Genomic DNA, 72,089 nt, shown 5'->3' on the forward strand with positions numbered 1-72,089 from the left:
CAGTATCCCATTAAGACTTTTGGGATCTTGCTTCCCCTGAAGCATGTGCCCGCTCTGAATACGTGTGTCACTACCGACTGATGCCAGAAAAGCAACTTTTTCCATGGAGGTTAACAGCAGTGAGAGGTGGACTCAGGGACTACAAGGTAGAGCTGAGCTTGCTTTCTGGGCTATGAAGATGGCAGCTTGCACAAGCAGGGTGAGGAAAGAGGCTCTCAGTAGTGAATCCTGGCAGCACTTTGGGTATGAATTGGGTAGATTTTGCTAGCTTTTCTGCCTCTGTGGCTGGAAATACCTCCTTCAATCTGTAAGCATAATTGAGATCTCTCTAGTTTGGGTGGGGAAAAAAAAATTTATCCCTACAGTCTGTCTTGAGCTTGTTTGACAACATATGCATCCAAGAACATTGAGATCCAGAGGAGGTCAAAGACATCCCTTGGGAAACCAACCTTTGGCCTCCTGCATCATAGCACACCCAAGGTGCACATGAGGAGCCTTCTAATCTACACCCTGTGGAGGCTTGTTGTTTATATTCTATATATACACATGTATGGTTCCCTTGCGCCTTCAAATCAGAAATGTAGTAGTCCCATGTATGGTGGGAGAGATGTTGTTCTGGGAGAGTTCAGCACAGTCTGTGCTGCTGCAGGAGTTAGATATTCTGGCAAACATCCACTGAAACAATGGAAAAAGGCCCCCAAATCTGTTTGGCTTGCTTTCAAGGCCTTGACCCTGTAAGAGCCAGTACAGACATGCTCAGAAAAATAACTTGCAAAAACAGTAGGTCACTACGGAGAAGCATAACATAAGGAGTTATAATGGTGTAAATAAATAGCTGGAGCTTCTCTTCCCTGTTCAGAAGAAAAGACTGCTTACATGCTTTATGATGAAAGAGTTCTGAAGAAAAAGTAAAACTATCATGTATTTCTTAGGTAAATGAAAAAGCAAAATCAAGTTGCTAGAATTATCAGACTGCTAGTATCTACAGCTAAAACATGTAGTCTTGTCATTGGCATAAAGATACACCACAGCTATACAGAATCTCACAGTCAAATAAATACGGTTTAATATCAAGTGCATCACATAAAGTTATACATACTATCCAAGTTACCAAACATCTTTAAGGAATCAGCTATTGGATAGGCATACATCCTAGAAACCTCCATCAGACAGTATGGCAGGGGGGTTGGAACTAGATGATATTTAAGGTCCCTTCCAACCCAAAAACCATTCTATGATTCCATGATTCTGTGATTTTCTGAACAAATCTGATCATGGGTGGCAGATCAGGTGACAGTAACCATCCTTCCTGAACGTAAGTCCCCATTGAAACAGTGACCTGGCTGAAACTAGTAAGAAATCTGTTCTATAAGTGTACAATTTGTAGAGTTGAAGATTGGACAAGTTAGGAACAATAAAAAGTGAACAAAATATGTGAAACAAAACCATCAGCAAAATTATTTGTCATGACTATAAGTTTCTTCCTATGATTTCCAGCATAGTTTTCTGAGCAAAAAGTGAAGCTTTGTGAAGGATTGAAAGTATCTTTTCATTATTATGTTGGCTCCATGTTCTCCTGCAGCAGGTGAATTGTACTTACAGAAATCAGCAGTGCACTTCAGAGAAAGCATCCGTGGGAGGAGAGGGTGGGAACTGACATTTGAGATAAGAGAAATCCTTTAACTTCAGCATTAAGTGTCTGCAGGGCATCTGCCTTCTCTGCTTCTTTGGTTCACAGCTCAAACATCTCCATAGCCCGAAACTGAACTGGCTCCCCATGATGAGCAGGGACTCATACTCCGTGCAGCAGAGCCACGGCAGGGCAGGTGGGGACACAGGACTCCACCGCAGGGCTGCCTCGCTGTCAGCCATCACGCTCTGCACGCTGTCCCTCCTAAGCGTCATTCCGGGCCGGCAGTGTCACGGATATACTGACTTGGGTGGGTGCGGGCACATCACAGAATTTCTAAAGATGCTTGGGGCCATCTAAATTAAAATCAAGTTGCTTAGAGTATTAAAATTCATATGACTGGAAATCACACGATGACAACAATTTTCCCAAACCTCACAAATATTAACTTCACCAGTTGCTTGATACCAGTCTCAAAAAAAAAAAAAAAAACAAAACAAAACCACAAAGCTCAAAAACTCTTTCATTGCTTTAGTGGCATGGTGCTGAGGTGTGCATCGTCTCAAACATGCCCCACTTTGGCTTTGTGGTGCTGCAATGAAACACAGACTTTGTCACCTACCTATGCATTTATTTCCATTACTTAAACTCATCTTCTGATACAGGCAAGAGGTTTAATTCAAACTAAATTAAGTCACTGCAATATTCTAAACCCTCACTTACACCATGAACACAAACCTTCCTTTCTCATAGAGGCTCTCTGTAACTGAGCCACTGTTGCAGATGGAAGGATATCTCCCTGGAGTCCACATGTCCCCCTTAAAAGTGAGAAATCCCAAATGCCTCTTTTGAGAGATTCTTGCTTTGGCTCAAAATATCTTCTCCCCTGCTATTTTGGCCAGGTCCAAAAGAACGAAAAATGTTGAGTGAGTGATAAGTAAATGTATCTAAGAAAACAGTCACGTCTAATTAACTAGAAGTATGTAGTGATACTACTTAGTAATGCTACTGCTACTATTAGCAGTAGTAGTTGTACTATTATCAGTATTAGTGGGGTTGTACTGTAGTAGTAGTATCATACTTACTATGCCATAGTTGTGAAGATTAAACAGCTGAGGTATTATCAGGGTAAGTTCAAAGTCCTACTGGATTTTCCTGTGCTTATGAAAGTGTGCTTAACTGTGAAAGTTTACTTCCAAATTCCTTGACCCTGTGCATGATTCTACCCTTTTTGGTCACTGATAGACTCATTTTTTCATTTGTGTACAAGATTGCACACTGTCAGAGGTTAGCAAAGTAGGCAATTTGGAGGCTTCATTTTGGAATATTATTTGTCAGTTGACCTTGTAATGCTATCATTTGATAACTGAGTACGACACCAGCATTTAATACTCTGTCTGGGCCGACAGATAAAATTCAAGGCACAAATCAGTAGCTGTCCAAGGACCCGGTCACCACGAAGATGGCCTGCCTTTTCACACCATGCCCAAACTAATATTGCCTAAAGAAATCTGCATGAGCAGTTAGGAAGAGTTCATCATGGTGGGTCACTAGCTCTTAAAATGATTCCCTTTGTAATTTGCTACAGTGGGAAATTGGCAGCCTTGTAAGGAGCATGCAGGAAGCTTTGCTTTAGTTGTCTAAAATGGCTGATAATGCTGTGATGGGTCTGGGGAACTGGAAGACAACTTTCTGCTCCATACTAGGAAATGTCATGGACCAGGGCTCAAAGAGTACCAAAATGCTGTTCGCTGTCTCAACACAGTTTTTAATAATAATAATAATGACAATAATTATAACAATGAATTGTTACACAGGCTTATTCACAATTATTAGTTAGATCTGAAATCTGATTAGGTCTTCACACACATCCCACCTGTATACCTGACAGCCCTCTGCTGAGACATAAAGGTGAGTGGCACATGCTCAGTGAAGCTAACCCACAGAGTGAAATGGTTTATGAGAAATGACGATATATGATGAGAATACAAAACTTGGTAATAGTTTCATTTATTGATTGAAAATAAAATTCATGAACTGTGAAGCTGAAAACTGCACTGGAGGGAATTGGTCCAAGGGAAGAGGACATTAGGGAGAGAGAGAGGGGGAGTGAGAGAGAGAGCATGTGTTTGTGTGTCTGTGTGTATTACACCTAAACTAAGTTAAAGGTTGCCTAAAGGCTTCTGATTCCACAAGCAGAGCCTCTGAGGATAGGATCTGAAAGCCTTTAATGCTACTAAGTCTTTGTCAGTAAGATATTTGCATATTTTGCCTACAAACCCAAAATGCTGTATTAATTCATTTTTATTTACCTTTCTGCCACTTCCAAAAGAAACCTCGCAGGAAGCCATTAATGACACAGCTTCATAAGAGATAATTTTCAGAGAGGCTTTGCAGGTAGTGACTGAAGGGGAAAAAAAACGTGTGTCAAATTTAGGTTATTAACAACATAATCCTTAAACAGACAGTATCTCAAAGACTAATTCATCTTCAAATTTGACTGTAAAAACTGCATGATCCTTCACTCTGTGTGCATGCAAATTTATACTGCATGTCTTTTTTTCTTCATGTTTACTAGAAAGGGAAGCAGGAGAGTTTTGAAGCACTGGGCTGGAGGCTGGAAAATACAATTTCGTCTTCATGCTATCGCACCTTTCATTCAAATTCGCGTCCTTTTCTCCACAGTCCACCAGCAAAACTGCCAGGGAAGCAGCTTTCCCTCACAGCCCCTGTGCAAAGTCATGGGATAGCGACAGGGCCTGTTTCCAACCACGGTTTCCTGGGCAGGGTGAGCAGGTAGGGAGCTGTCTGCAGGACAGCCCCTGGTCCCCAGAGAGTGACAGCCCAAAACCTTTGCTCGCTTGGGGCGCGTTTGCCACCTCTGGCATCACGCCTGAGGAATCTGGATTGCCACAACTCACCACAAGCCAAGTCATGCTGGTATCTAAAACATCCCCCGGGTTCCCACACACAGAATCAGACCTGATGTACCTGATTTGTCTGCAACTCACAGCAGTAGGCATTTGGGATGAGATTGCTGTATTTTGATATGTGTGAAATAATACTTTTTGTTCAGTTTAGTGCCAGGTTCTCTGTAGACAAACCTTTGGACAAGCTGAATGAGAAGCAATTGTTCTGAAATCTGTGGCTGCAAGAAAGCAGGAGTCCCATTTAATACAATTTTAACAGCATGATTTTTTAATCACAGTTCGGCAAAAGCAGTCTCAACCTTTTCCCCACTTAAACATAAAGTACCAAAACCTTTGTGTCTTCCCACACTGAGAGAAGTAAAAAACCTTTTTTCTAGTCTGAATTTATAATATTCAGTACAAGCTTCTTTTAAACTTTCCTGTTGTTGAAGGTATATTTTTCCTCCCTCGGATCATTTTAAGATACATAATTTATTAGAGGTTTCCTCTTCCTTCCTGTACTTTTCTGCTCTGGATGCTCTATTTATAGTCTTTGTAATGTCAAAATTATCTCTGAGGAAAAACACAGAGAGTCATATACTTAGACAACATAAATGGGCCCCACTCCACTGCCCGGTCTGGCATCTTTGCATCGCATTTGTCCTTTAAACAGAGGAAATATTTCTCCTAGTTTATTTGCATACTAATTTGTCTACATTAATCTACTTTTAATCATGTTATCTTTATCTAACTTCTCTTCATACAGTAGCCCTTGTCTCCCCATGTGCTGCATAGACCCAGTCTCCCATTGCATCTCTTGTTGGGCTGGCACATATGTTGTGTCCTTGTGCACATGCAAGTGCCACATCCTGGTTACAACCCATCCATGGCTCTCAGAGACAACAAGAGAGGTTATACACATGAGCCACACAAGGTGCCGGACACCCAGACCCCACTGCCCCACAGGCTGGGTGAAGAGAGGGGTGAAGAAACATCTTCATTACACAACTACTGTCTTCCCACTGCCTCCTTGGACACAGTGCCTGGTTGAAGGCAGTGAGATTTTGTGCAGCTGTGAGGCTCCTTGGGGTTGGGGCAAGGAGGAAAAAGTGCCACTTGGTCATGCCCTAAGAATTCAATCCCCTGCTCCCCAGTTGCACCAAAGTGGGTCTGCACCCAGACTTTCCTTTTTGTTCAGAAAAAGGCTTGACCCATATTGTTACAGAGAAAGACAAAATGCCTCTATTCTTCGCAGAGCAGTTATTCCCGGGAGCAATCCCGTTGAAATCAATAGCACTCATCTAGTGAGTCGCTGTGCCGCAGCGCAAGCATTTCAAAGCCTGACCCCGCTTCAGTGGATACGCCTGGAGCCCACTGCAAGGCCCCTTCTTCCTGTGATAGATGAGAAACTGAAAAGTGCTTGAATGAGAGCACCAGCCTTTCTGGGCACCCGCCAGCTCCGCGCCACATGGGCACAAGCAAGCAGGGAGGCTTAGGGGGGGGGCAAAAGATGGCAATGGCAACAATCACAGATTCCAAGCGGAAAGCCTTGGTTTCCAGTGGAGCATTACATGTGGTTTAGGAAGATTTTTGCAGCTCTGTACTGAAAAGCTACAGTGCATTGCACATCGAAGTGTCCAAGGCCAGGTTGGATGGGGATTTGGGGAACTTGCTCTAGTGGAAGGTGTCCCTGCCCATGGCAGGGAGAGTTGAAACAAGATGATCTTTAAGGTCCCTTCCAACACAAACCATTCTGTGATTCTATATCTGTTCTTTGCAGGTGCTGTTTTGTTTTCCTCAGGTTTTTCCACACAAACTAACGAAACATTGCGTCTGGAAAATTGCAAGGTTGGGTCATGCTGGTGGCTATTGCTGGAGAAGCAGCCCTGTGACACCATTAACCAGGCCACTGCCACAGCTAATTAGTAGCAAACCCCAAAGGTGTTTCTTAGGTCACAACATGGACACATAGTAGAGAAAGTAAGAAAAAGAGATTTCTGGGTAGAGGACTTCAAGCTGGGACATTTCCTAAAGCAATTAATACAGGGGAGTAAAAGAACAGAAAGTTCAGGAACATCAATGTTGGCCATTTCTTCCTCCAAATATATGTTATTGAGATATCTTTGAAAATTAGCAGCAGCTTCGTGTGACCATGACGTTTCCTGCTGTGTGTTATACTGGGGATGTGGCAGGGGAAGGTGCCATGGCAATGAAATCAGGTGTGCGGAAAGGGGATTCTAAAATGTACATGTGTTCACTGAGTGTGCATGAGTAGCATGCTGAAAGGTCTCTTCATGCTGATGTTCGTGCCCTGTAATTCTAATATGACAATTATTTTATAATTCTTTAATATATTTTTAATTAATATAAAGTTTGGGGATGACAATAGATTAGCCATACAGCTCAATTATTTAAATGCTTAAGCCTTTTCTAACATACAAAAAAAAAAAAAAGAGGGGAGTTTAGGTATTTCATCTTTAATACCACATCATAATTTTTCCCCTTTCTTCAAAAATGGCTGCAAACCAAACAAATAAATTAAGTGAAATGTTCAGGGCCAGAAACTATCTCTCTTTGTTGCTTCTCAGGTGCAATTACCAAGATTTAATACTTACTTGAAGCCCTGTAGGACAAGAAAACCGCAGTGATAGAACAGGGCTTGGGGCTGCGTGTGAACACAGAGCTGGTCTGTTGGATCTGGCTGGGCACTCTCGTAGCGTGCCTGCACGACCTGGCCCGTGGCACCACCGGAGTTGTTTCAAGACAGTCAGGATGTGGGTTGTGCTCTGGAGATGTCAGTCTCCAGACACCTGGAGAGGTTAGACCAGGAGTCTATTTACCCGATTCAGTCACCATGTAAGTGAATCAGCAGTGGCAATCCCAGTCCCCCAACCCCTCGTCCTCACCTGCTTCCAACATCCAGCAGGACCAGGATGCGTCTCCAAAGACAACAGTCCCAGCCCATGGCACGCTGCGTGCCACATCTGTCACCCCCCACCTCGGAAATAACCAGGATGTGTCTTTGTTGTTCACAGGTTGCTCATTGCTCACAGCCATTTTAATTTGGGCCAGTTGCCTCCAAATTTGTTCTCATCCCACTATAGTCTACCATTTTTGCTCACCAAAATGTACACACTGCTCAATCAAACACACTTGAGTTTCTGGGTTTTTCTTTGTTTTGTTTTGTTTCTGGTTTTGTCAAAGAGATATAGCACACTATTCACTAGAGATTTAACATCTTCAGTGCAGGCACTGTTAAGTCCATAAGCAAAAGTAGAAACAACTAGAAAGCTTCCTGGACTTTGTAAAGTTTCATTAAAAGTAAGGTGGTTCTAAATAGTTGTCAAATTCCTTCCTTAAAACTGTTCTTTGTTGATGGATAGTGTTTTAGTTGCAGTCATAGAAAGTTGTCCGGTGACTCTTTTGTGTTTCATTTTAACATGGTTTTATGACATTTTCTACTTATGTTTCTATTTCTTTGGTAAGAGAAATAATTCAATAGAGAGGAAAAAAGTATATATTCTGCTTAGAAATGTAGGTAAGATAGATATACAGATACACATCAGATATAACCATGTACAAACAACTGTGTCATAAAGATCTGTCCTCTTCCACCTGCAAAACCTCACCGGAAAATAAAAAAAAAAACTAATTTTGCTATAATAATTTCCAAAATAATTACTTCATCTGCTAGTGAATTTATTATAGCAAATTGTCTGCTTGATTTATCTGTGTTAATTATTTTTTAAAGGAGTAGTAGTAAAAATAAGAAGTGAAAGAATCATATGCAAATGTGATGCCTAAAGAGCGGTCATCATATTGGAAAAGAATTAGCTATTCATAAATGATCAAGTTAAACTTACTCTGCATAACAGAGTAAAACATAAGCCATTTCAGGCAAGTTCCCCTGCTCCTGATAAGACATATTTTAAATAGATCTGATATCCTAATTATAATCTTTTCCCTCTGGGTAACAAGGCTAGGTGTTATTCAGGTTAACATCCCCCTTTACATTTATTTTCTTTCTCTTTATAACGTGAAAAAATAAAATTGAAATGTATTCACACTCACACTTGTAAGAGCTTTGGAAGTTTATGCGGCAAGATTTTTGGAGACCTTTTCTCCCATCGGGTTTCACTAACACATACATTTGACAGTTCCCTTCTAGTGCTTCCTTTCAGGAGATCAGCTGCATTAATTTAACTCCTCTGCTGTGATTTGTAGTTAACAGAGACTAAACCTGGGATAAAAGGAGCTTGGTGACTGCTTCTGCCTTTTGCCATCATTTGCTTGGTCTGAAGATAATGGTGGCAACACTGACAATGCTAAAAAAAAAAAAAAAAAAAAAAAAAAAGAAAAAGAATGAGTACTTCAAGCTTCCACTCTAAGAAACAAAAGGCAATTATCCAAAGACAGAAAGAAAGAGAGAGGTTGTTGAAAGAAAGCTAAGAAATGGTGTCTGCTGAGAAAAGATGTCAGTTTTGAAAAAGCATCTTTTTGACCTAAATCTTTCCTGTTGGGCTCCTATTGCAGGTGTTCAAATTATACTCACGGCCAGCCGAGCACCACAGTCCCACGGCTGTATGAGGGCCCACCGCGACCCTCATCGCTCCGGGCTCCTGCACCCACCAAAGGGAAGGAAGGGCCCGTTCAGCCGGTGGTTCTGCTGGTGCCGGCAGCCACTCGTATGAGACCTGCAGAGCCTCTTCAACCCCAGCAGGTGCTGGCATTTAAATGTGCATAAATTATCTTTTTTATTATTCTTATTATTTAATCTAGGCTTTCTAAACAACAGGGAAGCAAAGGGTGTTATTCAGCTCCTGCACAGTAAAGAAAAACATGTGGCTAAAGTACAGTGTACTTAGTACTTTGTCTGGAAAACAAAACACATTAGCACACACGTAAGTGCCATTAAAAAACATATAAATTTGCAGATGATTTCAAAAGTGTCAAAGTCACTCAGGAGGGGGCTGCGCTGGAAATGACACTGGTGGGCTGGGATGTTCCTCAGACAGTTGCCAGGGCCTGGGGGACACGTTCCCCTGTGGGGCCACTCCCTCCACTCATACATGAGGTTGCAGAGGGGGGGATATGATACATCCCAGCAAGACAGAGGACTGTGTCAAAGACAGCCTGAACAGTCCCATACTCCCAGAAGACCCTTCATATTTGCCTCTCCACTGCCTGCAGCTCCTGAAGAAGCTAAAAGAGGCACGTAATACACCCCGTGACTGCACGGAGATGGGTGCTAGTATGTTCATTTAACACCACAGGAGGTAAAATGCATGACAAAAAGAAAAAAATAGCTAAACAAAGCAAAAAAAAAAAAATCTTTTTATAAATGCATCGGGACATCTCAGATACATCAGTGTGATCTATAAATTATGAGCCATTGCCTAACACAGCTTGTACCACTTGGTGGCAACACTTCCATGTTTGATTTATTGAACCTTTCTCATAATCTTTCTTCTGATACTTGAAAGGACAAGTGTAGACCCTGATATGTGCAATTAATTACTGCAGAGAATAAAAATAAAAGTTTTGAATGGTTTTGCTACTATTTTCTGTCCAGGAGTCATACTAAATAGTTTACAAGAGCATGTTGCTTTAGGTCCTGAGACATTTCTAATAGGAAACTTTCACATGCCACAGAGACATCACTGAGCAGCCTTGTACAGCAATCTCATCTTAAATACTGGCAGAAAATAATTTCTTCCATTGTGCAACCAGAGATATGAAAGAAAGCATTGACCAGCTGCTTGTAGAGCATCAGGTGCTCTGGAACGATGAGTTAGATGGCTACAACTGCACAAGGTTCTCCACTGCAAGTGTTTTAAAACTGCAGGTACATATCCAAATGGCATTCAAGCTGTAGTCTTGCATGGTGCCGAAAAAACAACAACCATGCCATGGCTCTTTCTTTTTAGTTTAAGTTTGATCTGCAAAGACTCATTCTTCAAGCAAGATCACTTAGTGTCCCCCACCTGCTCAGCTCTGGGACCCCCACTAAACCTGACAAGTCAGGACATTAATGTCAATAATGCACCAAATTGCAGGATGAGCAAACTCACCAGTCCAGGGCCCATACATGTGGTTTGTGGGGCCCTGATTTGCCACATACCCTACAGTAACATGTCACCCCAAGGCTATCAAGGGGCAGGCAGGACAGCCCTGGGAAAAGCAGCCCAAAGCCATGCAGCAGCCCAGGGGTGTCCCTGAGAATGACGGTGTTCCTGGGTTGTTCACTGCCAGGGGCAGATTCCGAGCAGCAAAGCAGTTCACAGACAGTGTAGGTGAGGTTCTTGTGCTGCAAGAGCCTGCAGGCATGCTCTCCAGCCCAGACCACTGTAGCCTCAGGCAGAACAGTGACAATGCAAAAGGCACCTTCATTTACCTACTCCTCACCTCTCAGGAGACAGAGCACAAATTTAAGAGCACTAATTCAACAGTCCTTGAGATCTGCAGCTGACACAGAAAATGGACATTGTTTGAGTCTTAAGACTGCAGGGGAGAAGTCTCCTAGATATTGCCTTGCCCTTTGTGCAAGGAATGCATCACAGGGTGATGCTGGTCAAGGTGCTGGCATGGGTACTCTATCCGGAGGGGAAGGCAATGGGGTCCATCCCCTCTAAAGTGCTGAACCAGCTTGGGCAGGACGTGCCAGCTACAGAGGCTGGGGAACCCCCCAACCTCCTCCAAAACGGCCTCATCTACATCTTCTGGCCATGATTTGCTGACAAGGGGAATGAAAGGAAGCTGAGTCTCCAACAATATTCATGTGCTCCCTGGGTACATTTGCAGAGACTAAGCAAAGGAAATACACTAACAATAAGGGGGGAAATGTTTGGCTTATGATATTAACATATTTATAGCAGCAAGAATGCTATAGGTCCCAACTTTATAGAAAATTTTGATGGACTGCCAGTTTTAAAAGTAAAAGAAAAGTTTGCAAGAACTACCTATGGCATTTAAAACTAATAATAAACACATCTAGGCTCAAGTGCTATATTCCAAGTGCTTGAATTTACGATCACATTAGTTAACTCAAGTTCTTTCAGATGTGTTGAAAGAATTAATGACTCAACTGAGAATTTACTTACAATATACAAGGAAATCAACACAGCTTTGCAAAGGGCAGAAAATGTTTAAGAGAAGTAGCAAATACTGACTTTTGGACAGACGCACACACATTCTCTTTAATCAGGACATGATCTGGGGGAGGAAGCAGAGGTTCCTGTCTTCAAAACCCCACATGCTCCCAAAGGCTAAGTTCTGATATCTCACTATATATTTCTTTGTCATTCCCTTTCTTTTCCCCCCAGTATTATCTCCCTTTGTAATGAATGATTGAAGAGGACCTATAACTCAACGCTTCTTAAAAACAGAGAACCCAGCCAGCTGCATGGCTGCTCTGGATAGGAGGGAAAGCAAGATGTGCTCCCTGCTCTAAATCTGTTCTTGGATCTACCTTGAGGCTAGATCTAAAGAGGCATCAGGCTCAGAATTGCAATTCCTGAATTTAAGACAGGAAAAAGAGGAGAATCCACAGCCTTAGGCACTAGATTCAAAGGTTTGAGCATCAAATAATAGGGTAAGTGTAACCTGCATGAACCATCTGACTGGGAGCAGGTACAAAAGGAGCCACAGAAACCTTGTTGCTGCGGAAAACATGGGTTCAGCTCTTTGCTGCATGGGAAGACAAGAGGTGTTGCTCAGCACAGAGCAGCACCAGGCTACAGGGTCCTGCTGCGGTACGTGCTCACCGTGCCCGATCTGCTGCGCGGTGCGGGCAGCACGGGTACCTGCAAGTCTGTTGGGCCAGAAAGAAGAGGGCAGGGGAGGAAAACCACTCATGACAGTGTCCGGCTGAATTTCGCTCCTCAGGAAGGGCAGTCCTAGCCTAGTCCCCCACCAATGAGTGTTAGTGGTCCCATAACTGTTCAGTGGAAAAGGACAACCCCAAACCTCTTCCCTTCCATGGAGTACCTCAACCATTTAGGCTCCAAAATCATGTTTACATTACCATGGTACAGGACACGTCACCTAGTCTGGTCAGTCCCTACTTGCTGCTCCAAGTTAAAAAAAAATCACTTCTACCTACATCACTCCTGGCAGACATTTCTCCAACCACATCTCTGGTAACAGCATCTCTACAACTTCTTTGGGCACTTCAGTGATTCAGTGTCCCAGCCATAAGGAAGATCTTCCTCATACCTAACTGGAAACCTCCTTGCTGCAATTTTATCCCATTATTTGTGTGTTATCCATCATAGATATAGAGAACAAACTACTTACCTATTCTTTGCAGTAACCTTTCCAGCATTTTAAGACTCTTCTTGTGCTTTTGCTTCCTCCTTCACTTCTCTCCCCATTCTTCTTATCACCCAAAGAAACTATCCCAGGTCTTTTAGCTTGTCCTCAGAGGTCATGTTTTCTAGGTCTCTGATCATACTAATTTTTTCCAGTGGATTGACAGGAGAACACATTTTTTCCACGTCTTTCTTGAAGACAGCTGAGCCACAATGTTCCAGTTCAGATGAATTTCCTCTTGAATCCATGAAAATGTATTTATTCCCTCAGAAATTGATCAGCTTCAATGGATTAACCAGAATGATCACACTCCCTTACCACAAGGACACGCTGTGTAGCCTAATACTCAGGATCTTCTCATGGTGGGTGATTGAAGCCAGCTTGAATCTCCTTGGGTAAGGTGGGTGTCAGACCTTCAGCATCCTGCCTCCAGGCGCTGACAGCCGGGGACCCGAGAAGGGCAGAGGAGGCAGCTCCTCTCCCTCCTGCAATGGTCCCACATGGGACCCAGGCCCAGAAGATTCATGTCAGCTCAGCACTGTCAAGACTGAGGCAGGTCTTGATCAACTAGGAGGAGATCTGCTGGTGCTCTGGGAACTTTGCTAAAATAAATGTAGATTACTGTGGTGATAGGCGGGAGGTTGGGAAGCTCCAGATGTAGGTCTCTGGCATGCAATGTAGCACTTGGCACCCAGGGTCACGTACACCCCAGTTAGTTATTACCGTTTAATAAACTGAGCTGCTCAACTGATGGTGGCGCAGAGCCCTCCATCTCCCCAGCCCTGGGAGGGAGTCACACCCCAAGCACCACATTCATACTATTGCACCACAGATCACAGCACCAGCCTGGCTCTAGCCCTCTCATGTCCATACATTGGGACTGCAGTGCAGGAAGCTCAAACTAAAGTGATCAGCCTTTCCCAAATCAAGGAAAGATATTGCAGGTGAGGACCAACAGAGGGAGAACTAAGTAGGAGGGGTAATCAAACATTTGAAGAAAGAGAAATCAAAACAACTTTCTGTATTGACACTCATTTTTAAACTAAAGACATAATTATCTTGTTGCAAGCCTTGGCTACAGAGAAAAACCATCTTGTTGGGAACTAATTAAAGAATTAGCCAGTGTTTAGCTTCTCACAGATAAAGGAGCATAAGCTTTGAAACAGAAGTGTTTGCAGTGAGCTTTTGAAAATTCTCTGAAGACAGCCAAGCTTAAGTCTGTTAAGCCTCTTCCTTCACCTATTAAATGTCTGTTCAGATGTTTTGTTTTTTTTTTCCTTCCTTTCTTTTTTTCTTCTTATAAGAGAAGCCTCTGGTACCTCTTAACAACAGGCACTTTATCCCTTGCTTGGAGCATGGGGTGATGTGCTACCATACATCACAGTGACAAATACAGAACCACTATAAAGGTGGAACAAGTGTCAAGGCTGGCACGAAATACAGTGTTTAGTAAAGAAAAAGCCACCTGCTGTCACTACATGCCACAACAGCACTCCAAGGTCATGGTCTGACCAGACCTTTCCCAGGCACGGCCACCTTGCCTGGTCCACCTGGATGGCACCCTGACCCTGACACAGACAACCTCTGGGTCCTGCAGGGGATGCCTGGTCCCTTGTAAGACAATGACCAACTTGGTCATGTGTGGGGCATCTTTCATCCAAGTTTCCCTGCCTAGGACCTCTTTTTCCTTGCTGGGCTATCTTTTATCAGTGAAAAATTAAAACTTTGCTTATGTGGATGGAGAAGCTGAATGTTTTGCAGCCTAATTCCACCTACTGGTACTTTTCTGACTACCCTGCTGGGCCAGTGGTGAGCTTGGCTGTATCCCATATGCTCCGCTGTACCTGCCAGAGAATGGTGGTATGTAGATCCCGAAATCCCTCTGCCACGCGTCCCCTAACCTAATGCCATGAGACCCCTTATTTTCTAAGTACTTATTTCAGGCATTGGCTCTGCACTTCTCCCGGTGCCTCTGCCGCCTGTGTCTTGGCAGGGCTCAGCAGCTGACAGCCGGCTGACATCTCTTGGGCTCCACTGCGTAAGCAGGGCTGCCTTTGAGGGAGAGTGGCCACCTCAACCCGCAACCGCAGGCCGCCTCAGCGCAGCCCCAGCTACACACTCAAGGGGCCTTCAAACACAGTGGCTGCACTGGATTCGAAACAGCAATGATGTTGCCACCTTATCCCCTTTGTATACTGCATATAATAATTTTCTATAACAACTTTATGTTCTCTGTATGGACTAATCACCAAGAGAGAGTGCTTTAATGCAACACGGCACTCTCTCCTTCTTTTAAGGATCCAGTTTCTCTCCCTGATAGAAAATGCCATTAAATCTTCTTTTCTTACTTTTTTTGGAAGTGTTGTTGATTCAAGTCCAAGAAGAAAATGAAGACTTAGTTAGTTTCTCTTTTGTTTCATATAACATATACTGAAACAAAAAGCTATTTCTAACAGAAAATGTGAATTATTATCTCTGTCTTTGAGGAAAAAAAAAAAGGCATTTTCCTCACTTTATAGAGGTATCACCAGTCAGAAGGAAGGCAAGCGTTTCCCAAGGGTGATAAGGAGACTTTACAGCATTACTACAGGGAAATAGCAAGCCTTATTGGATGCTTTGCATGTGGTTAGATATAGCATGATTGGCAGGTTAATCAAGCCTGAGGTTTTTGGCCAAGTGTGAAAGTGTCAGTCTCTTTTTGCTTTTGCTTTTGCTTTTTCCTTTCAGTTTAAATACAGAAGCGTTATGCAGTTTTCCTGGATTTCCAAAGGTTTTATGTTTGTTTTCAGGTTTCCACACTAATGGTCCTTTCTTATCTCTGCCATTCGGTCTGGCCAAAACCTTGGCCGAGGGCTCTGAAGGCCCCTCCAGGCCCTGATGTCCCAGAGCAGCTGGGACACGTGCTTGCAGGCATGCAGGACACTGCCTGAGGCTGCCGAAGCTCATCCTGCGCCTTTCCCCTCGTCAGGAGGGCACCCAGGGGCTCATCCCCAACAGCTTAGCAGCCGGTGGTGAGGGGTGGGCAGCAGGTAGGTGGGCAAAGGCCTTGAGTCCCAGGTAAGAGCATTAAACTACTTGAGAATAGGACTTTGGAGATGTATTTTTCAGAGCTATCAATCAGAACCATCACAGGCAGCCTCTGTAAAATAGCCTGGAGCTGAGCTCTGCCCCATGGAGGCATTTGATGAGATGAGATGCAGCGCAGTTAAACAAATCCAGAGACGGCAACAATGCGATAGCAGCAATAGCAGCGATTTTATTTCCCACTTTGCATGCTCCTAACTGACATGCAGTAATGCCATGTTGCAGCACAGCTGGCGGAGGACTGGGCAGGAGAGCTGGGGCCTGCTGTGGTTTACCACAGTGCTGCCGACCAGCCTGAGCCTGCTCCCTGGTGAGAACAGCACTGGTAAGTACTTAGTTATATCATGAGCAGATGCTATACTTCTGTTTTTCTAACTGCCTCTCCTTCAGTTTACTTAAGAAAAAAAAGGCCGGCTTCAAAGACGCACCTTTCAAGAACAGTAAATATTTTAACTAGAGACCCCTTCCTATGTCAGTCCTGGCAAAAGGAATGAGTCCCTTCTGTACACTAGAAAATGCAACGCATCTTTTCTCCAATAACAGTAGCTAGTGAAAGAGCCTGGGAGGTTAGCTGAGCCATAACAAAAGCTTGATGGCAAAATTACTGCTGTCTAAATTATTCTACTTTCAAAAGGTGCACTACGTGGTTTCATTTTGCAGTCCTTTTAGGAAAAAGAACTGATTTATATTACCAAACATACACACACAAACGCGCGTGCGCACATGTGAGTGAGTGCAAGAGCATGGTGACAGTAATGTGACATCTTTCACAAACTTTAATAGGGCAATGTCCTCTGACAGGGAACAGGGAAGGGACGACCCGGCCCCTGCACGGGCTCCCGCGGTGGCCTGTGTGCTGGGCGCTCTCCTCGGGGATAACTGGGGCTTGGCTTCTAAAGCAGCTTTTCTCCACCATGAAAGCAGAGTTTTCTGCTACAGCTGACCCAGGCAGCCACGGTGGCAGCGGTGGAGCTGCAGGGACAGCATCACTCTGCAGAAAGGAAGCAAAAATAAAACTGGGGCCAAACCAGTCGCTTGTCATAGGAAGGTGGGACATGAGTTACAGACAGGGGTGGCCAGTTAGGACTGGGTGGTCGTGTGGTTCACCCTGTGAGGGCTGGCAAGTCTGCCTACACCAACAGCCACTCACACTAGGTCTTTCTCTCACCCAGACTTCTGTAAAGCTCACCAGCAATGGCGATGTTATCACCACCCCAGGTAGCTGGGTCCGGGATGTGCCTGTGCTTGCAACTAAGGCACTTGGGCACTCCTGGGAGGCAGGAGGTGTGTGAATGTCGGTCCTGTGCCGAGGGGGAACGAGATCCCACTCCTCCCGGCTCTAGCTGCAAGGGCTGACATAGAAGGGGAAACAGCCCCTGTCCATTCCTGTATGCACCGCCATCCTAACTTCTTTTTTCTTTTTAAAAAAAAAAAAAAAAAAACCAACAACATCTTTTCACTGCTTCCATGCGCTGGAGTTTTGAATATTGTGCTCACAAGATGCAGGCATTTCAGTACTGGGTGCCGCAGTACCCACAGATCGCACCCTCAGTTGCCAGTGCAGTTTCCTCACTAATACCCACACCTAAGAGATGGGCACTTCTGAATGCCACATCATCCAGCAGCCTAGGCATGCAAACACCTCAGCCAGGCCACCACTAATGCTTAAAGATGGGGCGAAATGCCCTGTTTATACACAATTCCAGCTCAATCTGCAGTTCTTAGACAGGTGCTGCTCCAAAACTGAGATTCATTACTTCACAGGACAGGGTTTTTAGTGCTGTGCTGCTGGCTTATCCCTCACACAGCTCCCATGCTTACCTGCATAATGGTCCGGTCTGAAAGAGAAGCCTGGCTGGAGTATGGCTCTGCTCCCTCTGCCCAGCATCCTGACGGGAGCTGTGAATTCAACCCCTTTTGCCAGGAGCAAAGGCAAAACCTGCAGAGGCTGGTCAAAGCTCCATGTTGTAACCCCTAAATGCATAAATACTTGGGCTCCCACGCTCAGCTTTCTGCATCAGACGCCTCAGGTGATGCCCAGGCAGTTCCACAAGGCAGTGTGCCGTGCCTGGCCACGGCCCGCGTGGGCAGAGGGCACCTCAGCGCCCCGGTTCACAGGGTGCTGGGCAAACCTGCCTGCCACACTCTGGAGCCCACACCACTGTGCTGTGGTCAATTCTTGTGCTAGCCCAGGTCCGCTCTCACCTTTTGCTGTCATATGTCCTGTTAAATAGATCAGCACAACAGAACCAGCTTGTCACAGCACCACCAGCAGCTCTATAGGGCAACGGGGACCTCTTCCAAGTACTGCTGTCCCTTCTGATGCTTCTTTGCTAAATTGTATGATGATTTCTCACTTGAGAAATCTCTGTGCTGCATGCAGCATTATGGTGTTTGAAAGATCGTGCAGCAGCAATGCTTCATAGCTCATGGGGCATCAGGGACCACGAAAATGCTCTAAGTTCACAGTTCTGAAAGTTACTAAATAGTAACATCTGTATCAGAGAGGTAAGGCTTGTAATGGACATGGTATTTTTTACTAGTCAGACTGACACGGTTGGGAAAAAAGGCACACATTCAGGCACAGAAACCCTTCTGTTTAAATGTACTGACTCTGCTGTTTGGAGATCTCTCCCCGCCCCCCGCTACATGCTCTAGCTTAAACCTCCATTCTGAGTTTGCTACTCCAAGGTATTTTAGCACAAGACTCTCAGCAAGTATGAGCTGAGAAAATATCAAAATTAAAGAACTAAGAACAGCTGTTTGTAATCACAAGTGATCTTCAAAGCTCTATTAGCTTGGACTATAGGGTGGGTCTTATGCTTCTCACCAGCCCTCCATTCAGTAGACTTTTAAGAGCCAGACAGATTAAAACTTCCCCAAAACCTTGGAACTGGACAGTCACACTCCAACTCCCCTCCTGCTAAATCAGTCTCCAGGGTGCTGGCTGAAATTTGGGACCACAACCTGCCTCCTCTCTCACCTCTAGCGGGAAGATTTACCATTGTGGGTGTCCAGCAAAGGAGCAGATCTACACACTGGCACTGACTGGGATTGACACCACGTGAGATTTGCTGTTGAGTGCAGTTAGCCTAGTGTGGTTTATTTTGCATCTCCAGCACGGTTTAAAATAAGCACACGATACGGAAATTATCCCCTCTTTCCACAAGACAGATTAAAAAAAAAAAAAAAAAAAATCTATCTATGCTTTGTGAAAGAGGATGGGAGTTTTACCAACTCTCTGAAGTAAAAGTACTCAACAGAGACAAAATTATGCAGGAAAATAGAATCAATTTTTAGGGACCTCTCTTCCTCTGTCCTGCTACGTTGTAATTTTCAGTATGACTCCTGGTATCAGAGGCATTCTCAAGAGTCATGGGAATTGTCAGTGAAAGTATATTTAGCCATATCCCTTTGAGTAGGTGGAGGAAGAAAGACCCCTAAATAGCTGTAAGATAACAATTACTGCAAGTACATTTGCTTAGAGAGAGTTTAGTCAGAGTACTGAGAAAAGACAAGTCCAATGGCCAGCTTTTTGAGCAGTCCCCACTAACCCTTACTGCATGAGGAGTGTGCTCAGAAGAGAAACCCCTCTCCTTCAGTCTTCTCCACATGCTCTAAGCACTCCTTGGTGTAAAAGAAATGCTTAAAGTGTCAAATTATCTAGAATTATCTCCCCTCTTTAAACAAAAAAAAGTCAAATCCAGGCCCTCCAAGATAGCATCTTCTTCATAGGGGGGAAGAAATTCTCACTATTCACAACACTGCAAAAGAATCAAAAAGTTCACGGCGCTTTAACAGACAAGTGAAAATGTCCTGGCTTTCATTCAACTGCAATGTTAGCAGGAGTGGGGAGAAGCCTCACTAGCAGCTGCAGGAGAAAACTATGGGACCCACACAAGGGGAATAGCAGGGGGAGGATGTTAAAAATAAAACTTGAGACAATTGAATCATGAGAATGTTATCTGGTTCAACAGGAGTGTGAAAACAAATAGGCATTTCCAGAAGAGGGTCCATAACAAGGTAAATAATTTCAAAATAGCAGGAAGTGACCAAGGAAACGTGCCAAGCTGGTAGCAATAGAGCTCTCCCCAACAGTAAAGGATGGCAGCGGCCACGGATTTCAGCATCACCCTTGTGCAGTGCCACCACCCTCCATCCAGCTGTGCAGCACTGCACCCACCCACCACAACCCTGTTGTGGGAAGACACAAGACTGAAAAGATCTGCACAGGACAACGTTTAACATGACCCAGTGTTTATTGACTCCTGCCACATTTATTCTTCTTTTAATAGTAACAGGAACACAAAATGTGATGTATAGTAAAATATTACTAGGGGTTTCTGTATCAATCTGATGCAAAGTGCCAGCATTGTTGACCAGCATACAACCTGACAAGAGAAGATGTAGTCATAACTCACTCTCAGATATCTGCTGGGAGTACAGCATAGTCAAAGTAGAACTAGTTATTTGCCTGCAAATAGATACATTTTCTTCTAGATGTAAGTGGTGTTAGAGCCAGCTATTTTGCAACAACAAATACATATAATATATTCCAACATTTTTTAAAATGTAATAGGAAAGGACTAAAACTGTTTAAAGAGAGAAGGAAAAAAGAGTGGATCTTTTTAGACGCTATTTTGCAGATGTCATTCCTCATAGAACCAGAAGTAATCTAGAGAAAATAAGATCTATTAGAGGCTCCTTTGCTCAAAAGGCCAGTAGTTACATGTTTAAGAATAAAAATAATCTCTTGATTTTCAGTCCTGTCTCCTGTCCTTTTTCCTCCCTGCACAACATAAACCCTCTGTTAGAAGTTGTGGCTTGGTGGCTCTGCATATTTTTTAAATGCAATTGCATTTGGAAAGGCAACCATGTTTCTTAAAGTTGTGAAAAGTTTGCATGACACGCACATGTGGCATGTAACATCTTCACAGATATGAATGATGAAGGCACATTACCTAAAGGTTGGAAAAATCAACAAAACAAGAAAACTTTTGGAGGACTAAAAATTAACTGCCTTGGAGAAAACACTCATTTTCACAAGTGGGTGACAAGTGCTGTTTAGCCATTGATGCTTCAAACAGTTTGCCATAAAGCCAAAACAGAAGCAAAGGAAAGACTCCTTGAAATGCCCTCCCTACTGCAGCAGCCTGCTTTCCCCTCACAGTTCTTCAGACAATTTAATTCTTGCAGAGAAGTTTGCAACAATTCCAGAAACAGGGAAGAGAAATCTGTGTAGAAAACATCAAGCCTGTGGATTGCTACATGACCAACACCTCCTCCACCCCCCACTTAAACCACATCTTCAAGGAGATCGTCCCACTGATCTGAAGACAGGGTAAATAAAGGTCTGGAACAGAGGACAGAGGAATTGGTTTCAATATCCTGTGCCCCCCAACTTCTTTATATTTAATTATATATGTTAATAAAGTAAAAGACAATGCTCTCTGCCACAGAATGATTGTTCTCTCCTCTAACTAGATCAGAAAGATATTGACTAAAAATTAAAATATATACTTTATTTACAATAAATGCATCTATACTGCATGCTCCATCCACCACACTCATGTTGCTGACCACTGCTGAAGCCAGGTGGTAGCATTAGTGGTAACTCAAGTACCTTTCTTTTTCAAACTTTTATACAAAGCCTTTCCCCTCCCTCCCCATCGTTTTTTCACTGTTCTAGGCTCCAGTGAGATATGTGCTAACATCTTTCTAGTGCATTTTTTTAAGGTTACAGTTTCTAAAGGCAAAGCAAGTCTTGCTCTGCTCTTTTAGCTGTCTTTGCCCCTTTTAAAATCATGTAGGAGTTTCAGATTTACATGCTATTATCAGCTTTGCATAGCAATACCACAGGTTGTGTTCTTCCCCGCCCCCCCGCCACCCCTCCCCTTTAAATAATAAACCCGTGGCCTCCCTTCTTCAACACCTCCCATCTCTCAAAGGGTTACCTTTCATTCTCAGGGAAGAGCCCTAATTCTCTCTCTGATAACATGAACATTACAGAATGAGAATTTCAAGTTATCATTAAGTTTCCTTCAAGTCTATGTTGTGCTACTTAGAAGCAACTGTAGTGGAATAATGTTTTTCCTAACATTAAAGGACATTTATCGGATGATCTGTCTTTATTCTAGTCTTGAGTTAGAAGAATATGTCACACATATTCCCTCATATTCCTCTCTTAAGGTGCACAGTGATCAGGCTGAACAAGGTCCAGCCCACAAGACCATAGCTGGATCTCTGGGAGAAGCCAGAGAGAACGAGGGGGTTCTTAGCACTACTTTATCTACATTCAGAATTCAAGGACAAGCTGAAGGATGTCCATTTTAAGAGACAGAACTGCTTTTTAAAAATACTCCATGTCTGTTACTACTTTTTATGTCATGGAAGTTACTTCTTTTCTGTCCCATGCAGCTGTTACCCTTCTGTCACTGACCTTTAATAGTCGCCATTGCATGCTACCTCCTTGCTCCCTGGCTCCAGTGCGACAGGGGTGGCCTGCAGAGCCCCCACGAGCACGACGGCCTGGCAGTGTGGTGAGCTGGTGCAGGGCCAGTGGTTCGGACAGACCACTCTCACCCCCACAGGCAAGTGGCCCAGGAAAACAGGGGACACTGAAGAGGGCATCTATGTGGAACATTTAGTAGGGTCTGACAAACACTGACAACAAGCCAAAAATTAATGCAAGTGAGTGTATTAGGTTGAGAACAGTTAGTGCGAGTGATAAATACATCTACCACCAGCTCCCAGCTTCATTAAGAGCTATTTTAAACTGCGTAGTAAGTGCTGGTTGTAGAAGCTTAGGCAGATTGGAGATAGATCACCAGATACTCACTGAGTCTAAGTTTTAAAAAAAATAATCAATAAAAAAAAAAAAAATATGTGCTTTGCCATTTGAGTAACTCTGGTTTCGCAGCTTGAGGATAGCAGAAGTAGTTACCTGGCGTAACAGATCAATTAAAACAGAATTGCTGTTTCATTCAAATTACACACACATGCAAAGTTAAATAAGTGTGTTAACTAAGTATAAGCAGCATAGAAATCAAGTCTAAGTTACCCATTGTTTACCATACATTTGTCAGACTGCCAGACATATCTTTTCAGATTCATATCAGTGTCATACAAAACATAGTAGATGGAGAAGTCATGAAAATAACACTTAACTTTACATATCGTTGGCCTTTAGTGCCAATGCATTGTGTGTCATTAGCCTTCCAAGTTTACCAAACATTTGGGAGAAAACAGTTTCTTTACCAAACCGTGAAAATAAAAGACATACAACCCATCCTGCTCAGAACTGAAAGGAAATGGTTTTACAAAGTTGTGGACAGATGCATAACTACTTCCCCCCTCAGCCCTAGGACAAAAAGGGCAGTACAGCTGACAGAACTTGACTCTTAAAAAGCAAACAAAATCCAGGAAATGCGATGACTGTGTAGACAAAAATCTGTTTGGAAGTTCTGCACAGCAAAGTGATGAACAGTACCTTGACAGCCCCGAGTGGGACAGACAGTAAGATGCCACTCTACAAAAATCCAGTTTAATTTCACATTTCCAATATCTCTCCTTGCCTGTTAGCAGTCTGCCACAGACTTGTAAAGCTCCTTCCTATTGAGCTAGATTTTTTTTTCCCCCCATAAAGTGCAAATAAGACTCAGGTTTTTACCACTAGTTCCAATGATCGTTATCTTGGTTACAAGAGTGATCAAAAGCCAGTTGGCTGAGCCACTATCACTAGGCTTAGTGATTTTCATTTTTTTAACCCTGGTTACTTTTTCCAGCAAAAGACAAAGAGAAAACAAGTGTTCCTTCTGTCAGATGCAGGTATGACAGGAGGCTGCCTTAAGTACCATCAATATAAGATGCACATGCTAGACACAACCAGTGCGTTCTTGTGTATAACAAGAGTTTGCCCTTGTTCGCTGGAAATTCAAGTCATCTTTGGGATCTTATTTCCTCACAAAGAGTTCAGGAACAGCTAGTCTTCATTAAGAGGTGCCTCTCTCTTCCTTGCATCTACATTGAAAAGATGAAAAAAGGGGAGGCAGTTAAGCCAGAGGGTTCTGACAGCATTCATCTGAAAACTCAGAAAACATAATAAAGTTGATTTGTTTCCCAACGGTCAACACTTTCCATTTCAGACTCATCATATGAATTCACTTCATGGACTGAAATACTGTATGAATCCATAGCATGCTAATGAGATAGTCATACCAAGGTTTTGTACCTTTGCCCATTGAAGCTGAAGAAGACTCACACAGTATTTAAGCAGCCCAGTAAACTTTCAGACTCCAGATCTGTGATGCTTTCCACTCCCACTCTTAGCCCCTTGCTCATGATCTCCTTTAAGGGTGATGCCAGTATTTGCTTTGCATGCCAGCTAGAGACGTCAGTCTGTTCTGAAAAGCATTTGACCAATTACAACTTTCCCAGACCCTAGTTGCATAGCACACGTTTTTAAAAAGACAAGTGCTCTCCACACTGTATGTTGAGGAACTGCCTGAAGCAGTCCCTGAAGACCAGGGTCTTACACTGCTCCAAACAGCAAACCTTTGAGCATGGCCCCAGGTATGTTCTTGGAGCACATCTGGACAACTCAGTTCATTACTACAGTAGCAGGCAGAGTGGCTGCTGTTAGGGAAGCTGGGGTCACCTCTTCCTGGGCTTCTGCAGAAGCGTCTCTGTGAGACCCTGTTGAATGCAGGTAGCTCTTGAAGTGCACCATAATCACAATTACTCTAGCAACTGCCTGCCAAAAGATGCACTTAGCTTCTTTCCAACTCAGTCTGCACATTCCAAGGTTATTATGAACATCCCCACTCAGAAATTACTTGTAAATTAAAGACAAATCCCTTTTGCATTGCTGGAGGCCCCAACTGCCCTTCATTAATACAGAAGACAGGACCTATTCAGCCAGAACATTTAGAGAACATGAAACTGCTCGTGTAAGTCTCATGACTTTGTGCTGAATAGTTTTGGAGGAGACAAAATATACTTCCCAAATAACAAAAGAAGAACTTAGAGACTCTCAGTGACTGGAGCAGCTACCTGGGGTAGGACAAAATCTCAGCAGTCATTTGGGAAAGAAATCAGAAATCACCTCTCCCATGTTCTCCATCACGCTCACCGGGGATACTGAGGCCAGGCCTGAATCTTCTTCAGTCACAATTTCTCCACTTTGCATAAAGTAACTGACTAATGATTAGAAATGAAAAAGCTTTCTAAAAGTGATTGTCATACCTATTTAGCTAGAGTTATTCTCAGTCTGTCTCTGACTTTGGAAGTACCAAAATGCATTAAATTCTTTCTAGTGAACACTTATAAAAGAACCATACCGGTTAAGTTCCTGAACTTTTTTTGGCTTCTGCTCGCTCTTCAGCATCAAAATACCACACAGTCATTGCATATCTATAAAAGAAAGAAATATTATGTTTGTTTCAACTTTTGCTATTAAAATAGAACCCTGGAGTTTTATGCTCATGAAGAAAGCAAAAAATAAAATTGTGTTAGTAGATTAAAAAAAATAAGGTGCAAATGGCACATCTGTATAGACAAATATAAACAGCCTTTTAAATGCGTATTTTACCAAGTAAGATAGAAATAGAGCTGAGAATTTCTGCTTGGAGGCACAAAAGAGTGCACAGCCCCTGGTAACAGAGGGCAAAAGTAGCTTACAGACCTTTGCATGTTTCTCTGCTTTGGGATGCCTGTAGGCAGCTTGAGGGTTGCCTTGCGTCACATCAGCTTTTCGTAGCCTGTTGACAGATGGTAGACCCAAGAATCCCTATAGTGTTACAAGGGCAAAAGTATAACCCAGTATCTCCTAGCTAAATAGCTACGCCTGGCTTGGAAGATTTCTGCTGTCAATGGTAAAAGGGTTTTTTTTCCAATCATACAAGAAATCTTACCGTTCAAGCTTGTTCTTCCTCATTTGATGAGAGAATTCCCAGTGACTCAAAACCAGAAAATTCACTCAAAATCTAGGTACCTATTTTTTATGCACATGTTTATTTAAACAAACACATGACGGCATACTGGTAGAAGAGATGCTCTGTTCAGTCCTGGACAAATATCAACACCAAATACGCTGCTTACCTGGTTGCATAAGAAGGCTGGACTTCATGTGGGTTCCTTCTATCTGACCAAAAAAAAAGTAACCTGTCAAAAATCGGCTCAACATCTGCTACATAGGACTTTCCTTCTGGGAATATACGAAGAATTCCACCATGCAGCTGAAAGAAAAGGAAAGGTTGCTTTTTACACATATAAGCATCCACACATTCGTGCAAACAATGACTTAACTTCTCCCTCCTCAGCACCCAACAAATGGGGAATAAGCATCTAATGATAACCAAGACAGCTACATGACAACACTGGAAAACCATACACTGAATCTCTTGGTCACCTTGATTTTCCCAAACAGTTTGTAATGTTTCAGCATAAACTTTGTAATGTTTCAGCATAAACACCTGGCTAAAGTAAACGAGCCACAATAAAGATAACACTGGCCCTGTAACAAACACTGGGAAACTTCTGAGCTCCCAGTTACATCTCTAGAACCAGTGAATACCATAAGGCAAGTAAGGCTGTTCCATCTGACCAGCCTGAGATCAAACTCTCCTCCCCACAATAGCTAGATACTGCTTATGGTATTTCAGAGCCTGCATCTGATCATACAGGAATTAGCTTTTACACCCTGGGAAGAGTAAAGCCTGTTCTATTGTTGGATCTGTAATAAACTTCTCACAAATGCATTATATCTCCCAGACAGTCTTTTCCCTACTTTTGACATAGCCTGGTTTCTCTACCGCATCATTTCTCCCTTTCCACGTGCCATAAGTTTCAGGGGAAAAGTCCACTGACCTGCATGCATTGTAGAAACATCAAGAGATGCAGATGAACTCTGCTGCTGTTAGAGGACCCTTTGGAGGCTGCACCACCAAGTACAGGGAAGATGCTGTCAACCCAGCACCGACCTGACTTAGTATCTCCACATGGCATTCAAACTTCAGTAAGAAACTACTAGGTTAGGTTTAAAGCAACATGGCTGTTTACAAAGGCCAGCACAGTTATATTGCATCTCCTCCATTTGCATAAAATTACCATTACACCCACATAATACTCTCCACCCAGTTATCTTTCTTAATGTCCACTTGGGTGCTTCCTCACTATTAGAATAAGAGTGCAGTGCACAAAAAAATCTGTTATTTGCATTTCCTCCCACATCTACTCCATTTTATTACATTGAGATGTTTCACTGTCATACTCTCCTTAAAGGAATGTGTTTTTGTCCAAAGGTGCATTTTTCAGTGGTATTGCCTCTAAATCTGAACTCACTTTGGGGGGTTCATAGCATTTACATGTGCTTAAAAAGCATCCACATGAAGTGGCCAAGACAGGTTAGACAGACAAAAAAAATTGGTCAATTTTCCATAGATAATCCACATGAATGGTTTGTGCTGCATTATGACAATAGAAGTGTAAAGAGACATCCTGCAATTTTACAAACCCTTATTTTGTTTCTAACTTAAAGGTATAGTAAATTCAAGGCTGACTTTATTGCCTTATACAGGCAGAGAAGTGAGAGCACTATCCTGTGAAGAGACTCACTGGCGTAATCAAAGATGGAAAGGACAAACAAAGCTCATTCCTCTTACTAAGCCCCATCACTTCGTAAGTAAGAAAACAAAGGCTGAGTATCTTCAGATTTGCCTGAAGGAACAGTATCAAGAACGCTAAAGTCCCAAATTTGGCCTGTCATTTTATTCTGCTCCCAGAATCCATTTATTCTTGATTGGATTGTGTTTTTCTTTCTAGTGCTACATTGCTCTTTCCTCTAAACAAAGCTTAAGAGCCAGAAGCCCAGTGCTTAGAAGCTTTCTTCTATAGCAACAAAACAGTATGTGTGTGGGATGGGAGAGAGAATGCTGACAAAACAGTTCAGATTCTAACTTCCACAGGGTCACCATAAACACCAAGAAAATAAACGTAGAGATGAAGAATGGACCAGCCGTTCAAAAGTTCAGAGTTCACAGGAGCAACTGACAGCTCCAAAGCTCTGTTTCTGAAGTAGTTTTTCCTTCATGTTCTGCCTCAACCCCACGGTATACTCACCTTGGAGTCCCAGTTCTTATTCAGGTAATAAATACAGGTGATGCAGCGCCCATCTCCATTTGGATTGTCCACATGACGAACATACCCAGTTCCATTTCCAGGATAGCAAGCCACCATAGCCTGAAAGATAAAGATTGTAAAAAAATAAATTCTACAAGATGCCTACATTCAATTTTTCTTTGCTAAGAATCCCTCCACTACCAGCCTGGCTCAGTATTTTTCAAGTGATCAATCCAAAACCTACAGCAAACACCACCAGAAGGTATCTTTGCATAAGCTTCTTTCACTGGATGAGTCAGCCAGTGTGAAATTCCAAACTGGAATAAATACCCTTCATATTTCACACAAAAGTAAGAAAAAAAAACTGAATTAAAACTAAAACACTGGTATGTATGGCATAAGCTTATTGTTCTCTACAAGCTAAGTGACTTTCAGCCAGATTCAGCTAAAGTTTTCTTGGGTTTCTAAAGATGAGCAGTCATTGCAAAACTGATTTGTCAGTCATAATTAAAGTAAAAAGAAATACCAGGGTGTCATGCCTTACCATCACCATCCTCCTTTATTCATATCTTCCAGTGCCTGCCATATACAACCCTATGGTCCAACACAGAGTGAGGGTCCCCAGGAGGTGTAGGTAAAAGTCCACAGAACAAAGTCTGCAAAAATCTGCAACTTCTTTGTGCTGTGTTTGCACAGGGCAGTGCATGTTTGCTTTCATGGACAGAGTCACAGAACTAACTAAACAGCTTTCAGAAGCATACTCCACTCTTTGATAATCTCCAGACTTGCTGATACAATCGCTTAATTCATTCACCTTAAATGATCAGATAAGCCTTATGATGAATTACTCCAATCCACACAACAGTCAACAGGTCTTAAAAGGCTTTTTACAGCAAAAGAGTATTAAACTTGAGATGACACCATTAGCAGCCTAAGTAGGGTGCAGGGAATAGCAGGTGAAGCTGCTGGTAGGGCACCAGAGATTATCTGAGTCACTTCTTCACTATCGGGACTACTTGGTAGTGATACCTGTCACCTTCCATGGAGCTCCACTAAAGCTGTGACTACAGAAGTCTTGTTCCCACTCCTCTGACATCTCCTTTCATTATTTGCCAGTATGAGCAGCAAGAGTGAAGGGGTGTGGTGGGCTAAATTCAATTGGAAAACTGGACACAGTAACCAGATGGGCCCACATTCAGCTCACTGCCCACCGAGACTGCCAGCTCCCCTTGGGAACAGAGCTGCTCCCCAGCCTGGCAGCCCCTGGCCTGTGCTCCTGCAAGGGGCTCTTCCTTCCCAGGGGCAGGGCTCTGCATTTGCCCATGTTTAATTTTGTAAGGTGCCCGTCAGTCTGTTCCTCCAGTCTATCTTGGGTCCCTTTTGGTGGCAGCCCTGCCCTTGACTGCATCAACTGGTCTCCCTCGGTTTGGTGTCATCTCCACACTTGATGAGAGTGCACTCTGCCATCTGCTCTGGGTTACTGAGAAATGTGGTTAACAGGTCAGGTCCCATGAGAGATCCCTGTGGTGCTCCATTTGTTACCAGCCTCTAGGTATAATACGACAGATTAACCATTACCCTCCAAGCCCTGCCATCCAAACAGTTTTTTACCCATCTAGTTTTCCATCCACCCAGACCACAACATCCTAACTTTGGATACAAGACTAATTATTGTACATGCCTGTCCCACAGAATGAGGATGTGATTGTGCACTACTTGCACGACCTGCCCCCGATAACTTGCCAAGCACAGTTGATAGCACTAAAGATTGACACTATAGACTTTTCTAAGAACAGTTGAAGTTTTTATCTAGGAACCCCAGGGGTCTTGTTTTCTGCTTCCAAGCACATGCTAAAGCCATGCTGTTCTCATGGATCACAGGACCAGCTAGAGCACAGCACATGTTGCTTTAATCACAAAGGTAATTTCACTGTGCTAACAGACACCAATGCACAACTGGATCCCTTGGACCCTCTCCTACCAAGAACAAAATCTATTCAAAGGATTGGACCATTTAGGACAGGTGTACATATACAGCTGTGAAAATATTGCTCTGCATTTCAAGTCATGTATGAATGGACTTTCCTTCCTCCCCACAAGCACCAGCAGAACAGTACCTGCAAGCAGCAGTAAGTCACCAGAGCCCACTCCTCACCCTGACACCTCAGGCCACAGCTGCTTTGGGGCTGGTGGCCTGCAGGGGCATGAGATTATGCTGAACAAGAATGAGTACCTTTAATTCCCAGTAATAAAACCTATTCCATCATGCCTGGCAGTTGGCTAGATGCTGTAGGTCCTGTCCGCTCTGTTGTCATTCTGCTGTTACAAACAGCTCCGCAGCTGAACTTACATTTCACTATCAGCCTGATAACAGCGGTAAGGGCCAGCCTACAGCCTAGCGCTGGTAACAAGTTTCTTAGGACCATAAACCCAGTGGAAACCACAATTCAGCTGCACCTGCAACACAGAAATCGTCCAAGGGATCTGTTTCCTCAGTGGTGAGGATACCCCACCTCATGCATCCCCCCATCCCAGCTGCTAGCACAGCAGCTCAGGCGGATGCACCCTTCACCCATCCCATGCACAGCAACCTGGATTAGGTCAAACAATTTAGCAAAGGAAGCATTTGCTAAACCTGATCCCATACCCTGGGGAACGCGACTCAGAGCTGAGAGCACAGAGGAGAGGGGGCAGGGAGGAGGGCTGTGCCGGGGGAGCAGCGTGCGCATCCCCACCGCCAGCACAGCTGCTGCCCAGAGGATGCACACCTACACCGCCAGCACAAGGCCCAGCTCAGCACAGCTCTGCTAATCATACCAGAGGGATGATGCACGGTGGGAATAAAACTTTGACTTAAAACCATGGTATTATCAGTCCACAATGTACAGCACAAAATTATGAAGCCCTTAAGGAAGTCTCTCTTTGGTAAGCAGACATTACTCCAAGATTACCAAGCTGCCTAAAAAAATCAATCCAATATTACTACTATTTTTTAATGCCACTATCAAAAAGCTCCTGAAGAATAATAGACTGCAGGCCATATCCTTAAAGGGATTTAGGTGCTTTACTTACTACCAAAATCTGGGCAGAAGGCCAGAGTTTTCCCCAGCTTCCCTCACATAATATGTTCTTTTAGCAGAACATGTGCTTTGACTCTAACACATTGATGCATTATTTATTTATTTACAGCATGCACCTTTTGCAGCCACAACACACGGAGTCCCTGGAGATGAAGGAGTAGAACAATTCCCACAGAATCCAAAAGCACTGGCCACACTCAAGCTTAACTTTAAGAAAAGAAAAGAGGAAAAAAAGTTTTCTAATAGCAGCAGCGAAGGGAGAAAAGCAGAAGTGAAATATCCTTTTTCCTGGCATGGTGAACATTTGAATGAAACCTTAAACAATTAAGGGAAATCATTCTGGTCCTCCTAGAGTCTGTTGAAACGGTATCAAGCTTTATCAGAGCACTGGCTGGAGCAGCTCCAGAGCAGATCAAGCTGGCCTCAGCAGGGATTCCAGCTGTTAGTACTACTTTTGGATTCATTCAAAGCAAACAATAAATACAAGATGAGATGCGTGACCCAGACTTAATTTAGGTAATTGATGAACACACTGGTATTTGCCAGTTTAGTGCACAGGCTAGCTACAAAAGCCAGACCCTGGATCATAATAATCAAACCATTTACCAGGTGAGCAAGTGAAGTGTCAGGAAAAATGTTTCCTATACTTTCAGCTATTGTGTCTAAAGAAGAATCCATTTTTGGAAGCATCTCCCCTCATTAAGCAACTCCAAGCCTAAACTTACTATAGAAGGCAGTGATGAGCCAGAATGGACCTAACTTTTTTTTTCCAATACAATCCATTACAATGGCTGTTAGTTTGCTTAACTGCCCAGTATAAGCACTCAGAACAAATTTCAGCAACACCTGCTCCCGCACACCCCTTTATTTTAAGTTAAAATAGATGAGTGTGACTTAAGCAACAGCTGAACAGTTAAAACCTCTGACATACAGATGCACACCTTTGCAGTCACACACACACACACCATACTTTGAAGACCAATGCTCTAGTGGTCTAGTCAACAGTCATAAATTTAAGCCTACAAAACTTGGAAAATGAAAAGCTAATCATCGAGACTGTAGTTTCTGCACTGTCATTTTCAGAGATGTTAGGTTTCCCAAGTGAGTGCAAATCAACCACCAGTTAAACAAGCAGTAATTACCAGCTTTAGTAAGGAGCCAGGAATCATCAGCAAATTCCACGTTGCACAGAAGCTTGCAAAAATAAGTTATTCATCATTCAGTTTAAGTATTACACTAAAGTCAGCCAGAGAAATCTGCAAGTCAAACTGCAAGACACCAGCAAAGTTTGGAGGCAGATAAAAAACAGTTTCATAGAGAGGATTTTTCCCTGCCTCCCAGTGCTCCTAGCAAGGGGAAAAGCAAATTCTCTTAGCTGATAGCCAGGACCATGCTGTGAGGCATCATTCTGCTACATTTCATTAAATAAGCAGCACTGGAGTGGACTGATACTTGGAACAAAATTCTTCAGAGAATACCTCAGAAGATGCTCATAAGTGGAAACGACCACTGCTGAATAGGAAGCAGCGATTGCAGCAGGTCAGAAGATGCTCTCTGTGCCTGTTCAGCACTAAGCCAGGGCCCCAGTGTACTCCTAATGCAGACTGTATACATGGTCCTGTAACCCTATACTGACCTGGTGTTTTCCTCTCAGAACTAGTATGACCTTTGCAACCAGCAGAGAAAATTCTGACCTGCATAATTCTATATGCCAACACTAACTGCCCTTGCAGATTAAGCTAAGGCCTCCACAATGCACTTTTCCATTTTCGGTACCAGGTTTGTCCTGTATATTGTTGAACAGCTGCTACTTTTGATCCCTACTGTAGATTGTGTCTGTGTACAGCTTGTACATTAAATAGTTAAACTCAGAAATTACTTCTAAAGTCTATTAGATGAAAGGTACTATATAGACACAAAGTAAAATACTGACCTACAATATCACTATGATGGTTGTCTAAGAAAACCAAGGTATTAATAAGAATTAACAGTGCTACGACCACTGCAGCTCTCATATCTTTTTATTTGGCTGCACACTTCCAAGTTTCCCAAATTTCAGTCCAATATGTGGTTCTCATTGCTGAACTACAGCACAAAGATCACTTGACCAGACTTTAGGAAATGAGGACTACCAGGATTCACTTGATTGACTTTGGTCTGAGTGTATACTGTACTCAACCTGACTTTAGTTTGTAGATGCACAGCCGCTAGAGCCAGAAAGGGAAAGGCACACAGCATGCTCTACATTAAAAGAACATAAGTAGTCTCACATTTCATGATCAAAGACAAGAGATTCTCAGTTGAGACTTGTCTGACACACAGGCACAATGGGGTGTTTCTTAAGTATTTTCTTGTTGCACCCAATTGCACCCAAGTGTTTTCTACCATGTAGCTTATATTGGTTAAGTATAAAATATGCATGAACATTATTAAATATTAGTTTGTTTGAATTTATGAAAGTTAAAACACTCAACTGCTATACTGAAGCATGAACTAGAAAAATTGGTCTAATTTAATACTCCGTAGAGATGGGAGGGAACAGAGGGAAGAAAATTATGTTAAAACACCAAAAAAAAAAAAAAATCAGACACATTACCTTTGTGCCTGTTGGAAAGGGAATCACCAATTTCAAGGAGGGGGGTGAAACCCAGCTCACTTCAGTCATGCAAAGCATGAAATAGATTCCAGTGACAGTATTGCATGAGAAACCAGTACCTCATTTCCTCACCCATAACTTGATTATCAGTCTTCCATCAAACAAGTGTTGGATTTATGGAGCTAAACCTAGCCACCTCCGCTTCCACCAGCTTTTTGCTCAGAGGTAGAGGCAAGAGAAGGGAAAAGTTGTTGTGAGGAGGGAGCCTATTTTTAGAAATTAAGAGACACTGTGGAAACTGCTATAACTTGACATGGCAAGACACCTACACCTTTCCACTTCAACGTTCTTCTTCATATGAAGGCCTAAACCGAAACTATATGGAAGACACCTAAAAAGCAAAAAAAGCCAACAGAAGTAACAGTAAAAACCCTGGGGCAGTTACCTTGTTTCATGAAACACAAAGCAGATCAAACTCCACAAACTCAGCAACAAGCACAATTTGCCGAATACTTCTTCAGTAGCTTGCAAAAGTCCTACACAGCAAAGGTACCCTGGATGCAGGTGACAAGTGACTACTGAAGGGCCAGATAAGCCATGGCAAACAAGATATGAAAGGCTGATAGTACCCTGTACCAGTATGTGACTCATCTCTGGAACACTATATCTTGGACAGATTGACATGATCACAGCTACTTTCATTCCTTGCTCTTTTATTATATCAGCAACCCTGAAAATTTTAGAGGAAAGGAAAAAACATTTCTATGGCCAGAGATACAGCCACACAAATGAAAATACATTCATTCCCGAAACTTCTTATCTCAGGAACACAAAGCTGTTTTCACAATGCCCATCACCACCTCTTTTTTTTTTTTTTAAATAATACTTTCCTGCTGGGCAAGTACTCACAACAGTACAAAAGTCCTGTTTCCATGGGTAGCATTTTAGCCAGGTGGTCTGATACTTGCTTCTCCCTGCATGTATGTGATCTTGATTATCAGATTCAGATCTTCCAAGAACTGGAAATGTCATCTTTTTTTTTTTTTTTTTTTTTTCTCCTCATTTGGTCTTTCAGATGCACCATTGTAGCTTGATTATTGTTTCCATGTGCACGGAGTCACATTTTGGAGAATTTTTTGAGGAACAGCCTGAGAGTGGGAATTGCGGGAAAGACTACTGCTCTCATCTGAAGGAAAAAGATGCAAAGATACTAGTTTATCTTTGCCTAACAACCAAAAGGCTATTATTACCTGATGTTATTCTAATTATCATCAGATAGAAAACTGTTCCAGCTTATTAAATTTCTTCTAGAACTAAGGGTAGAAACAAAGAGCTATCCATGAAAACTCTGTTCATGTGTTATCTCCATGCTATACACAGCTGTTGGTGACTGGCATGTTATCTTGTGGTAGCTCAAGGAGCCCCTAATAAGCTTTCAAAACTTATGGAAGCTGTCTGCAAGGAAGCTAGATCTCAGATTGACGCTGCTTTAAAAATGAGCTCCCTATTAAATGAATCTGTGGTGGGCTTCAGAAGCTTTTCTAATGATTGGCAACAAAATTTAGTTCTTCGTGGCCTGAAGAGTCCTATTAATGTGAAGGATAGCTTTAGCTTGTGACTATTTTTTATTTCTTAGCAGAACACCCACTTAGAGGTGAATCTGGATGCCCTTCAAGTTCAAGCTGGCTGCCAGGGCTGTGCTGCTGTGAAGTGGGGAGGCATGGAACAGCCATGCCTCGTGCAGCAGCGGCCGTCCGCAACTGCCAAGAGAATAGGGAGCATTTGCAAACCAAGCTTTGGAGACAGTGCTGAGTTTTGCCGACCTGTCCCTGTTGCTGGATACCCTCCGGGACCCTAAAGCGAAGAGGCAATTCAGGAAACTGTGAAAGGATCCAACCAAAGGAGTTCTCCAGGCTTCCAAGGAGAGAAATCTGACTTGTGGTTTCCTGGGCAAAAGAGTCCCAGGCATTCATCATCTTCTGTATACTGCCTACATTGCTTTTTTTGTTTAAAAGCCAAGTAAAATAACACTTCTTGTTTTCAGACCACCGCCCAAATTCTCTGCGTTCAGCCTCTGGGCACGGCCAGGAGAAAACAGAATACTGAAATTTAAGGAAACAAATCTAAAATTGCCGTAGGATCACAACTGTCCTTGATGTGAGCATCTTCATCTCCTCTAATAATTAAAAGGATTAACCTCTTTCCTTGTATGTTTAATTAATCTATGTATTTATGCATGTATTAACATTTTCTCCAGTTCCCCAGTGCTTCTCGATGATAAAATCAGGCAAGATTTTTATTTTACATCCTACTCTGACCTAAAACTACATTTTAGGCTGCAGCATTACCCAGTCGTCGTGCCTTGCACGCACACAGACTCAGTACAGTTCCAGAAGAGATTAGCGTGCTGTGGAGAGCAGGCATACCATCACGGCAGGACCTGAAATTTAAAAGGCTATTGCCAGTGAATTAGTTCAGTCAAGGATATTCAGATTAAGTCGCCAATTAGCAGCTGTAAACATGCGCAGTGCACCAATGTATCAATAAAGGCTGTGTCAGCTCAGAAAGCCGGCCCGGCCCTGCGCTGCGGAGCCCTGGCTTCGGGCCAGCGGGATGATGGCTTAACGACAGTGCTACGTGCGGAGCGTGAGGCCATCGGCCATCAAACACAAACTTTACTCCAGAGGACACTTCGCGGAGACGATGTGGAGGGAAAAGAGGGGGAAGCCCACGCTTGCAGCACGCAGGCGCTCAAGGCGCTTCACCGCTCTGGTTCTGGTCTGCCTCCCCCTCCTGCCGCACACACACGCCCGTACTGCCCACATTCAAAACCAAAACCAACAACACTGTTTAATTAAATTTTAGGATTATTTTTGCCTGTTCTTGAAGCCCTCTTTCATCATCCAGAAAACTTTCAGTTGTTTTCCCAGTAGTAAAGTCTTTTACTTTTCTTAAAATTTGGTTCATTGTACTAATAATAACTTTAGCCTAAGAAGTAATCGTTTAATTACTTTTAGCGAAAGCAAAATTCTTCTATTACTTATCACACCCCCTCTCCCCCAAGAACCAAACCTGGGTGAGCTGCACTAACGCGAAAGCATCCCAAGCAATCAATGCAGATAGAGAACGAATGCCCTGTAATGAGTCCCGGGGGACACAGTGACAAGCGCCACCCCCATAGAAAAGCAAATTCCTAAGTAAGTGCAGGCTCATTAAGGAAATCTGTAAGGACCTTCCCTGTATGTTCTGGTTCTCAGCGGGGAATAAAGGCATGGTAACCAGCACAGACATCCTCTGTGGCATATCCTCATCTGTGTAGTTAGAACGATAATTTCATAGTTCCTTAAATATTCCAGCCTTTCGTTCTTTGTCAGCACTTAAGACCTTTTCAATTCTGCTTCTACTCACCCAGAGGATTACACCACTTTTTTTTTTTTTCCTGCAACATTTAAAGGACTCTACATGTTTTGATGCTCCTGTGAGTGCATTAATAAAGGTCAGGAAAGACGGCCACAACATAGGCAAATTCTGTTTTGCTGGTCTTGGAGTTGCATGAGCTGGTCAACATCCCTTTTTTACAATTATTCATCTATTTTTTTAGCCTGTGGCCCCAAGGCGAGTGAGCAACACTGCCCGCAAGGCTTTAATGGGCTCACACATGGCAGGCAGCACCCCGAGCATTTCACACTGAAGGCTCACACAGGCCGAGAGGAGGGGACAAGCCACCACCCTGAGGCTGAAGTGCCAAGGGGACAGGGAGGCCCCAGCTGCGCAGTACGGTCCCTCCTTGGGGCCACCACTCGGGACAGTCCTCGTGGCCTCGCACGCTCCGGCCGTGGTGGAGGCGGCACCACACCGGGGAGATGTTTTTCTTTGTCCCCTTTGGCGCTGTGAAAGTCTCTCTCCGCTGCCAGACAGGAAGGCAGGGTTCAGACTAGAGCCGACACACTTGGCAGGTACCCCAAATATGCCTCAAGGGTCCTCCCTAAACTGTCAGAGCCGTCTGGGCTTCTGAGATTACTGCGCCACATAAACACGAGATGAACCCTTCTCAAGTGTTTGTTATCACAGCAGTACCACCAAATTAAGGCTAATTGATGAGACCAGTTATCTCCTGTGTTAACTTTGGAGGGAAGCCATCTCACCCCCAACCTGTCTTTTGCTCCCCTCCCACCTTTTCAGAGGACCTCGCCTAGCTAACATTTATTCCTGCATAGGATTTTGTGTAAATGAATATTTATGGATAAAACCCATTAAAATTGCCTATAATAAATTATCATCAGAAATAATTTCTGCTACACTTAAAAAAAACATGTGTAGTCTTTACCTCTAAGGCTTTGCCTGTACATAAAGTTGTACTGCTCTGACTAGGCGTGTACATTACAACAGTGCAATCTTGCCAGTGTGGGTGCAGTTAAAGGGGATGGATGTGTATACAGTGACACAATATCTTTCCACGCAGGTAGGGAAACAAGCTATTCCAATTCAAGGCAATTTTGTCATAATACAACTATACAGCTTTTCTAAGGTTAGGCAATAAAATGCATTAATAAAAAAATAAATAAAACCTTTTAAGTGTTGTAGTGCCTGCCTTCCCCCAACATCTACACAGTTGGTACTTGCACCAGTAAGATGTGTGTAGTCAGAAACTAGGCAACTGAACAATGAAAGCACGCATAAACAGACACGCATGAAGGCACAAAACAAACAACTCCAGCCTTACATCTGCACACCCTTAGAGTTGCACATCTTAAAAACTATTCACAAAAGCTCTCAACTCATAGATGAGGAAGCCTGGTCCTAAACCCAGCTGTGGGGCAACATCAGACTCCAGATTTGAACGCTAGCTGCTGGGTTCCCACTTCACTTTTTCCACTGGTCCAGCCTCTCCCACGGATTTATGCTGCCACCACCTGACAGAAGAGACCAACCCTACAAGCCGGCTGCGCTGCGGCTGATGCCACTGGCTTCCACACCCCGGCCAGGGCAGAGACCCCACGCAGGGACACCGCCGTGCCCGGCAGGTTCCCACCCCAGCTTCCCCCGACCCAGCCCCAGCCATCCCCGCTGCAACTCACTCAAGCAACAGCCCTTGGGAGGTTTCTCAAGACCCACTTCAGGACTGACTGGGTCTTAAAGTAATAATGTTCTTCAGCATTAAAGGTAGTTTTTGCAGGAAGCACTGCAACTGTTGAGCAAGGACATGGTCTCTCTGGTGTGGATTCAGGACATTTCCTGAGGATGCAGAAAGCCTGGAGTGGTCTTCTGGCTCTGTTCCCTCCTTTTTCCTCTTCATCTCCAAAACCTTTCCTCTCTGGTAGCCAGTGTGACAAGAGCAGCATGTACTGAGAGCCATCAAGGGGGTGGCCTGGGCTGAGCCAAGCTGGAGGTTGGATGGGGGCTGCTCTCCCAGGATGCCAGCCAGAGGAACCAGCCCTCATCCCAGCCTCTCCTGTTCCCTGGGATGGAGATGAGAGATGGTGGCTGCCTGGGCATGACAGGCTGTGGTAAGAGTCAGAGTAAGAGATCCCCTGGTGAGGAGCTGCAGCTGCCTTTGCTAGAGGTGTGGGTCACAAGGGCTGCTCTGCAATGGGAAACAGAGGGGGAATGCAGGACACATTTTAGTGTCAAGCCAGAGCTGCAGGGCTATATAGGCATATTTAGGTGTGGGGTTGAAGTAGGTACCACCAGCACTTTTCCCTACTGGAGCCAAGACATTGAACTAATACTGCTCATAATTAGCATCGGTAATTCTACAGATGATAAGCAGTGAAACAGGCTTTTAACCAAGTGTCAGCAAAAGACAAAAGTAAACGAAGAAAGAAAAAAAAAATGTTTCAGTTGCAGACATCTTAGATAAGTGTAAACAAACAAAAACCAAGTCAATTATGTTTTCATCCTTGCCAAGAAATTATCACTATGAGTGTCAGACCAGCACTGAGCCTTTAGGTCACCTTGTGAGACATCAAGTTACACATTGAGAAATATAATGGTAAAATGCACAACTTTGACACTTCAGCCTTTGACCACCATCAAATGTTGCATTACAGCAAATTTGGCAATGAGGACCAGCATCCGCAAATCCTCTCGTTGCTCCTCCGTGAAGAGGAAGTCTGTAAAGCAGTTAACCAGGCAGTGACCCTTCCTGTTGGCCTGCTTCAGAGACACTGTGCACATGCTCCACAGACAATAGAAGACAGAGGACAAGTTAATTTAGGGAAGCGAAAACATTGGTGAACACTGTAAAGAACAGAGTTATCAATACATCCTGGGGGACCCTGTTCTGTTCATGTGCATCTAGTCATATGCCATGGCTTTTATGTATTAACAGCAGGACGTTACAGCATTTACAGGGAGACTTCTCCTTTTTCCATTTCTCAAACCACTTCTACCAGATTTCCTATGGGAAATCAGAAGGGGAAGGTACAGTTAGTTACGCATACAGTCTTCAGCAGCAAGCACAACACCCTAAGACTGTTAAAAGCCTAGGAACAGGCAAGTTGAGGACTAATTGACACCTCCACCCCTCCTTTTTGTTTTTCATTATCACCTCTCCCAAATTCCCCAGGTTCTGCATTTGTTTTCCTACCCTCGTGGTCCAGTGAGGGTCTGTATGTAAGAGACTTTTGCCACTCCCTGGAGCCCCAGGGCAGTCCACCACCTTGGAGCCCTTGTCCAACAGGCCCTTGCACCCCAGGCTCTTCCCATTCAGAGTGGCATCTCCCAACCTGCACTGATTAGCACCTCTCTCCCTATACGCATTACTGGAATGCTACTGTTAGTGGTATAAGGCTGGTTTATCACAAAGACAGTCAATTGCAAAGGTCAGATAAAAATCACAACTGCTATCTATAACTTCCATCAAGTAAGGCTCCTTGCTCTCTCCCAAGACACCACGTAAAAGATGGCCCATATTTCAAATGCAAGACAAAACGTATGCAAAGATTAGGGACAGCACAAGAAATCACTGCAAATTTCTTTCCCTGAAGTTTCCTAAACACATTCTAACATAGCGTAAGCCAAGAGCCAAAGGATGTGCTTCAGTCCCATTGATTTGAAAGAGTCTTTAAAAAAAAGTACTTAAGCTAATTGCTGAACTGAGGCCAAAATTTTAAAAATATTTGCCTTATCAATTTGCACAAAAAATTACAGTGCAAGAAGACATAAGCAATGATTTATTAGAATTATTATTATTATTATTATGACTTACAGACAAGAAAAATGCAAACATATTTCTTGTTTGGATTTTCAGGTCCAAAATGAAAGCACAGAGAAGAGTCTATTGTGACCAAAGGATTCATATGAACTAGGTATATACAAGACTCAAAACTTATCTTTTTGCTACAAAGCAGGATGCAATTCCTTGATATTTGGCAAAAGAGATGGCTACTCTGCCATTTCCAGATGACAAAGCTTTGGACAAACTGTTTCCAGTCTGTGTAGATAGTGTGCTATGCTGTACTCCTGCAATATATACTATTAATTTTAAACTGGGTGGCTGGTGGCATGAACACTTAGTAAGTCTCTATGGAACCATCATGGTCAGCAAAATCTCTTGTATTACTTTATTTGTGAAAAATCAAAGCAACAAATAGCTTGTTTAATCAACTGCTTTCTATTAAGTGCTTTGCATGGTGGTGCTAAGTTTCTTTGTCTACCAATCTTATCAAAACACAATGAGAAGAGAAAAATGACTGTAGGGAAAAGCTCCTTTCTGTCACTGAGAGATAGTAGATGCATATGTGTGAGTGATGGAGGGGAAATGGGGCTTGCAGCTCTCTCCAAGTCACTCACAGGAACAGTCAGGAGTGATGTGCTGACGGGACAACATGCCTGTGAATAGTTTAAACAGTAGGAGATAGATAGTCTACTTGGCACAAGCCTCCTTTAACCATTTTCTTCCTCCACCTCACTGCCTGAACAGCTAGAGACCTCCTTGCTTTCTGACCAATTCCCTGTCATCTCTTTTCAAAGCAATAAAAGGTCTAAACCAAATTGCTATGTAATGCTATGCATCAATTAAAATCTTTTGTCAAGCCCTGCCACATTCTGGGCCAATGCATCAGGTACTCACCCTGGAGCCCACCACAGGGGCCATCTAGGCACAGGTACCAGAAGCAGTTCCCAAAACACCTCTACCAATCCAATAAAACCTTTTCACAGAAGCTTAGGGAGTCTTGTGTTGCTGGCAGCTTTCTAACAACGTTGTTTCAGTATTCAACTTTGTGACAGAAGGATTACAGTCATGATAAATCCAACCCAGGGCTTCAAATTCCCTCGAGTTGGTATGCACACATCCTCCTTCTCCATAAATCTAAAACCAGCAACACTTACTCGCAGGCTTCCCCTCCTGACCTCCTCATTCTCACAAGCCATACACTGCAAGATGGATGAGCGCCATGTGGCCTACTGGTGCCAAAGGACCACTTGCCCCTGACCTATTACACAACAGGAAAAGGCAATCCAATTGAAACAGGAGCAGCAGCAAACTTTTTAAAAAGTGAACACCTCTGGAAAAAGGCGGGGGGGGGGGGAAGTACATTGACTTCGTAAGAATAATCTTGAAATATTTGATAAAAGTATTGATCTCTTCCAAGTACATCAAGTCTGTTCAGCAAACGTCAAGATTTCATCTGATTAAAAATGCATTCATGTTTGGGTCATTGTGGTTTAATCTTCGCCCTCTATCCCATCCCTTCTACATATGGAAATAAATTGCCGGGGGAATACACACGCTGTTGTACATCCCCACCACCATCACCCCAGGAAAAAAAAAAAAAAAAAAAAAAAAAAATCTGTGCAGCATAGGAAAAAGAGGAGGAAAAAATATTTCCATATACTAAATCAAGCAAATTGCTCAGGGAACAATCAGGGTAAGGCTGTATTACAGTGAGCCACCATCCAGATAAGTTTGGAAGTCAAAGAAAGAAGAGCGTACTGTGAAATCAAATAAATAGTCCAGATTAACATAGACACCTGGAATCCTTAATTCAAAGAAACATGTTCACCTTTACTGTGTACATGCTGCCCTGCATCACTGTTATGAGCATCTATGCATCTCCATTTAAACATATACTGTTGTTAGCAGTGAGCTGTAATGAACTGAATTATTCATTAATAATTACCTTAAGAAAAGGCTGCGTGCAAATATTAATATCAAGGACCAGCTCCCCTTCCTCCCAAAATGCAAGCTCAGCAGGAGGGGTCACTGAACCCTGAATCTTGCCGTTTCCCCGGGGTGGCTCTCCCAAGGATACTGTGCCTCGAAGTGCTGTCCACACCCCCGCCAGGCCAAAGGACAAACACTCCCTGTGCCCAGAGGCATTAATGCCACCACCGGTAGTACAGCCTCGCTCCCTACACAGCTGTGGAAGGTTTACACTGACATTTAATGAGCTCTCAGAAAAACAAACTGAGTGGCAGGTATTTACTTAGGGCTTGCAAGGAATAGGGATATTGGCAGGCACACCAGCGGGGCTATCGCTGCAAGTCTCTGGCTTTAAGAGCTCATGTAGTGCTGGGAAGGACTGGTACCAGAGCAGTCATAGCAATGGATAAGAAGGTACTGAGGAAAATGCATGACCAGCATGGGACAGATTGTGGAAAATTTCACTGCTTTGCCATCGTTGTCTAACTCCAGAGTCTAGTAAGACTTATTAAGCACTGCTTGACTGCAAAACTACAGACAATATAAAAGTCAAGCAACCTGCCCTGATGCCACAAACACGTGCACAAACTCAGGATTAGCAGACCACTCTGCTCTTTACATTGCCCGAGAGCTCTAACTAACTTCCTTTCTCTTACAGGATTAGCCACTTTCTATCTTTCTCTGCAACTACGACTGTAAAGCACACAGACAGGATCCTAACACAGCGTAAGAAAGGTCACTGGGTGGTTACAGACTTCTCCACAAGGGAGGGAAAGGACCACCAACAGCAGCCACCTGGCTGCCAAAGGCTGTGGTGTAACACACACTGAAAACGACACATTTTTCTCACTGCCTACCATTGAATAAGTCTACTAGTGCACTACAGTCAGGTTCTTAAGAGCGATGATACATAACAGGTACCGAATACAAGCTACTTGGAACTTCAACACCCAAGTATAAGCTCAAACACAATTCCACAGAGGCTACCCACACTTCTGAACCCACTCACAGATATGTGCATTGCTGTCTGTAAAATAATGACCCATTTCTACAATACCCTGTCCCTGCGGAGTGAAGAAGCAATCTGAAAGATTCCCTGAGTGCCTCTTTCAGAGAAGTATCTTTTAAAAGTTTCCAAAAGTCATTGAGGATAATTTGATAAAGAAAAAAGAAAAAAAAAAAAAAGAGCTAATATGCCCAGGTTTATACTCATTTAATGCTCTGATTGTCAAGTAAAAATTATACATTCCCGTGTATAATTAACCAGACTAACTAATCTTGCTTGACAAACACAGATATAAACATCAGCTTTGACACCATGCCAAAGCAACCACTCTAGGACCTGTGCCAATGCTGAATTCCTCAGTCTGATATCATAAAACGACTTGTCTGTTGTATTTACAGTTCCAGTGGCTCTGGACTCTACCGGCAGCCAGCCAGAACAACAGATTTGAACCTACCCATTATGCCAGAACATGTGCATTTGATTAGAAGAAAGAGAAATTATGCATATTTCTTCTGGATGGTGGTATTCATCAGACCTCCCATTGTAAACTAATTGCAAGGCACACTGCTAGGCAAGCATCAAAATCCTTAATAACATATAATAAAACAGTATATTTCTATAGGCAGTATTGCTCTTCAACTCTATAGCCACTTTTCTGTTATCCCACTCCTTACATCCGCACCTTAACTCAGAAAATGCATCTCACTCTGTGTTTTAATTGCAAAGAATAGAATTTGAATGCTATAAAATAGTACTTTTCTTCGTACATAAATGCAGAAATATCTCACTCATTGCCTGAGTTAAGAGGGACTTGGTAAAACCACTCAAGCCAAGCCTGTGACATTTCATGCATTTCTTCAACCCTCAGGAACAGAAATCTTGGTAACAACCTGCTAGACAGACCGCATTTCAAAACCCACCTAAGAACACCCCATTGCGTGGTAGGCAGAAGAACCCCCCTCTGGTGTTCAGGAAACGCTTGCTAGCCATGAAATGCCACCACAAAAGATCTCCTTCTCCCATGACAGTCAGAGAGGCCCCACCAGGGTGGGGTGAGCAGGGAGGTGTCATGGCTACAAGCAGTGGATGCAAAAAACATGCCATAAAAAAAAGTGAAAGGTCCACATAGAGGCTTTGAAACAAGTTTTCACAAGGGTTCACCTCTAAATTCACAGGGACTTCTAAATTAACTAATCTCATATGGAAGACACAATTTTCTACCTTCAGGCCATATACTTGACCCTGAAAGCAAGCAGTTGGGTTTTGAGCTAAAATCATCAGTCATGGGCTTCCTTCAACACAGCTCTTAGGATTACGACTTCTTGCCTGATTTTCTAACCAGCGCGGCGCCCTGTTGTCCAGCAGACACCAGATGAGGTTGAGGTCCCCACAGGCAGACCCGACAGGGATTTCAACCCATGATGGCACCCAAGAAGGTACCAGTGACTCACAGCGGGACACGCTGCTGTCAGGACCGGGGTACAGAGTCCACACAGAGCACAGCCACACCGGTTCAAAGTACCTTCCAGCCCTCGCCCGTGGGGGCCAACACAGCCCGGTGGCAGCACGTCAAGCGCTGACTCAGGGCGGCATCGCTCGGGGACCCTGCCTGACCGTGGGGAGAGCTGCCCTTTGCCGCAGAGGCAGGGAAAAAGGGGCAATAGGCACAGACCCTCAGCAGCAGATGAGCTACCCAGTCGTCCCGCCGCGAACGCAGCTTTTACGTCTCCACACACCAGCCAGCTGACCTGGCTCCTGCCAGCCCCCGTCCCCTGCCTCCCCACAGGAGGGACTTCCAGGGCTCCCCAGCATCTGAGGCTGCCAAAGGGACAGAGATCCCAAACTCCACAGCACCTGGAACATCTGCAGCATCTAAATTAAAAATAAATAAATAAATAAAATCATTTCTCATGTCTTGAAGGAGAAATTTCTGAAATGGCTTCTCTTCTGAAATATTTATTTTTCATGCCTTTTTTAAAAAAAAAAAAAAAAAAAAGTTGTTGCTTTTAATTATTTATTTATAATACAGGGATTTTTCTACAGGGCACCCCCTTGAGTACCTGCAAATGCTAATTAACCTCAGGAAGGGACTTTGGGACCTGAGGAGTCAGAAGCTGCAGCACATCCCACTCTCACCCACAGTGCCCGGAGCATCGTTTGACCTGGCGGCACTCCAGGTGACTGGCCTCACGGATCAAGCTGCAGCTTTGCTTCCCAGCCCCAACCACCCACCAGCTTTTCTCCTTCAAGCATCAAAGCTCCAGAGTGGAGACAGGTCCTCAGAACCAGAGTGATCTCTGTCCTCAGGCCAGAGCGTCCCTCTGCACAAGGATGTGAATATTCTCACTCTGAGGAGACCACCAAATCTGGGTCAGTGATGCCTCAGTGATATCCTTAGCCATTTACCTACTAGAAAAGGGAAATCACTGTACTGTTTTACTAGAAAATGGAAACTCTAGTTGAAGAGAATGCAAAAGCCAACAAGCAGTGCACTGGGTCTGTCAACAGAAAAGTCCTTAGAAAAATGTTTTCTGATTATTTTGATCATTTAACCAAGTCAGCTAATATTTTAAAATACAACTTACTCCAAAGATAGATTTGGATCACTGGTCCACAAAGATGAAAAGGTTAAATTTCTTTAACAACCTTCGCACATCAACCAACTCCTCTTAAGAGTATTCAGCACCTTTGTAAAATTTTACTTCTGTCCATTCTCTTTGATGCGACCTTAACTTTATTGTAATGCTGTTGAAATTCATTTGGAAACAGCAAAATCCTAACTGACTTATTTCTCTCATGTAGCTACAAGGAAAGCTTCCTTTATCAGACAAAAGTTGTTCTTGTCTCTACGCTTGCATAGCTACAAAAACAACCTGAAGCACATCACACTAAGGAGTAAGCTGATGGAAGTGCATTTACTGAGAAAACCTCTCCCCTTCTTCCAACACTTAGACTGAAGTTTAAGGTCATACTATTGGTTTAAAAGCACAAACCTCTAAATAATGATGAGGCTGATATTACATGGATTCATTTCCATGACTAGAGGAGTCACCATGTAGCCAAAGGCTTACACTTTAAACAGATTGCTCTGGACTCTTAGCTCCATTTGATACCTATATCCCAAAACAATAAATTATAACAGCACATGTCCAGCTAAGAAGTTCTAGTCCAGTTGCTCAAAAACATCCCACATCCCTACAAAAGTTAAGCTGTGGAAGTTTTCTGGGCATTCATTTATGTGTACAGTCTAGCAGATAAAATATAAATACACTGAATTTAAATATGTGATTTTTGTGTATGCATTCACAAGACTTTAGAAGATAAGCAAAATGGGCACGTTTAATGGTGGAAGGGAAATGTCTATTGGTGACGTGGGAACCAGCATGCACTGCAGCAGTCAGTTGGTTAGTCACAGGAATAATCTTCCTGCTGAAGGTGTTCCACAGCTCAGTTACAGGCAGCAGCTGCTATTCCTTACATATCCATGGTACTTATTATAATAAAGGATTGGTTACTATTAATTTCTGATGGAAATTCCTCTGCATTTAGTTTTACAAATGATATTGAGCGCTTTTCAGTCCTGGACTTCCATGCACTGCTTGGAGTCTGACATCTTCCATGCTAAAACACAAAGGCCAAAAGTCTCTTTATAGCGAGTAGTTTGGTATCTAGCTATAAAACAAGTTCCTTCCTCTCTGTTGTTTCTATTTGTACAAAAAAGACTGCAAGACCACAACTACTCAGTTTTAAAATCATCTCTCCAACCCAAGGACACTCCCCAAAACACTATTCTCCCCAGCCAGTGCCAACAGCCTTCACGTATCCAGTTGACTCTTTCTACAAATATCTTGTAAAAATGCTGGAATCCTCTTTTCACTCAAGCCCAACTTTAATATTAGCCCCCCTGTTCTGCACCCCCCTGCAGGTAGCCAGCAATGCCCTTTCAGCAGTCATCAGGCAATCAGAAGTCACCCAGAGAAAGAACTAGGATGACCTTAGTGGCATGCCAAGGCAGAATGGTTATTTATACCTCCTAACACCAGGCTCCCACCAGGACTAAGTGAAATCCAGCCTGCTCAAATTTTAAACCAAATCGACCCAAGCTTTAACTGAATTGTTCATCAGTGTAAGCATAGGAGCAATGTTTCAACCTTTTATTATTCCCACTACTGTGTGGAAGTATGAAGGGGGGGTGCACGCAGTGGTTTTAAGGTTTTCCAAGCAACTGGAAAACACCACATTAGTGTTTTCTTTGTCTTCTGTGAAAAAAAAAAAAATAATAATCTCAGTACCACTCACATGTCCACTTGGTTCAGTACAAGTTAGGACCAAAAGAAATTCCCAACTTTCCACTTCCATAATTTTTTAAAAGTTTCATCGTTTCTATTTCTCACACATCTCTAAAAGAAGTGGATGTTTTGAAAATGCACTATATATTATATAATTTAAGTCAGAAATAAAGAAATGGGGGTGTTTTCAGCACTCAGGACAATGAGACAAACTTAGTTCCAAGCCAGTCCACTCTGCCACAGCAAAATAGACAAGGGGAGAAAAGCCAAGCGTCATCCCAAACCAAAGCAATGACATTGCAAGTGCAAACAAACTTAATTGGGAAAGGCATCCAAGAGTGTCCTATAATAAAAGTGTCCTCTCCATTTCTGAGCAAGACAGCTTAGAAAAAAACAAAAGTTTATAAAAAACTAAAGTTAAAAAAGTTTGCTGTGCTCAAAGTGAGCATCCCTTATTTTGTGCCACAGACCCACAGCGGCGACAGTAACTTCTTCAGCTGCGGGGCGCTGGCGTGAGTTGGGCCACGGAAACTTGGGGCAACACGATCGCATGGGCGCAACCAACCAAATAACCGGCACCGAGCCCTGTCCGTGCGCAGGTGGGGGTAGGAAGCCTTCCCCTCCACCTGAAACGCTCCTCCAGAGGAAAGTCATGGTGACGGCTGGCTTTTTTTTTTGGCGGGGCACGCCCGGCGCTGGCGAGCGGCAGCGGGGTGCAGCCGGGCTCCGGCCCCGTGGGGGGGCCGCCCACAGCCCCCGGCACGGCTGCCAAGTGACCCCCCGCAGGCACACGGGGGTAACAAGCAAGGGCCCGGCCGGGGTCCGGCAACCGAAGAGCCCGGCGAAGACCCAACCCGGGGCACCGCGGCGATTCGGCCCGGAGCGCTGCCGGCACCGGCGGGACGAGGGACCCGCAGCGGGCAGCCCCGCGGCCCCATTTTTAGAGAGACCCCCGCCCGCAGCCGGCCGGGGCCCCTGAGCCGCCGCCGGAGCGGGGCTGCCTGGACCGCAGGCACCCGCGGACAGCGAGCACGCAACACGGGGGTTGCGGGGCCCGGGGAAGGCGGGGGGAGCCCTCGGAAACTTTCCGCGAAGTCGCACCGAGAGCTGCGAGGCGGGTCGGGCCGGCCGGCAGCCGGTGCCGTCGGGCGGGCCGGAGCCCCGCGGCCCCTTACCTTGGATCGCTCCTTCACGTAGTACTTGCCGAGCCGGCTCCCGCAGTACATCACCAGCCGGTCTATCAGCGTGAGGAGGAAGTTGATGGCCTCGCAGCCCTCCTCCGTGCCCCCGATCCACTTGATCTGGTCGCCGCGGAGGTGCCGCTTGGCGACGCCGCGGCTGGGGCCGGCCAGCTGCCCGTCGGCCAGCTCCCCGTCGCGGTGCATCCGTTTCACCCGCTCCAGCACGCAGTCCCCCACCACCTCCCCCAGGAAGTTGTCCAGGTAGCAGAAGCCGATGTCGTGCAAGCAGGGCACGACGTACTCCAGGGCGATCCGCTCCAGGTCAAGCCTCATGATGTGCCCCAGCGGCATGGCGCGGCGAGGACGGGCGCGCCGCTGCCCTGCCGGCGCCCGCCTCGGGAGACGATGCCCGCCGGGTCGGCCGCCGGCTCCAAAGCCGAGCCGGGGCAAGGGCTCCGCCGCGGCGGGGAGCGGGGACAGGCGAAGCAAAACTTTCGGCGCGGCGGGCTGGGCTGCGCCGCGATACCGCGGGCCCGGCGCTGCTGCCACTGCCGCTGCCGCTGCCGCCCGCGCAGCGTGCGGACTCCCCGGGCCGTCTGGGACCCCCCCCCCCAGGCCGGGAGGCGGCCCCGGCGCTGCTGGAGACGCCGGCTACGTGCGGGATGTGTGCTCGCCCCGCCGCCCGCTCGCGCGGCTCCGCCGCACGTGGGTGGAGCCCAACCGGCGCGGCGCGGACCGCCACGCCCACTCCCCCGCCCGCCAACCGCCCCGGCGGCCAATCGGCTGCCGCGGGGGGGGGCGTGGCCAGCCCCGGCTAGGAACAAGCGGCGGGGGTTTCCACACGTGCGCGCCGGGGGCGTGGCCTACGGCGCCCAGAGCCCCGCCTCCGCAGGGGGATGGGCGTGGCCAGCGCCATTGAGGAATTCTCCCCTCGCATGTCGGCGGCGCCGCTGCCCACCGGGGTTACCGGGCTAGGCCAGGCGGGGTGTGCCGATGCCCCCCGCCCCGGAGTTGTGCCGCCTCTGATACCCGCCTCCCGCGGTGGCAGTTTCAGCACCAGGCGGAACTATTTCATTAGGCGGCAGATACGGCTTTTCCGGGCGAGGAACGCACTGTTTTCAAATAAAAAAGTTTACACAATAAAACAGTATTTCCCTAATTATTTACCCCCAAGGGCCCGCCAGATCTATCCCGCCCGGACTACCGGTGACTCCGTGCCACGCCGCGACCGCGTGCGTCCAGTCGTGACAAACTTCGTTCCTCGGTTCCAAACGCAAACGCGCCTCTCTCCGGTGTAACCGTTTTTCGGTGACCCTGTCCCGGCGCCGGCCGGCCACGAAATACGATCCCGCTGCCGCTCTGCAACCTGTCCCCGACTGAACAGCACGCATTCAATTAAAAATGCCTCGTCAAAAGCAGAACGTAAATAACTACCCAGCTCCGCTCGCAACACGCAGCGTGCCCACGATTTGCTAAACAAACAAACAAACCAACCAAACCAGGCCTCCACAGAAACCCAAACTCCGGCAACGCCACGTTGCGGAGGCGCTGCCTGCGGGTAACCGGGCTGGACACTGCGGGACGAGCCTGACGCCGTGCCGCCCAAGTTCCCGCCATCACGCCCCACTCTCGTTCCGCCACCCCCCGCCCCCCCGCCCGCAGCCGCCCGGGTGACGAGGGCATCCATCCCGCACGGAGGCTGCCCCACGCGCGCCGTGGCACCGCGCCCCGCGCAGCCCCGCGGTACCCACCCCCCTGCCGCCACCGGCAGCGTGGGCTCAGCTGCCGCCCGGGATCTCCGCAGGACGCGGGGGTGCGTGTCCGGGGAGGGGGGGGGGGGGGGAAAGACGCGCCCCGCGGGGGGCCGCTCACGCAGCGACGGGTGACGGCGCGGGCGTTGCATGTGCTTCAGCTGGAACCCGGCACGTTTCACCCCCCAAAAAAGGCAAAATCCACGCAGGTTTGTTTTCTTCCCCTTGAAATCGCGAGCCCCGCCGGGATTAGGGGCAGTCCGTGCTGCTGGTGCTGCTCGAGCTGCAAACCCCACGCGCCGGCACACACGGGAGCGGGCCACGCAGGTCACGTATCCCACGTTTGCTTGCCTTGAACCCCGCAGGATCTGCCCCCCGTGCCTAACACAGGTCTAGTCGTCCGAAGTTACTCCCTGACAGCTCTGCCGAGAGCCAAGCAATACTTTTTACATCAGATAAATTTATACATGGTGAGATTCGGATTGTCAAAGGACTGTATTTGATTTAGGTACACACTTCACATTAAAATATGGTTATAATTGATGAGATACAATTCTGAATCTTATTAATCCCTTAATGCTTATCTGAAAAATCAGTCAGGCATGGTAAACTAAGAGCAGCTACAATAATCAAGGGATGCAAGATTAATTCAACAGCAAAATGTCAATGTTATGAAATTTGGATACATTAGGAAACGTTATTGCTGCATTGTTGCACTGTTCACTCATTTTTTTGTCATGTAAAAGCCATGATGTGCCAAAATTCTTTGCTTTTCCTTGGATTTTTCCCCCCTCCTGATTTACATGTGTGCACACAGTCTTGTGCCAGAATCAAGCATTTGTAGACCCTAAACATCTAGCCTTTTTGCCAAGTCTAATGCTGCCACTTTGACAAGTCAGGGGCTGAGAGGGATATCTTCTAGCTGTAGCTGAAGTTGGTCACTGCAGCTCTGTTTTTCTCCTTTCAAGAGTTTGAAATTACAAGTTAGGCAGTTCCACATCAGAAAAAGCCACCTGAGACAGTTAGAGATGAGTCTTAGAAAGCTGAGTCTGCAGCCCCACTTGCAGAGTGATTTTCACAGTGTTGTAAATACTTTTCTTCCACAAGCATCGGTAAGTCGTGTCTCCCTCAGGAGGGCATTTGCTGCCCTTTGTTGGCAAACAAGGTTTTCTGGTAGACAGTGTGCTTGTTCCCTTGAATCAAGATGTGTTTTTCACACCTAGCATTTGCAGTAGCAGCCAGACACATTACTTTTCCACTTGAAGATAAAACACCAGGAGAAACAAGCCCCGGGAATAGTGATCCTATTTATTTTATTTACTGGTGCTATTTTACTTCATCTGTTTGCCTCTGACTTTTGTGGGAAGTGTGATGATGATGGTGTGTGGTAGAGATTGTGATTGCTTAGGTTGAGATTCCCCGCACGTACAGGTTGCACCCAGCAATAGTCTCCCTATCATTATACTGGAACAAGTTTGTAACCTAGACACTCACAATCTCTATCACACACCTTCATGATCACAGAGGAAGTGCAAATTCCTGCCTACCCCACAGGCACTCTGCAAGAGCCCTCTCATTCCCCTTAGGGGTATCAAAGCTGAGGGGAAAGATGCTGGGGTGCAATTGTAATAATTCCCAAACTAAGCTGTGAACTTGCCAATAAAGAGGCAAAGCAGTCCTATCCTGCACAAGGACCACCCAGAGGAATAGAAGAGCTGGAGCAGGACCAGACTTTGAACTTTCCTGAGCACTTCTTGTGACCACTCCACCTCTCCCCAAACAAAGCTATCACACAGCACGTACAATATGAGTGTAGCACAGATCACCAATAAAGGCATGAAGGTGCAAAATAAGGTAGTTCACAATGTCGCCTGCACCTTTGGACATGCACAAAGTTTGTTTACAGTGCTGTGTATCACAGGCATGAAAGGCGTCACCACATTTTAATTAAAAATCCTACATCATTCAATTATATATGAGCTATCCCTCTGCCATGTAAAGCCCTGTTTATCCTCACATGGTGGAAGCTTCTATTTCCCCTTCTAAAATTAATTCTGTGTTTTCTTATTTTCCATTCTAGAATCTCATTTTCAAAACTTTTGAGTCCTGTATATCTGCTGCTTACACCTGCCTCCATGATACATATTAACAGAGTTCAGTAGACTAAAACAGGACATTATGCTGGCAGAATGATTCTAAGATTTATTTTCAATGATGAGAACCATTCATAAGTGTTAGTAAAGCCTGGATGCCTTGTTACACACTAATGCATTTTTTTGACAGCAGAGTTTACAGATGAACCGCTTCACACTTTTTTAAGGCAGAGAGTTTTAAACATTTTGAGTCTCATTTTCAGAATCTTCCTTTCTGAAAGCCAGACCACTTCAGTGCCAAGAACTGAATTGCAAAGGCCCCAGTGAGAGAAAGGGAAGAGGGGAAGAGTATCTCCCCTATCAGTGAGAAACTGAAAAATAGCATTTTTAATACCTCATAGTGTGATTTGTAGAGCTGATGCCTCACGATCGAGTAAGGCAATAATTGAAGCCCTGCCTACAGAAGGAAGTTTTCTGGTGATGCCGGTGTGTTTGTACAGCCCCTCTCGCTGAGAGGCGGGCAGTGTTTGTACGGGGGATGCCACACCAGCACTAGCACACCTCTCCATGACTGCTTGAGAGGTCACTAACCCTACCTGCCCTTCCTACCCCTCTGCTGCAGGTTTTGATCTCTCCTCCTCCCTCCTCTCGAAGGGAACATACAGTTTTGCCTCAGCCACTTCAAAAGGGCAAAGTCTAGAGCCTCAAACCCACCTTCAGTGGGGGCTCAGTTTTACACAGAAGCAGCCGAGGTGTCGGCACCTGCGCCGTGACCCTGCCTGCTGTGCAGGGAGCACCTCCTGGCAGCACAGCCATGTTGTGGTGTGGTATCTCCTCCGACTACAACAGCGAGACTTGCCAGAGCTCCTTTGTCAGCACCCTTAATATTATGTCATATTGAAAACAGGTGTGAGGGCAAAGGTACGTGTCACAGCTTGGGCTGAGCTAGCAACTTGTTCAGTGCCTTTTCCCCCACACCCGCTTTTTGCACTGGCTTTGGCACACTTTGGACTCCTCCACAGCTGATCCCACTTGCTAAGGTGGCAGAAAAGCAACCCTGCCTGAACAAACAATAAAGGAAGAGTCATTGTCTGCCAGGTCAGGGAGGTGAATTGTCTCGGGCCAAATCCCATAAGATCCGCTGGAAGGATGGGAACCATCAGGGCTGGCCCCTTTGGGCAGGGGTGAACGATTTGATCGCACAGACCTCACTGGTATCTTTCCTTCACTGCCACAGTCACCTGGCCTGCACTAGGCTTCAGAGTTAGCTAATGTGCGATAAAACTTCATGGTAGGCTTTGACTCATCTCAACATCTGCTAAAGATTGCCTTGTTTGTAGTAGGCTGTGAACGCGCGTTAACTGATGCACCACTAAGTATCTCCCAAATCCTAGTCTTGGGAAAAAACAACGCTATAAATGTTGTTAACGCTAAGGGAGCCCAGCTAGCATTGGCAACAACTGAGTGTTTTCTCAAAGTTTTTCTAAAGCTTGTTAGGTGTAAAAATGGCCCTTTGGGAAGTGAGATTCCCAGCTTCCTGATGGGACTAAGTGCCCCTATCTTGTTCTAGCAGTCCCTGAGATACACCAACCCTTAAACTTGCAGCTTTCACCAGCCTGTCATGCTTCTCTCCTGGAGGAATGGCTGTTTGTGATGCGCTGCCAGATGTTTGAGCCATGGGGTGTTCAAAACTGTCCTGCAGGGAGTTAGCAAGTCAGCAGAATGCAAGTGGAGCAGTCAAAGTTGCATTGAAAATGTAATTAATGCACGGTCTGACAGTATAGCACTTGGCAATTAATTTTATGAGTGTCAACTATTGTACTATCAAGAACTTGGAAGTAAATACGTCTTTGAGGAAAAAAAGGCAACTATTAAAACTTTCATTATGTAAACAGAGAAGTTTAATCTGGTAAATCAATAGTGCAAACAAGGGAAAGCAGTAAACTTTGCTAGTATATATTTTTGTAAAACAAAGATTCAATTATTTTTAAACTGGTAATATCTTTTTAGGAATCTGACTGTACAGACATCCATATTTATATTTCTATGTTTTAGAGAGGTTTGTCTTACCTTTTTGATTTGGAGTGATAAATTAAGAACTACATCTAGGGCAAGTACTTACATTTGAAATTAAATAGAAAATTACCATAAATAACATTATGATTACTTTAAAACATAATGATTACTTTAAAACTGATTTCCTTTTAAAATAGATACTCCTCTGCAGAAACCATATCATTTGCTTCCAAGTGTATCTTAGTGTTTCTGGGATTAAACAGTAAATCTTGATGACAGAGAAATAAGTCTGCCCCAAATGGTGTGCTGTAATAAAATAGAGAATCTATGCAGGAAAGCAATAATCCACTGATCAGAAGACTAGAGCCATAGTTGCGTTAGCTGCATTGCCAAGGATTTCAAGTCAGAAAGCCCTCAGAAACATAAATTTTGACAGACCAGAAATCAAAGTTCTCAGCATTAAAGAGATTTCTACTGAAAGGACCAGGCTTCAAAATCTTTCCATGTCTTTTCCTTCTCAAAGACATTAACTGGTCATTTAACATTAATATAGGTGAAGAAGAAGAAAGCCAGACAGAAAGTATTTAAAATATCTTCCCTGCTGGTTTGCAGTTGTTGGGTTTTCACATTTCTAGTTCTTCCACAGCTTCCAAGAAAACCAAGAAATAAGTATATGATGTAAACAAAAATCCCCTTTCTCAGAAAGTCAAAAAAAAAAAAAAAAGAGGGTATTTGGGGATGGACAATTTTAAGGATCAAACTTCCCACTTTTACAGTTCTATTTGTCAAGGAATGGGCAGTAGTTTATTGTCTAGATTTTATAATTAAAGCCTCCACTGTGTAATTGTCAGTACAGGCAAACTTCATTTCTGGGAAATCTCTAGCTGGCAATGAAAATCACAGTTGGCTTTCAGCAGTTACTGTCCTGCTGAAATGCCAGTAAGATAGAGCTGTCTGGGTTGGATTGTTGTTGTTTTTATTTTTTTTAAGTTGCTGAAGCAGAGAACAGCAGAAGACCTTATAAGGGAAGAAAATCAGAATTCTGGTTCTTCTTACATCTTTCTGATCAATATGGCTACAAAAACATTGTCTTTAATATGGGCGAGTGGTGATATTGCCTTATCTCATTTCATCTCCCTGTATTTTATTTAGGAAGTCCTTACCTACTACTAGAAATTTTTTGACGGGCTCAGTGAGTATACATTTTAACTCTTATGCCTTATCACTCAAGAATTATGGTCCTCCACTTTGTCTTTAGAATACAGTATGATCCAAGTTAAACAGAAAACAAGCTTTTTTTATACTACCTGAGTGAGAAATCAAAATGCCTTCCCCTAGATTACTTAAGATAATTAAAGCAGTGTATTTCTGCCTTTTCTTTTATATCCTAGAAGTATTAGTGCATTTATATATGTGTCCTGGGTTTGAGTGAGTGGTGGGGTTTTTTGGTAGCAGGGGAGGGGGCTATAGGGGTGGCCTGCTGTGAGAATCTTCTCGAAGCTCCCCCAACTCCAAGTCAGCTCCACCTCTGCACCAAAACTGAGCCAATCACCTGCACCTTTGCAATAACAAATTTAAAAAGGGACATGGTGAGTTGAAATTGGACTTGTGAGGAGGAGTTGCTGCAGCTGCGTGAACACCAAGGTCAGTGGAGGAATGGAGGAAAAAAGGAGGAGGGAGGTGTGTTGGGGCAGAGACCCCCCTGTATCCTGTGGTGAGACAGCAGGGCAGCCCCCCCTGCCACCCATGAAGATCTACGGTGGAGCAGACACTGATTTATGGCCTGTGTTTTGTATGGTTGATCAAGGTGCCGTGCCCGAAGAAGGCCGGGGTCTCATGGGAAAAGGTAGCCCCGCTGCTGTAATTCAGTGCTGGGAGGATTGCAGCATGCGGGGGTGTCCCACACCGGAGCAGCTCGGGAAGGGCTGCAGCCGTGGGAGGGAATCCAGTCGGAGAAAGTTAGTGACCCATGACGGAGCAGTGTGGGGAACGCTGCGGCCCATGGGAGGGACTCACATCGGAGAAAGTTTGTGGAGGACTGTCTCCTGTGAGAGGGAGACCACAACGGAGCAGGGAGAACAAGTTCCAGAAGCTCCCCCAACTGAAGATGGAAGAAGCGGCAGCACTGACTGTACCCCCCATCCCCTGCCCCCTGTGCTGCTGGGGGGAGGAGGTAGAGATATCGGGAGCAGAGCTGAGCCCCGGAAGAAAGGAGGGTTGGGGGAAGGTGTTCTCAAGATGTGGCAATGCTTCTCACTGTCCTACTCTGTTAAGTGTTGTTTTTAGTGTCTGTAATAAATCTATGTTCTTTTTTATTTCCCCTAACGAGTCTGCCTTTTGCCCATGACCATAATGGGTGATCTGCCCCTCCTGGTCCTATCTTGAATCCCAAACCTGGCTCATTTGTCCCTTCTCATCGCTGGAGGAGAAGGGAGGAATGAGTGGTTGTGTGGTGTTTGGCTGCCGACAAGGCTCAAACCACGACAATATACCTACGAAGGTGCTTTATACTAGTATATAGACTTTTTTTACATCAGAAGGAGTATAAGTCCTATAAAACATAAGGCACATTCATATTGCTGTAATTATATCCACACCAGTAGTTGTACCAATATAATTATTCTGTAAAAAAAAATACCCACAAATTCTGTTGTGTATGGCCAACCCATAAATAATATGGTACCTCTACCTACCTAAATACTTATCTGCATAATAAATATTTTTTGTTATGTTAATGAAAATATGGCGTATACTTTTCAAATTTTTTTAAATTAAAAATAAATTTGACATTTTTGCCTAAAGATCACGAAATATTTTGGATTTGGTTTCTGTCATACAAAATGAATACACATGTAAGGTTTTCTATATTCTGTGTTTGATGATTAGGAACAGATGTTCATGGACTTGGACATCTTATTGTATATATAATTAGTAGAGCTGTCCTCCTAATCATAGCATGCAGAACCGATCACTTACCATATCTAATTAAAGCAATTTTTCCTCCTAATGCAAAACCATGAAAGTGCTGTTCCCTAAATTCTCTTCTGAATGGCTTGCTAATAAAACTTATAACAAAGATTTGTTTTCCTCTCTGAAATTAATGTTTCTAATAAAATTCATCTATTTTGTAGGATGTTTGCCAGACGTTATTTTGAGCAAGTACTGCCTGAGTATTACTTTGGCTTTGTAAAATGCAAAACACAAGTTCATATCAAGTTAAAAAATTAATAATTTACACGTATAAATAGTTGTAGTGCCACCCTTAAAAAAACCCTGCAATCAGTTTGTCCTGTTCACAGTTCCAAACACCCTCATGGAATACGTGTTGTTCAATTTAAAATATTACTTGCTTTTTTTTTTTTGTAAATAAAGCTTAATTAAGATCTTGACACTCATGGATTTCTGATGACCTTGTTGGTAGCTACCTCTTGTTCACACAATTCATTTTCTGATAAGCAATCTTTTTCTTCTTTTAATTTTTTTCTGCCTCAAGAGCAAGCTATCCAGCCACATAATAGCAACAAAAATCAATGTTATTAGATGATTATTGTAAGCTAAAAGTTAACAATAGAATTCACAGTAGCTATCAATCACACCTGCACCCCTTTCAGCTCATGTTGGGCAAATGCTACACTATTCCTCTTAAGCCTCAAAGTCCTTGTCATGGTGTTTGAATAGGGTGGACACAGCTTTATCATCTCTGACATGGGGGTCCCACTCTCTTCTGGACAGATGATACCACCTTTCACAAACCACAGGCAGCTCAGCAAAAAAAAAAAAAACTACTTGTAATTAAAACCTGTCTTTTCAAACATACTTTGCTGTTTCCAACTAGTCAGTAGTATCTCCCCAGCAAGCCCTTCAGAAGACAATACAGGAAAGAAAATCCAAGACTTCCTGTAGCGTGAAGAAAAAGCAGATTCTTAAAGGAATTTTAAGTATTGTGAAAAAGAAGATACTGTCATTATCTTTTCTCATCAGTGCTTTAGTTATTTTTTTATTATGATTTAAACTGTCCTATAGAAAAAATTAAAAGGAATTTGTGTGTTGCAGGCACAATATGGTGAGTTAAATAATAGATAAGGGGGTTTAATGGAGAAAGAGTGTCTTGCCTAATTAGTTACAAAAGCAAAAAGAGTGAAAAAGAAATATAATCAAAGGAGGTAATCATTTATCTTAAATGATGATTTTTTTTGTTATGATTCAATTGTTGTGCATTTAAAGCATTTGGTAGACAAACCAGTGTTCCTACAACTCATCTTGTGGACAAAGCAAGGTTCCTGTTACTCCTAATTCATTGTCATAATGGATTAATTGACATTTATTTATGTTTTTCATCATCTGTCCATAGAGGCTGATGTTAAAAGCTTCCTTTCACTGTCCATTTGACTATGAAATGTTAGCATGTCAGGATGCTGCTGTCCAAATAAAATTGTAGACATGGTAGCCATAGTTGAAGAGGGATATTTTTGTCCCACAACATAATTTTTTTACCATGAAGGATCTTTTGAGCTGCATTTCCTGCACAGAGATTGTAGTACTTAGGCTCAGTTAAAAATGTTTTTCTTACTTAATAAACAGATCAATATCTCTTTGCAGTTCCTTCACTGCCTTTTGGGGGATCTACAAGTCATAGAGCAAGTAGCTATTTACTGCCAAAAACCCAGTGGAGGCTCAATAGCAACCTCAAGGGAGGTCAAGCCTGGAGATCACAGAGGAACAACATTTCTGGGAATGTGGGTGCCCAAACCAGATGGGAGCAGCTAACTTCTTCAGTGAAGACTTACCTTGATTTAAGATAACTTGAGCAGATACCAGGTAATTGCCATATCCAGAGACCGAAGCAGTCAGGCACACGTTCAAGGCTTTATGACTATGGTAAGTGAGCCTCTACATGATTCATTCTTTAGCAATTTTCAGAGAAAAATATCTATTTTTTTTTTTCTGAGTGTATGGAAGGAAGATAAAAACACTCTGAGAACACCCATAACTTAGCTCATCTCCCCATTGTGTGGTGGTGAATGGAAACTTCATCTGTGCCCTTATCCACACTGCTGTGCTCTGAACAGTCTGACACGAACAAGAAAACAAACAAACAAACAAACAAATAAACAAAAAAAAAAAAAAAAACAACCCACACAGCCTTAAAATTGTTCATTTTCTGTCTTCCCTAAGGATGAAAAACTTGTTTATGTTTTGCAAACAAAGATTTTAGCAAATGACCACACCCTCATTTAACTAGGAATTATTATGTGATTATGCCTTCTGGTTTGGGGGTGAGGAATCACCTGAAGAGATCTGTGCCACTTTGCATTGTAATTTGAGAGGTTGATTACACTGTTTTTTTTAGTCTTGCTCTAGGTATGAGTCTATCCTTGGGGTCCAGGAGTCTATCCTTAAGACCATGTGATATCCCAGGAGCTACTCTGCCTTTGAAATGTAAGAACAAACAGCATGATGAAAAACCCATTGCAATCTTGCATGTGACCTCAGAAAAGTCTCAGGAAAAACATGCATATTTCTTCTGTCATAGTTATTGTTTTTCTAGAGGTCAGAATCTCAATAAATTATAATATATTGATCATAAAGTGGATTGATTCATGTTCATTTTTTCTCAATGTTTCTGTTAGAAACACCAATGCCTTTTCTATGAAATACAGAAAAGACAAATCTACATTTTAAAGATCATCTTATAAGTAAGCTGCTGTTTCAGCAACAAGCTGTCTGCATGTATGTGTATTGTTAAATGTGTGTCCAGAAGTAGTTACAACATCAATGATAAAGATAGGCTGATTTTACTGAAAAGTGGATCATCCCATTATTCTGTCTCATATCAGCAACACACGTTTTAGTGCAGATGGAAGTAAACATGCACTAAGAAGTAAAAAACACAGATAAAATCGTGGTCTCTCTGTGCATGTATATTTAGATGTATAATAGCTAAACTATATATTATTTTCTGCTTTGGGATGCACAGTGATTCTCAAAAGGCCCTAAAGGTGAGGGAAAATAAGTTTGCTTTGCAGTGTCATGTCTGAAAAAATGATGCAATCACAACAGAAACGTTGGTCTCAGCACAGGAATTACATCATGAGAATTTACTTTGCTCTAGTAGAGACGTGTGTGCACCATGCCCCTGTCTACCTGCCTCTGACACATCCTGCTGATAATTTGTCATACTCCTTTCTAGTAGTGCAAACCCTTCTCAGTGGGTCACATCAGGACAGTGGAAAGGGTGGCTTACACTGATGCAGGTCTTCTCACATTCAACAGCCAAGTGTCTCGTAAACTTTTTGAATTCTGCTGTCCATAATAGATGTCCCAATGATATTAAAAGGCTTTTTATATTTTGAGTTGCTATGCTGCTACTTCTATTCCCTGTCAATGAACATGAACTATGTGGCCAGTAAGGTGCAGAGAGGAAGCCGTGTACTGTCCTGGGTGGAGAGGCAAAGAACAAGTACAATGAATTTTCTGAAAGCACAGCATTGGATGAGGTCCAACCCTAACGCAGAGACGAAACCCAAAATCTCACTCAGATGCCTGAACTTTTATTACTCCACAAGAAACAAAACTCAGCTAAACATTTGATACTCACACTAATCTGTCAAATTCCCAAACAGTAACCTTGAATACAAAGTAATTCTTACTGTACTTAAGTTTTGAGTGAGCATCTCTGGCCCGTACCTTTCCAGCAGATGAAAACAGGTCTGAGTGAAAATGTGGGGATCCTGTCTTTCCTGCAACTCATTCTCATGCTTCCAAATAATCTTGCATTTCTTCTCTGGTATTTTTTTTTTCTGATTCTCCACTACCTAAAAAAAACTAACCAAACAAACAACAAAAAAACTCCTTTAAAACAGAGTTTCCTGAAAATGGCTCATAAGGTTCCCCAAACTCATCAAAATCCTCTTTTACAACAGTGCAGTAATTTTTAGCAAGTAGCCTCCTCTATCCTCATGTAACCCCAAAAGGCACCTTTATTATTGCCAAAAGCATAGGCTGAATGCAAGGGCAAAAGACAATGCTTGGGGATGGCAGCACTTTCATTTCAGTGTTATAGTACACAATAATTTGTTGATCTTTTTAAGGCATGCGATTCAATCCATTAATGAAACATATTTAAACCATATGAAATGTATTATGCAGTATTTGCATGACAAAACTAATTTACTGTAATGCCATCATATAGAAAAGTAGAGGAGTAAATGATAAGATAGGTACACACAACATGAATGAACGTGTGATATGAAACATGATGCTCACATAAGCAAGTAAGGTAGAAAACATCTAAGCTTACAGAAATTCAATTACATTCTTTCCCAGCTAATATATATGGGTTTGAACTAGAACAGGATTTTTTTTTTTTTTCTCTGCTACAAACTTAGTCACAGATACATAAACTTTCCTTGGGTGTATCAGAAACCCACCTTTTTTGTTCAGACACAGACCTGAGTAGTGGGTTGTGCCATGAAAATTTCAGGTTATGTTCTGCATATCTTGCCATGTGACAAAAGAAGAATGTATAATGGCAGTATTTATTTAGGTGGTAGAAAGGAGCAGCAATGTTATGTAATGTTATGGTGCTCTAAGGAGCTTTCCATGGCCACCAAGGGTCTGCTCTGATCTCCCAGTGCAGACACATGGTGACGAGCCACCACTGGAGAGGCAGAGGAGGGGAGGGAGCCAGAGACATCACTTGGGAGAAGCTTATAAAATGTCATTGGAGGTAGCCACACTCAGGTCCATGGCTTATAGCCATAGAAACTTGATAGTATTCATGTATTTAAAGGCAATATTTTACAGGATGCTTAACACTTTGCAAGCACAGCACAGAAGAAACTGAATGTGGCAAGAAAGGAAAACACTCCTCATATTATTTCACCAGCCTTTTCAGAAGGCTGTAAAAGATATTGGCTGCATATTTCCCAGCTTGTCTCACGCCACTTAAGGATCCCTTTTGAAAGATATTCCCTCAAGCGTTCTGGAATAGTTTAACATCCTTCATTAAATACTTCCTCTGCTTACCCTTCCCTATCCCTTTACTTCAGTATTCCCAGGTATTCCCAAGTATTACAAGATGCTGATCTTGCACAGTAGGGAAAAAAAATACTGAGCACCCAAGGCCTTAAATGGAGTGTTTGCTTCAAGACTCTAATTAAGGTTTAAATATATGTTTTTAAGTGGGCAAATAAAAGGACTAGAAATAATTATCTGTTGTTTTTTCAGTTCACCTGTGACCTCAAGGAGCAAATTTCTGCAATACCTTTCTACACCTCTGCAAAATTTCTGGTGAATGTTTGAACCATAGGGAAAAAAGAAGAGTAGTGAGGGTGTATTTTGTGACCTTATGTCCAGAGGCCAACAAAATACCAACAGAAGCAGGGAATCCTGTGGTGTTGGCTGTGGGAAGTTAGGATGGTGTACCTGCTAAAGCATCCCTCCAGAAGTGTCTTATTATTATGGACTTTCCTGGAGCATCTACTGCTACAACAAGGAGGATGGTAAGTAACTGGACTTCTGCTCCAATCTAGTATGGCCATCCTTCTGGGAATGGCAAAGAAGTACTGAAAGACATTCAGCTGAATGCAATCCAGACAAGAAAACACAAGACAGAACTACTGGAAACAATAGTAGGGAATATGCTGGCAACCACAGGAAATATAATCCCAGAGCTACAGAACTGAAGGCAAGCAAGCCACTGCCACCAGCCCATACATACATCACACTCTATCAAGTCATCTCTTCCTCCTATGGAGCTCTCAATTGACTTCATCATCCCACAACAATACCTTGTTAATAAAGTTCAAGTGTTGTGTAAATCAATGTCCTTTTATTGTAAGTGATAACCATAACAATAGACAGGAGATGAACAATAGAGACAGTAGAGGTAAACACCAGGGTGCAGCCTTACAATCACTGGACAAGGAATATCATCCCGAACACCTACTCTCAAAATCAGTTAGTACTGCATTCCCCATCCTCACCCAAAATGGCAGTACATCCACCTGATAAAAGTGAACTTCTCAACTTTTATGTACCAAAAAACAAATAGGAGAGGTAGTCTATCAGGAAGAGACCACTGCATTTCATCAGCCTGGGGAAGTCAAGACAGGCAGGGACAGCTAGTATCTGGATCAGCATCATTAATATCAACTAAGTGATTGGGGAAGGGAGAAATCCTTACTAATAGCTCTGCCAAATATTTCCTGATTTGCCTAATGGTCTCCTCCAGCCTGGGGCTGATGGCACCAAGGCATTCCCAGTGACCTGCTACAACATGGGAGCTATTAGCTCCCAGTTCTCTCTCTGAAAGGTGTGTGAGGATGACAAAGAATAGTACCCAAGGTGGGATTGTCCTATATGGGAGGCCTTGCCCTGCCTGGTCTGGGGGAGTCCCAGCTGTTTGCAGCACCCTGATGCACAGCATGGTCACACTGATGACTTTTCTAATGAGGCACAGCTGCAGTGGGTGAGATGGAGGATACGGATTATTCATGTAAGGTATACTTCCACACTGTCATGCAGAGAGAAGAGCTGGGACATGACAAGGGGGCTCAGTCAGCCACCCCACCAATAACATTTTTTGGGTGAGCAAAATCAACCACCTTGTGCCTCATCAGTTGCAATTTTGGCTGACATTTGGGTAGATTCAGAAAGAGAGACGTTAATATGTGGCTTGTGCTAATACAGATATATCTGATGCCACCATACGCAACAGCAGCCAGACCATAACTGGAATAGTACAGCCCAGTGTCTATATTTTAAAAGAAAATGTAAAAAAAGTTTCAGCGGTTCTTAAAGAGAATGATAGAAATGGCAGAAAACCTGCTTTACAATGAGACTAAGGAGACTGTAACTTCACAAGGGGAAAAGTCTTTAATTTGGTATACAAACATACAAAACAATCCAAGGGCTAGAGGCCAAATCTTCAATTTCAGATTAGCAATAAAGGGTACAGCAAAGGGAATAATTTACCAAATGCAGAAACAAATTTTCTATTCTTTGAAGTACATAAATAAGTGTTAGAAACTTTCCAATGTCCTCTGTCTTGACCAAAGCTAGGGACTAAAATACAAAGCACCAGTGTGAAAATTCAGTGTTTTCTCCTACACCTGTGGGCAGAGTAGATACTTCTAATAGGCAGCTCCAGATGTCAAGCTACAGCTATTAAATCATTATTTTCCCAGGAGTTTGACAAGAAAAGGTTATTCTATTTTTTTATAAGAGTAAACATCTTTCACCAAATTGGGGCAAAGATGTTGGAAAGTACAGTGCCTTGATCCTAGTTTAAGGAAGAAAACAGAAGAGGAAGGCAATAGGAGGTGATCCTTCTCCTCTACTCAGCACTGATGAGGCCACACCTGGAGTATGGCATCCTGTTTTGGGCTCCCCAGTACAAGGGAGACATGGACATGCTGGAAACAGTCCAACAAAGGGCCACAAAGTTGATAGACTGGAGCATCTCTCCTATGAGGAATGTCTGAGAGAGCTAGGGCTGTTTAGCCTGAAGAAGATAAGGCTCGAGGGGATCTCATCAATGTATACAAATACCTGAAGGGAAGGTGCACAGGGGACAGAACCCTGCTCTTTTCAGTGGTGTCCAGTTCCAGGACCAGAGGTGGTGGGCACAAACTGAAACATAGGAGGGTCCATCTGAACATCAGGAAACACTTTTTTACTGTGAGGGCGACTAAGCACTGGCACAGATTGCCCAGAGAGGCTATGGAGTCTCCATCCTTGGAGATATTCAAAATTTGTCTGGACATGTTCCTGGGCAACCTGCTCTAGGTGGCCCTGCTTGAGCAGGAGGTTGGACCAGATGACCTCCAAAGGTCCCTTCTACCCTCAACACTTCCATGCTTCTGTGATTCTGAGAACTGACAGGACTGAGTAGGTCCTGAGGTGGTGAAATAAACTTGTGGTAGCCACCAGTATTGCTTGCATATATTTATTTATTGCATGACTACGTTTTACTTGTAACATAGGTGTTTTTCTCCCTCTGGTCTGTGGAGCTAGACTTTGCTCTGAGTTTTATCAGTAGAGTCTGAAGCCAGATCACTCCAAAGAACCTGCAATCTAGTGTCCTTCTACTAATCAAAGATCCACCTTTTGATATGGTGGCATTTGGCCTTGGGGACAGAATGAAATGGAGCCTATGGGAAACGTCCAGCCAGTTTCTGACAAGCCTCTTTTCAGGGGAAAAGTACTAACACCTTGAAATGAATGAAAACATTTAACATAAAGCATCAGGTCCTGTTCTAACACTAAAAGGGTTAAGCTTTCTATTCTGTTAAATTAACAGAAGCACTGTTACTATTTTCTCTTTGCTTGCCAGTGTGGTTTCCTCTGTAGTAACATCTGTGACACCACAGAATTTTTCAAGACCTAATCAGTGATGTTAGAAGAGAATGTTAGTTCACCAAGCAGTTTGGGAAATAATGTAATTTTATATATATATATATATATATATGTATATGTATATGTATATGTATATGTATATGTATATGTATATGTATATGTATATGTATATGTATATGTATATGTATGTGTATGTGTATGTGTATATGTATATGTATATGTTTGTTAAGCATCTTGAATCTTCCACACGTCCCCATGAATATTGTGCAGTAGCAGCCCTGGAATGCAAAAATCATCTAGGGAATTCATCATCGCTAAGTTTAGCACTAAAGAACTAATGGTTTCAGTATGTTGTATTGTTTAGATGTGAGGTTAAATTCAGAGATCAGACTCGCTTTTTTTCTGGAAAACCAGTCTAAATACAGTTAGGGTGTGCAAGTTCCATTTTTGACTTCCCTGCATTGGACCCTGGAGGCAGGACCCTGGAAAATGCAGAACAATTTGTTTAGCAGAGCAGTAGCTTGGGTAAGAAAGAAAAAGACATTAACTCAGTTTTTAATTTCTAATTCTCCAATCACTAAAATATTATCTGTCACCAGAAGAAGGAGTGGTGTTTAAAAGGACCACTGGCTTTAAGGAAAAGTACATTCACCTAATTCTTCAGAAAAACAGAACTTATGTATAAATTTAATTTCCACATCTTCAAGGGAGCCAGTTTATGTAAACTGGCTTATATAAATCAAAAGGTGCAAAGGATCTAGATCATTGTAGCTCCCTAAAATCAAATATCTCCCACTTTAATTTAGTTTTATAAATTGTTATATTTAGGATTTACTTTCCAACCCACGTTAATTGTTCTCTGCCTTTGTTCAACCCTGTTTAATCTCCTGACCTATTTTCAATGGATAAGAAATTGCCTTTTGGTCATATTCCCACATCACTGAAATGACTGATGAGTTTGGCCAGAATTCTGTGCCTGTAGAATACAAGACCTGAAATATGTTGTTAATGGCTACAGCTATGTCTAGAAAGACTGTGAAGTAAAACCAGAGTTGTACAATCTGCTAGACTTAAAAAATAAAAAAGTAATTACTGTCACTGGGAATAGCTGGCCACCACTGGGAAATAGAATGTAAAAATAATTATTTTAAGCTGTATTTATGCAACCAGGGCAAAAGACAGTTAAATCAATAATAAAGAAAAAAGATTACTCAAATACACTCTTCTATGACCTGTGCCAGATTACAATAATGAAAACAGTTTATCAACAAGTATTCTAAAATCAGCAAAAGATATAAACCCATATCTTCCTCTGCTTTCTTTTACCCAACCTTGGTAAACTCACTAGAATAGTCAAATACAATGATGTTAACATGTAACTGCCAGATAATATGGCAGTTACAGAAAGTGTTTCCTATAATACAGCAGCACTAATTACTCCACACCTTTGCCAGACTAGCTGATATTTTAGATGTCTTCTCTTGGGTAACCTGAGAAGGTTCACTAAACCTGTAGTACAGAATATTATTTTCTGATCTCTCTTGCAAGGGCACATGATGCCTTATATGTATTTAACATAACATTTGAATATGTTAATGAGCATTGGTGGAAGGGGATAGCACTTTCAAAAATAGCACTGTCTTGTGAACCCCAGGCAGATTCCTATCCATAACATTCTCCTCCCTCCCTCTGGCTGCTACCTGGTAATAGTCTCCTCTGTACAAAAAACAGTCAACAGTGTCAGCCAAACCACTTAAATATTGAAGCCACTGAGGCTAACGCAGATCTTGCCTGCTTGCTTTACCCCAGCTCCTCAGAGAAGGAGGGAGGGAAGGATTGCACCCTCTGGTTTGAGATCACTGCAGTGTAGCGCTCCAGGGCACAGAGCAGCCGGCCTCCCACTGCTGCTCACAACTGGCAGCAGGCAGTTCACAGGCCTGGCAAAGGGGCTTGTCCTAAACATTTTGGAATATGAAAATTTAGTCAGACTTTGTGATCCCCATAGGTTATTTGTGATTTTGCTTTTGTGAGTCACCCAACTCTATTCTGGGCAACGGAAGGCGTGCTCCTTACGCACTTGCTCCATCACCATCCTCAACTCCAGCCATAGCCCCTGCAGTCAAGGGCAGCCCCTGCAAGTCCTGGGGCTGGGATCCAGATTGACTCATCACCCATGCAGACTGGGCAGTAAACAGAAAAGGGATTTTTCTCCCGTATACAAAGTCCTGCACCAAAAACTCAGCTAGGGCAAAGAATTGGGCTAAGAACTGCAGATTTTGAAAGAGTCAAAGCAAAACATCAGTTGGTAAAAAAACTCTTAGATACCATTTCTCCATGTTAAACAAATGGGATTGTATGGCAGAGAGAATTTTCATGATGATTCAGTAGTAGATTATAAGCTTTCCACAAGCTGTTTTTAAAGTCCTATGGTTTTGAAGCTGGTGGTATTTTGATAAAAGTTGCATAGCATGGATTTAATATTACACATCGAACTGAAAAATCGGTATATATGAGAAAGACAAGTTTTCTTACCTGTGTTATTTAATTTCGGTTGAAAATGGTTACAGTTAAATAAGGAAGATGAGAAGAAAATAATGTAGGTTTTCCAATGTAATACACCTGCTTTATTCCTTTCTCTAACTAGATTTAGGTAGACATGGTGCTGAATGTGAACCCCTATTGACAGATAAGCAAAAGTATAAGATGGCAGTGAAACTGGGAATTTAAGCATTTCTATAGAGGATACTTACTATATTATGCAGGATACTTTTAACAATCAAATAAGAAGCTATGCAAGTTCATTTTGGTAAAGATATTGTCATTTTCTACTAGCAAGACATATTCCATTTTGCTATTTTATGGCCACTGGTGTTATTCTATCATTCTGTAGAAAAAATAATCTACAGAATTGTCCATTTCTTTTTGTGGTAAGGACAAAATAAGCTTTCCACACTAAATTAAGATAGATTAAGATTGCATACTTTTTTAAAAATTTCCTTCTGATGCTATCTGAAAACAGCAGCAAGCTGCACCAACCATTACCATTTTTTTTTCTAATTTAAAATATCATATGTGTAGCAAAGGTAGCTAACAATAGTAGTTCAAATCAGTAATGTTATATACTGAAATGGGAAATCAGAAGTACATAAAGGAACAGAAAACCAAAAAAAAAAATTCCATAAACTGCATTCTAATGTGACAGAAAAGATTAGGCTTTATGATGACAAAGACCAGGCAGAATATGAATACTAGCTACTTTTTTAGTACATGTGCACTATGAATGCAGAGCTTTGGGCATAACACAAAAATTGCTTTGTAATGACAAAATTTCTTTCACCCCAAGGTGAATTTGATGCTGAAATACATTTCTGTGAAGAATACTGTGGTTCTTGTAAAAACTGACATAATTGTAATCACTCTTTAATTATTAGCTGAGACTTATGACAAAATATGTCTGCACCCAGTGTTGCTAATAGCACACGGTTGATGTAGGTCTTTGTTCCTTCCACACAGCTCAAGTCACATGAGGATAACATTGACCTTATTTCAAGGAAGAATTATTCATGTCACTTCTTTTAGTTATAGAGGTTGTTCACCCAGTCATGCCTGACTGAAATAGAAAGGATGGATTTACAAATTCAGTGCCAGACACACCGAGTCGACAAAGTACTTTATTTAATCTGTAAAATTAGTTCCAGAGCTACAAAAGGCAGAGGAAGAGACAGATACAGCACACCCACTGGAAGAACTCTAATATCATTTAGGACCTCAAGCAGTCACCTGTCAACTTCTATAGTCTTTTCTCCTCTGAAGACTTTTTCTCTCTATCCCTAATATAGTCTATATACTTGTCTTCATTAGTCTTTTTTCTTCCTTCCACTTTCACTGTCATCTCTGCACTGCCCTCTCACACAGCTCAGCCTCCCAGCTCTCTCAGGTCCTTATTTTTCTCCCCCAACAGAACCTCTGAAAACCTGACATTCTTGAAGATGCCATCATAGGATTGCTCTCTGAAAAGTACACTTATTCCCCATCCCTCAGTCACCAATCATTCTCTTTTCTTTAAACTCCAATGAAAGGAGACGGAAACTCTGATGTGTCAAGGTGACAAAGGAAATCAATGTTTAAGCAGAGAATTAAATTCGGGATATCTACAGTCTTCACAAGAGGACATCCTTCATGCCTTCCACGTCCCTTTCCCCTCTTCCTTAGGTTCTTTCTTACTGCTACTTGGAATTTAACCAGGACAAGTACTTTTAAAACAAATGGTCCAAATTATAAGGAGTCCAAATCTTTTCAGTCCTAAGTGTCAAATGAAAGATAGCCCTGTCTAGCAGGTAATGCTCCTTACTCTTGGGACAGAGGCTTTGTGATAACTCAGGCTATACACTGCTAAATCCCTGCTTGAATCCAGCCCTAAGAGAAGAAATTACATTAACCTACTTTCATTCTGAGTAAGAGTATCCATGCAGGAGGATAAATAATGTTCAAACACTGCACTTCGGAGTGTCATTCAGATTAGTCAAATATTCCTATATACAGGAGCTTTAATGGATTTTCCATGAAGGTACAAGTCCAGTCAAGCCCTCTTCAGCATTAGGAGTGTGTCTTGTATCATAAGACACCTTATTTTGCAGATATTATTTCTGTGTTGTCCATGTTGTCCACTTTTGGTAAGATATTCTATGGGGCGTAGCACTGGGTGCCAGTCATCTTAATGTTTATTGACTCATAAATGTTAGCAAACAACAACAATTGCTTGTTACATCTTACACTATTATTTGTATGGACATTACAGTAGTCTGTGCTTCTACTGACATATTAGTCCAATGTGACTGCTGTTTTCCTCAACGATATGTAAGCAGTTATAGGTAATAACTACTCAATGACAAGCTTATTTTGTAGAACCTGAGAACCCAAGCAATGAAGGAATTAGCAGTGCTGCTTTTATAGTCCATGTTCCTGCTGGTATGGTAAGTAGGTAAACCGACAAAATGGCAGTATTTCTCTTAAGCGTCTATTTTCTCTCTTTTATGTAAGTGCATTCATTTCCATCTTTATTCCATTATCATTCACTAATACAGGAAATAACTGTAAGACTGAGATTTTCTTTCAACTAGAGCTCTGCATCACTGACTTAATTTTAGCTTTGCTGTAGTTATGCTAACAAAAACAAGTATGTCAGCTATGAAGGGTCTGGTCACAGCCATTATCTTTCTCCTGATGGCTTTTCGAGTTCAACATGGAATATTTACATGTAGCTTTTTGAATCACAGAAATAACGGCAGAAAGGGACCCACAGCCTCTCCCTGCTGCAGGGCAGAGCTGAACAGCTAAACCACAGCTAAACAGATCTGAGCTCTCCCTGGCTGTTAACATCTGACCCATGTCCACACAATAGCCATGGGTGACTGTTTACCTCAGCTTCAAGATCTGATCTATTTATAGAGGCTGTGACTTTTAATAGATGATGTGATCCATACCATGCATTACATGTACAGCTCTTTACATTCCATGC

General features: G+C 43.3%; 1 protein-coding gene across 1 annotated transcript; it reads right to left on the minus strand.

Annotated features, from left to right (window-relative positions):
• Positions 1-20,173: 20,173 nt before the first annotated feature.
• EGLN3 (egl-9 family hypoxia inducible factor 3) lies at positions 20,174-50,039 on the minus strand. Its single transcript, XM_042791227.1, has 5 exons — positions 49,345-50,039; positions 28,051-28,170; positions 26,032-26,168; positions 25,272-25,344; positions 20,174-23,952 (listed from the first exon to the last, which is right to left on the minus strand). Exons 1-4 carry the CDS (start codon positions 49,699-49,701, stop codon positions 25,275-25,277), a joined length of 684 nt encoding a protein of 227 aa, XP_042647161.1. The 5' UTR covers positions 49,702-50,039; the 3' UTR covers positions 20,174-23,952; positions 25,272-25,274.
• Positions 50,040-72,089: the final 22,050 nt, after the last annotated feature.

This window comes from Tyto alba, unplaced genomic scaffold (assembly GCF_018691265.1).
Source record: "Tyto alba isolate M040663 unplaced genomic scaffold, T.alba_DEE_v4.0 Super-Scaffold_18, whole genome shotgun sequence".
In the NCBI taxonomy this organism is placed as follows: domain Eukaryota; kingdom Metazoa; phylum Chordata; class Aves; order Strigiformes; family Tytonidae; genus Tyto; species Tyto alba.

Excerpts from the sequence above, each read along its gene's own strand:
- EGLN3 (XM_042791227.1), bottom strand. The coding sequence starts at position 49,701 with ATGCCGCTGGGGCACATCATGAGGCTTGACCTGGAGCGGATCGCCCTG. Across the intron at positions 26,169-28,050 it reads ATAAGAACTGGGACTCCAAG|CTGCATGGTGGAATTCTTCG; the intron begins GTGAGTATACCG and ends CTTTTCTTTCAG. Across the intron at positions 25,345-26,031 it reads CAGCCTTCTTATGCAACCAG|ATATGCAATGACTGTGTGGT; the intron begins GTAAGCAGCGTA and ends TTTCTTTTATAG.